General features: G+C 37.1%; 1 pseudogene; it reads left to right on the forward strand.

Annotated features, from left to right (window-relative positions):
• Window positions 1-27,841: 27,841 nt before the first annotated feature.
• Window positions 27,842-48,678, forward strand: LOC126074825 (chorion-specific transcription factor GCMa-like; annotated as a pseudogene).
• The last annotated feature ends 23,411 nt before the right edge of the window (window positions 48,679-72,089 follow it).

Here is a 72,089-nt window from a genome sequence, read left to right on the forward strand (position 1 = left end):
GGCCTGATGGTGGTGGGTGGGAGTAAATCAGGAAATTTGTTTTAATCAATCAAAAGTATCAACTAAGCAGTTAGATATATTAATTCATAACTTAGAGGACAAGGTCAGATTTATACATTGGTAGTCATCAACTTATAGAAAATATTTAAAGTCTTAGAATGGAAAAAGAAAATCCACATAGTAAAAGTGCCCATAGGAGACAGGCTAGGACTGAACCCTGAAGCATTATACTACTTAGAATAGATCAGATGAGAAGGAGCTAGCAAAGAAGAATGCGAAGGAGCTGTCACCGAAGTGGAGGACAGAAACAAGGCCATGTTAATGAATATTCAGGAAGGAAGGATTCTTCATTTGTGAGGAATGTTGTGAGACATGGAGTGAGAACAAAAAATTGACTACTTTATTTGTCAACAGAGACTCAATGGGATGATGAGATCTGAAGCCTTTCTGGAGTAGAGTAGATTGAGAAAAGAATGGAATATTAAGTAGAGGCTTTCATGACTATTAGAAACTCTTTCCAGAAGATTTGCTCTGCAGGAGTTTGAAGGAGACAGGTTAGAAATATTACAGGATTCATTCTGGGGTTTTAATTATCTGGCTATGTGGTGACTGGGGTCTGCTCATGATCATGTGACTCTGAGTCATAGTCATGAGGTGTTTAGAAGACAATACTTTAACTTAAATTAGATAACATGCATCATGAAGCATTTCCTTCTTTGTTTTACTTAGGTACAATTATTTATTAACCAGCAAAGAAAATCGTTGTGCCAGCTTTTTTTTCATGTAACTAGCAGAAAGGAAAATTGGACCTTATCCTAGTTTTCCTTACCATGGCCAAGCCCTATAAGATTTAGTGGTTCCACATCACTTTTGTCTTTCCAATGATGACAAAAATGTAATTGATCATTTTCCCCTTTTTTTTTGGCAAGAATGGACTGAAGCTCAGGGATTTATGGGAAAAAATAAATGCAATATATATGGCTGAGCCTTTAAATGAACTATTTTTAGTCTCCGGTTCACCTATTCAGGTTAATAATTCATTTAATTATATGTTTGTATCATACAAATTGTGACGCCCATTTTTGTCAGAACAGACTCTGAAACTTGCTCTTGAACATAAGGTAGCTAAAGCAAATGGAAGAAATAATGAAATAAAAGAGCTGAACAGAGGATTTCAAAGGGTGGCTCAAGAAAGACAAAGTAAAGCATTATAATGAAATGTGCAAAGACCTGGAATTAGAAAACCAAAAGAGAAGAACATGCTTGATATTTCTCAAGCTGAAAGAACTGGAGAAAAAACTTGAACCCTCGAGCTGCAATATTGAAGGATTTTGTGGACAAAATATTGAACAACACAGGAAGCATCAAAGGAAGACAGAAAGAATATACATAGTATCAAAAGATTTGGTGGGCGTTCAACCATTTCAGGAGACAGGATGTGATCAAGAATCGATGGTATTGAAGTCCAAGCTGCACTGAAGGCATTGGTGAAAAAGAAGACTCCAGGAATTGACTGTATACCTATTGAGACATTTCAACAAATAGATGAAGCAATAAAGGTGCTCACTCCTCTATGCCAAGAAATTTGGAAGACAGCTAACTGGCCAACTGACTGGTAGAGATCCCTATCTGTGCCCATTCCACAGAAAGGTGATCCAAGAGATTGCAGAAATTATCAAGCAATATCATCAATATTACACAAAAGTAAAATTTCGCTGAAGATCATTCAAAAGTGGTTGCAGCAATATACCTGCAGGCAACTCCCAGAAATTCAAGCTGGATTCAGAAAAGGACATGGAACGAGAGATATCTTTACTTATGTCAGGTGGATCTTGACTGAAAACAGAGACTAACAGAAAGTTGTTTACCTGTGTTTTCCTGACTAGGCAAAGGCATTCAACTGTGTGGATCATAACAAATTATGGATAACATTGTGATGAATGGGAGTCCCAGAACACTTAGTTGTGCTCATTGACAAAGAGGAAGTCATTCAAACAGAACAAGGGAATGCTCCACGGTTTAAAATCAGAAAAGGTGTGCATCAGGGTTGTTTTCTTTTACCATACCTATTCAAACTGTATGCTCAGCAAATAATCCGAGAAGCTGGACTATATGAAGAAGAACAGGGCATCAGGATTGGAGGAAGACTCATTAACAGCCAGCGTTATGCAGATGAAACAACCTTGCTTGCTGAAAGTGAAGAAGACTTGAAGCACTTACTAATAAAGATCAAAGACCACGGCCTTCAGTATGGATTACACCTCAACATAAAGAAAACAAAAATCCTCACAACTTGATCAATAAGCAACATCATGATAAATGGAGAAAACATTGAAGTTGATTTCATTTTACTTAGATCCACAATCAATGTACATGAAATCAGCAATCCAGAAGCCAAACAATATATTGAATTGGGCAAATCTGCTGCAGAAGACCTCTTTAATTGAAGTGTTAAAAAGTAATGATGTTGCTTTTAAGACTAAGGCACACCTGAACCAAGCCATGGTATTTTCAATTGTCTCATATACATGTGAAAGCTGGGCAATGAATAAGGAAGACCAAAGAAGATTTGATGCCTTTCAATTGCGGTATTGGTGAAGAATATTGAAAACACCATGGATTGCCAGAAGAACGAACAAATTTGTCTTGGAAGAAGTACAGCCAGAAAGCTCTTTAGAAGGGAAGATAGGGAGGCTTTGTCTCACATATTTTGGACACATTATCCCTGGAAAAGAACATCATGCTTGGCAAAGTAGAGGGTCAGCAAAAAAGAGGAAGGCCCTCGACAAGATAGATGATACAGTGGCTGCAACGATGGACTCAAGCATAGGAAGGATTATGAGTATGGAGGAGGACTGGGCCATGTTTCGTTCTGTTGTACATAGGATGGCTATGAGTCGGAATCAACTAGATGACACCTGATAGCAACATCATGCAAGTGCATTAGTTTTTATCATATAAATGTAAGCCAATCTTCCATGTTTTCCTTTCTCCAAATCTTTTTCATGTGCCTGATAAAAAGCAAATTTCATGATTAACTAATACCCCAACAGGCTCAATTTAGCGTGGGGGATAAGATCATAGGCTCTAAGATAGGTTTTCACTTCCTTAGAGGTTATGAAATTGAATGATTGTTCAAAGGAATTATGTACAAATCGGAAAGAGCAGAGAGATCCTGTCATATGCATTATAATCTATGTACCTTTAATTCCCACTTCTCTAGCCCAGATTTCTCTCCTGATCTCTAGACAATTATATTAGTTGTTTTATAGCCTCTTCAAACTCGTGCCTTTTAAAACTAAAAATAGCATCCTATGCTGACGCCCAGGCTTAAAAAGATTAAGTGAAAAAACAGCATAAGGCATTCAGTATTGCACTGGACAAAAGTACATGGAACATAATACTAATAGAAATTATTATTAGTAGATTAATATAGTAATAATAACAGCAATAACAAAAATAATCACAATGAATATTGATGATAATAGCAGATCATAGGTGCTTATAATGTTCCAGAATACCTTGTCGGCAGCCTCTTTTCACCCCTATAATTAAACCCGTGTCAAGCCCAGCCAACTTTACCTTCTAAATATACCTCAACTTCACTCACTTCTTTTCTTATCCCCCCAACAATTGCCTGCTCACTCGTTTTCAAATTTCCATTCTTGCAGACAATGTTTCCCAGCGACCCCTTGTGCTCTTAAAACAAAACATAATTATTATAACATGTTTAAAATTTTTCCATTTCTCCATATAAACATCTAAACTGTTCACAGAACTTGGTGTTTTGGCCCAGGCCCTCATATTCAACATCAACCTCATAGTCATCCTTCACTCTGGGACTGTGGTCTAGTTATGTTTTCATTCTACCAGTTACTCAAACAGTTCAAGCTCACTTCTGAGAAAGTTTACACATTTGGTTCTTTTGTCTCCAAACCATACTTTGCTTAACTAACCCTTCCTTCTCTCTACCACCTGTCCAACTTGGACATAACCGCCGCTACTGCCATCGAGTCGATTCCGACTCATAGCGACCCTATAGGACAGAGTAGAACTGCCCCATAGAGTTTCCAAGGAGCACCTGGCAGATTCAAACTGCCGACCTTTTGGTTAGCAGTGGTGGTACTTAACCACTAAGCCACCAGGGTTTCCAGGTTTCCTGGACATACACTCTTATATGTAATACTGCATAGCCCTTGGTGGTGAAAAGGTTTAAGTTCTCAACTACTAGCCAAAAGGCTGGCAGATTGAACCCACCCAGAAATGCCTCAGAAAACAGGCCTGGAAATCTGCTTCTGAAAGGTCACAGCCTTATAAAAGTCATGGAGCACAGTTGTAGTCCATACACATGGGGTCGCCATGAGTTGGAATGGACTTGATAGCAAATAACAACAATAACAACGGCTTTCTTAGAATTTTTAATGGTTTATAATTAGAAATACTCCAACTGTATGGTATACTGCAGTTCTTTGAAGAAGTTTTTCAAATCAGCAGGACAGCTGGATTACCTGATTTTTGGAGTAATGATAGTTGACAATTTATTTAGATAGAAATAAACCAAACAAACAAACTCGTTGCCATCAATTCCGACTCATAGCAACCCTATAGGACAGAGTAGAACTGTCCCGTAAAGTTCCCAAAGAGCACCTGGTGGATTTGAACTGCCAACCTTTTGGTTAGCAGCCATAGCACTTAACCACTATACCACTGGGGTTTCCTAGATATAGTTCATTTAAATTCACATACATATGCAAATGATCATAAAATGCTCATTAAAATATGATGTCATTTTTAACATATCAAATTAAGAATTAAATCTATGAATAATTCCCGTTGTCCATGTTTGGGAAAAAAGCTTTCTCAAGCATATGATTACATGTGTAATTTGGGAGTCAATCTGATAATCTAATGAGATAAATTGATTATTTGAAATCAATAAGATAATGGTATGTACATGTTTGTGAAAGACGTTCATTATTTTTAACATTGAAACAGGTTTCAAAATAAGAAATTAGTCAATTAACTTTTAAAACATATATATACTAGAATAATAACAATTAGAAAGGATGGTATAGTTTGCTTTGGGAAAAATAATCTTTAATATCTTTTTTATTTGGGTAAATATGTATGAAATAAAGCATTTGTGTATGTATGCGTGTGTGTTAACTGTGGTTAATTTCAAAAATCATATCAGAGACAATATTTTATTTTTCAGTTTTATTAGTTTTTGCTTTGTATGCTTGGGCATTTTTTAAATAACAAACATTTGCAAAGTAAGTTAAATCTGATTTTCTTATCAGTTAGGAATTTTAGAGGAATCCCTGTGAAAGCATAAAGACAGCCACCAGTTTTTTATTATACCTCCCATTGACAGATGGCATCTGTTTCTCCTTCCCTTGAATCTGGTCTAATCTTAGTAATTTAATCGACCAATTTTGTAGTTAGGTGCTGTTGAGTTGGTTCTGACTCATAGCAACCCTATGTACAACAGAATGAAACACTGCCCAGTCCTGTGCCATCCTCACAATTATTGTTATGCTTGAACCCATTGTTGCAGTCACTATGTCAGTCATTCTCCTTGAGGGTCTTCCTCTTTTTCATTAACCCTTTGCTTTACCAAGCATGATGTCCTTCTCCAGGGAATAATCCCTCCTCATAACATATCCGAAGTATGTGGGAAGTTAGTCTCACCCATCCTTGCTTCTAAGGAGTAGACAGATTTGTTTGTTCTTTTCGCAGTCCATGGTATATTCAATATTCTTCACCAACACCCAATTCTAAGGTGTCAATTCTTTGGTCTTCCTTATTCATCATCCAGCTTTTGCATGCAAATGAGGCGACTAATAAAATGTGATGTAATTGACCAATAGAATGTGATACAATGATATTCTGGAATTTCTAAGGCGAAGTCATGAGACACCTTGCAGCTTTTACCTGTTCTTTCTAAAATGCTCATTCTTGGAACTTGCTTGGGCTGTGAGGAAGCCCAGGCCACCTTGGGGAGAGGGCTAAGTGTAGAAGAAACAGTGTCCCTAGAGGATAGCCCTGGATAAGCTTCCATTTGACAGCCAGCCAGCACCAACTTGCCAGCTGTTCACCTGATCTCACATGAAGCAGAAACAGTGCATCCTGATAAAAACAAAACAAAAAAACCACTGCTGTCGAGACGATTCTGACCCATATCGATCCTATAGGACACAGAAGAGCTGCCCCATAGAGTTCCTAAGGATTCAAACTGCAGACCTTTTGGTTAGCAGCAGTAGCACTTAACCAGTATGCCACCAGGGTTTCCTATCCACCCTGATGAGTCTTCCCCAAATTCTTGACCCTCAAAATTATGAGCAAAGTAAAATTGTTTTAAGTCACTATATTTTGAGTATCATGATACAAAGCAACAGAAAACTAGAATAAGCCCAGGAGCCCCAAAACAATACATTAGGCTCTGCATTTCTCCCTAAATCCAGATGTTGGCAATCAACAGCTCATTGGCATGAAACTTGTAATGTACAGCCTTCCAGCTATATATATACATATATTTTTTATATATATATGCTTTAGGTGAAAATTTGGAGTGCAAGTTAGTTTCTCATTCAAAAATTTATACACAAATTGTTTTGTGACATTGGTTGCAATCCCTGCAATACGACACCACTCTTTCCCCTGTGCATCCAGGGTTCCCTGTGTCCATTCGTCCAGTTTTCGTGTCACTTCCTGCCTCCTCATGTTGCTTTTGGGTAGGAGTTGCCCATTTGGTTTCTTAATTTGTTTGAACTAAGAAGCATGTTCCCAAGTGTGTTGTTTGCATTATAAGTCTGCCTAGTCTTTGCCTGAAAAGTGGGCTTCAGTTCTGAGTTAGCAGGGTGTCCGGGGGCCATAGTCTTGGGGTTTCCTCCAGCCTCTCTCAGACCAGAAAGTCTGGTCTTTTTTTGTGTGTGTGCATTTGACTTTTCTACATTGTTTTCCTGCTCTTTCTGGGACTCTCTATTGTGATCCCTGTCAGAGAGGCACACGGTGGTAGCCAGGCACCAGTTAGTTCTTCTGGTCTCAGGCTGGTGGAGGCTATGGCTCATGTAGTCCTTTACTCCTTCGGGCTAATATTTTCCTTGTGTCTTTGGTTTTCTTCATTTTTATTTGCTCTGGACGGGATGGGACCAAAAGATGTATTTTAGATAGTCACTTGGAAGTTTTTAACATCCCAGGCACTACTCACCAAAGTAGGATGTAGAATATTTTCTTTATGAACTGTTATGCCAATTGACCTAGATTCCCTCAAGACTGTAGTCCCCAGTCCTCAACCCCAGTAACTAAGTCCCTCAAGGTGTTTGAATATGCCTGGGAAGCTTCTGTTACTTTGCCGTGGTCAAGTTGTGCTGACTTCTCCTATAAGGTGTGTTGTCCTTCCCTTCACCAAAGTTGAAACTTGTCTACTGTTTAGTTAATGATTTCCTCTCCTCACCCCTCCCTCTCTCATAAACACCAAAGACTGCTTTTTTCTGTGTGTAAACCTTTTCTTGGGTTTTGATAACAGTGGTATCATATAATATTTGTTCTTTTGTGATTGACTTATTTCACTCACCATAATTCTCTCCAGATTCATCCATGTTGTGAGATGTTTCACTGATTCATAGTTGTTCTTTATCTTTGCATACTATTCCACCGTATGTGTGTACTATAATTTGTTTATCCATTCATTTGCTGATGGACACTTAGGTTGTTTCCATCTTTTTGCTATTGCGAATAGTGCTACAGTGAATGTTGGTGTGCATATGTCTATTTGTGTGAGGACTCATTTCTCTAGGATATATTCCTAGGGGTCGGATTGCTGGATATTATTGTGTTTCTATTTCTAGCTTTCTAAAGTGTTGTACCATGTACATTCTCACCAACAGTGCCTAAGAGTTCCAAACACCCACAACCTCTCCAACATTTTTCTCTCATTTTTTTTTTTTTTTGATTGCTGCTGGTAGTGTTACCACAGAATAGTTTCTCAATGTAGTACTGATTTGCATTTCTCTAATGGCTAATGATCACGAGAATTTCTTTATGTGTCTGCTATCACCCTGAATGTCTCCTTTGGTGAAGTGCCTGTTCATATCTTTTGCCCATTTTTTAAAAAAATTTTTATTGTGCTTTAAGTGAAAGTTTACAAATTAAGTCAGTCTCTCATACAAAAATTTATATATACTTTGTTATATACTACTATGGGGCGGTTCTGCTCTGTCCCATATGGTCGCTATGAGTCGGAATTGACTCGACGGCAGTGGGTTTGTATACCACTAGTTGCTCTCCCCCTAATGAGACAGCACACTCCTCCCCACCCTCTATTTCCATGTCCATTCAGCCAGCTTCTGTCCCCCTCTGCCTTCCTCTCTCCCCTCCTGACAGGGGCTGCCCACATAGTCTCATGTGTCTACTTGATACAAGAAGCTCACTCCTCACAAGTATCATTTTCTGTCTTATATCCCTATCCAATCCCTGGCTGAAGAGTTGGCTTTGGGAATGGTTTCTGTCTTGGGGTAACAGAAAGTCTGGGGACCATGACCTCTGGGGTCCTTCTAGTATCAGTCAGACCATTAAGTCTGGTCTTTTTATGAGAATTTGAGGTCTGCATCTCACTACTTTCCTGCTCCTTCAGGGGTTCTCTGTTATGTTCCCTGTCAAGGCAGTCATCGGTTGTAGCCAGGCACAATCTAGTTCTTCTGGTCTCAGGCTGAGGTAGTCTCTGACTTACGTGGCTCTTTCTCTCTCTTGGGCTCATAACTACTTTTGTCTTTGGTGTTCTTCATTCTCCTTTGCTCCAGGTGGATTGAGACCAATTGATGCATTTTAGATGGCCGCTTGCTAGCGTTCAAGACCCCAGATGCCACTCTCCAAAGTGGGATGCAGAGTGTTTTCTTAGTGGATTTTATTATGCCAATTGACCTAGATGTTCCCTGATACCATGGTCCCCAAACCCCTGACCCTGCTATGCTGGCCTTCAAAGCTTTCAGTTTATTCAGGAAACTTCTTTGCTTTTGGTTTAGTCCAATTGTGCTGACCTCTTCTGTATTGCATGCTGTCTTTCTCTTCACCTAAAATAGTTCTTGTCTACTATCTAATTAGTGAATACCTCTCTCCCTCCCTCCCTTCTCATAAAAGAATGTTTATTTCTCAATTTAAACTATTTCTTGAGTTCTTATAATCCCACTTACTGCCGTCAAGTCGATTCCGACTCATAGCGACTCTATAGGACAAAGTAGAACTGCCCCATAGAGCTTCCAAGGACCACCTGGTGGATTTCGAACTGCCGACCTTTTGGTTAGTAGTGGTCTCATAAAATATTTTCCTTTTGCAATTGACTAATTTCACTTACCATGATGCTTTCCAGATTCCTCCATGTTATGAAGTGTTCCACAGATTCATCATTGTTCTTCGTTGATGGTAGTAGTCCACTGAGTATTTATACCATAATTTATTTATCCATTCATCCATTGATGGGCACCTTGTTTGCTTCCATCTTTTTGCTATTTTAAACAGTGCTGCAATGAACATGGGTGTGCATATATCTATTTGTGTAAAGGCTTTTATTTCTCTAGGATATATTGCAAGGAATGGGATTGCTGGATCGTATGCTAGTTCTATTTCTAGCTTTTTAAGGAAGAGCCAAATCAATTTCCAAAGTGGTTGTACCATTTTACATCCCCACCAGCAGTGTATAAGTGTACCAGTCTCTCCACAACCTCCCCAACATTTATTATTTTGTGTTTTTTGGATTAATGCCAGCTTCTTGGAGTGAGGTGGACTCTCACTGTAGTTTTGATTTGCATTTCTCTAATGTCTAATAATGTCTAATGATCTTGAGGATTTCCTCATGTACCTGTTAGCTACCTGAATGTCTTCTTTAGTGAAGTGCCTGTTCATATCTTTTGTCCATTTTTAAATTGGGTTATTTGTCCTTTTGTTTTTGAGTTTTTGCAATGTAATGTAGATTATAGAGATTAGACACAGATTGGAAATGTCATAGCTAAAAAGTTTTTCCCAGTCTGTAGATAATCCTTTTACTCTTTTGGTGAAGTCTTTGGGTGAACATAGGTGTTTAATTTTTAGGAGCTCCCAGTTATCCAGTTTCTCTTCTGGTGCTTGTTGTCCCTATTTTATCTTTCATGACCTTTATTATTTTAGATTTTATATTTAGGTCTTTTTGATCCATTTTGAGTTAGTTTTGTTCATGGTGTAAAGTATGAGTCTTGTTTCATTTTTTTGGCAGATGAATATCCAGTTATGCCAGCACCATTTGTTAAAGAGACTGTCTTTTCCCCATTTAACTGAGTTTGGACCTTTGTCAAATACCAGCTGCACATATGTGGATAGATTTATGTCTGGATCCTCAATTCTGTTTCTTTGGTCTACACATCTGTTGTTGAACCAGTACCAGGCTGTTTTGACTATTTTGGTGGTACAATAAGCTCTAAAATCAGGTAGAGTGAGGCCTCTCACTTTGTTCTTCTTTTTTCAGTAATGCTTTTTTTTTTTTGCTTATCCAGGGCCTCTTTCCCTTCCATACGAAGTTGGTTATTTGTTTCTCCATCACATTACAAAATGTCATTGGAACTTGGATCAGAATTTCATTGTACCTATAGATCACTTTGGATAGAAGAGACATTTTTACAATGTTGAGTCTTCCTATCCATTAGCAAGGTATGTTTTTCCGCTTATGGAGGTCTCTTTTGGTTTCTTGCAGTAGTGTCTTGTAGTTTTCTTTGTATAAGTCTTTTATGTCTCTGGTAAGATTTATTCCTAAGTGTTTTATCTTCTTGTGGGCTATTGTAAATGGTATTGATTTGGTGATTTCCTCTTCAATGTCCTTTTTGTTGGTGTAGGGGAATCCAACTGATTTTTGTATGTTTATCTTGTATCCTGATATTCTGCTGAACTCTTCTATTAGTTTCAGTATTTTTCTTAAGGATTACTTAGGGTTTTCTGTGTATAAGATCATGTCACCTGCAAATAGAAATACTTTTACTTCTTCCTTACGAATCTGGATGCATTTATTCCTTTATCCATCCTAATTGCTCTGGCTAGGACCTTCAGCACAATATTGAATAAGCATGGTGATAAAGGGCATCCTTGTCTGGTTCCTGCTCTCAAGGGGAATGCTTTAAGACTCTCTCCATTTATGATGATGTTGGCTGTTGTCTTTGTATAAATGCCCTTTATTATGTTGAGGAATTTTCCTTCTATTTGTATTTTGCCGAGAGTTTTTATCGTGAAAGTGTGTTGGGTGGAGTGTTCTGTATATGCCTGTGAGGTTAAGTTAGTTGATTGTGGCATTTAGATCTTCCATGTTTTTATTGAGCTTCTTTCTGGATGTTCTGTCCTTCATTGAAAGTGGTGTGTTGAAGTTTACTACCATAATTGCGGAGCTATCTCACTTTTCAATGCTCTTAGAGTTTTTTTTTATGTATATTGAAGCCCTGTCATTGGATGCATAAATATTTAATATGGTTATATCCTCCTGGTATATTGTCCCTTTAATCATTATATAGTGCCCTTCCTTATCCTTTGTTATATATTCACTTAAAGTCTATTTTGTCAGAAATTAATATTGCCACTCCTGTTTTTTTTGATTGTTTGCTTGATATATATTTTTCCATCCTTTGAGTTTTAGTTTGTGTCTCTAAGTCTAAGGTGTGTCCCTTGTAGGCAGCATGTAGATGAATCATTTTTTTTTTAAATCTATTGTGTCACTCTCTATCTCTATATTGGTACACTTAATCCATTTACATTCAGCATAACTATGGATAGGTATGAGTTTTGTGCTGTCATTTTAATGTCTTTTTGTGTGTGTGTGTTGCTGAGTTTCTTTTTCCCAGTTAATTTTTTTGTGCTGAGTAGTTTATATATTGTCTTTTCCTTTTATTTGGTGTTAATTTTGATTTTCCTGGGTCTTTATTTTTTTCTTGTATTTTATTTTGATGAGGATTGTTGGTCTCTTTTGTGGTTACTTTAATATACATCCCTATTTTTCTAAGTTTAATTCTAACTTTTATTTCTTTATATAGCCCTGACTTCCTCTCCATATGAAAGATCTATGACTACATTCCTTAGTCCCTCATTATTGTTTTAATGTTGTCTTCTTTTACATAATGATATCACTGTTTCCCTGTTTTGAGCATTTTCTTAATCTTGATTTATTTTTGTGATTTCCCTATCTGGGTGGACATTTGGTTTCTCTGTCCTGTGCTCTAATCTAGTCTTGGGTTGATATCTGATATTATTGATTTTCTAACCAGAGAGCTCCCTTTAGTATTTCTTATAGTTTTGGTCTGGCTTTATGAATTCCCTAAACTTCTTTTTATTTGAAAATGTCCTAATTTCAAACTTCTTATTTGAGAGACAGTTTTGCTGGATATATGATTCTTGGCTGGCATTTTTTTTCCTTCATTTTTTTATATAAGTCATCCCATTTCTTTCTTACCTGCATGGTTTCTGCCGAGTAGTCTGATCTCACTCTTGTTGACTCTCCTTTGTAGGTGACTCTTCATTTATCCCTAGCCACTCTTAAAAATCTCTCTTTATCTTTGGTTTTGGCCAGTTTGATTATAATATATCTTGGTGAGTTTCTTTTGAGATCTACCTTATGTGGAGTTCGATGAGCATCTTTGATAGATATCTTCTCATTTTTCGCAATATCAGGAATGTTTTCTGCCAACAAATCTTCAAGAATTCTCTGTGTATTTTTTGTTATTCTTTTGTGCTCTGTTACTCCAATAACTCATAAGTTATTTCTCTCGATAGAGCCCCACATGATTCTTAGGGTTTCTTCATTTTTTTTAATTATTTTACCTGATTTTTCTTTGAATATGTTTGTGACAAGTGTTTTATCTTAAATCTCACTAATTCTGCCTTCCACTTGCTCAATTCTGCTCCTCTGACTTTCTACTGAGTTGTCTAATTCTGTAATTTTTTTGTTAATCATCTGAATTTCTGATTGCTCTCTCTAGGGATTCTTGCAGCCTTTTAAATTTTATATTATATTCTTGAATAAACTTTTTAATTCTTCAGCTGCTTATCTCTGTGTTCCTTGGCTTGTTCTGTGTTTTGCCTGATCTCCTTCCTGATGTCTTGAAGAGCTCTGTATATTAATATTTGTATTCTGTATCTGGTAGTCCCAGGAAGACACCTTTATCCAGAAGATTCCTTGATTCTTTGTTCTGAGAGCTTGTTGAAGTGATCATGGTCTGCTTCTTTATGTGATTTGATATTGGCTGTTGTTTCTGAGCCATGTGTAAGTTAGTGTATTAACTTATTTTATGCTTGCTTACTCTATCCTAGCTTCTTGCTTTGTTTTGTTTTGTTTTGTTTTGATATGCCCAAATTAGCTGCTTGAGTGAGCTAGCTTGATTATTTTCACCTTTAAAACTCTAATGTCCTGTCATCAAACGGCTAGGGCTTTTACCATGTATATAAGCCCAGGGATCCATTTGTTTTTCTTGTATGGATTCATCTCAGTTGTCCAGGTAGTTGGTCATCAAATGTATGGTACAGGCTCTGTCCTACAGAGTTAGAGGGGCAGGGCAATTGGTGTATCTGGTTGCAGCAGGGGGTCACACTCTGAACAAGGCAGGGGGCTGACAACCATCACCAGAGTGTCTGTGAGAATCTCTGTTCCCGACAGTGCACAGGAGGGTGAGTTCTGCAGCTGGACCATCGGCACCCAATGCTTTTGGTTGTAAGGATCAGGAGGTACTACTTATCCTTGGACCCCTGTTGCAGGTGGATCAGTGACATAAGTGGTGCCACCAGTCCTTAGGTCCCTGATGTGGGTAGCAGAGAATCCTGTTTAATAGGCAAAGTGGTGTAAAACATCAAACACCCACCTCTCCACCGCACAGCTGAAACAGTTGCAGTTTGCCAACAAGAGCCTACCCTCCTGAAATAGGCCCACACAGGTCCATGCAGGGGTGAAAGTTATTCAAAATCCGTGGATCTTTTGTGCCTGGACAGGAGCCACTTCTGTCCTGAGCTTTCCAGCTTAATGGAGCTGGCAGGTTATCTTTTTCCCCAATTGTGAATTTATTCCTTCTCCAAGGCCAGGAGAATGGCTCAGGCCTTTGCCCATTTTTAATTGAATTATTTGTCTTTTTGTTTTTGAGGTGTTGATGTTGGTTATAGATTTTAGAGATTAGAACCTTGTCAGATATGCCATAGCCAATTTTTTTTTTCCTGGCCAGTAGGTTCTCTTTTTACACTTTCGGTGAAGTCTTTCGATGAGCATAAGTTTTTAATACTCCAGTTCTCCGAGTTATCAATTTCATCTTCTTGTGTTTTTACGTTATAAGTTATAGTTTGCATTGTATTATGCCATGTATTAGGGCACATAGCATTGTTCCTGTTTTTTTTCTTCCTTGATCTTTATTGTTTTAGGTGTTATGTTTAGGCTTTTGATCCATTTTGAGTTAGTATTTGTGTATGGTGTGAGATATGGGTCCTGTTTTATTTTTTTTTGCAGGTGGACACCCAGTTATGTTAGCACCATTTGTTAAAGAGTATCTTTTCTGCATTTAATGGACTTTGGCCCTTTGTCAGAGATCACCTGCCTGTAGATGGACATATTTTCCTCTGGGCTCTCAATTCTGTTCCATTAGTCTATATGTCTGTTGTACCAGTGCCAGGCTGTTTTGACTACCATGGTTGTATAACAATCAGCAAACCATTGCTGTTGAATCAATTCTGACTTATAGCAACCCTACAGGGCAGAGTAGAACTACCCCACAGGGTTTCCATGGTTAGCGGATTCAAACTGCAAACTTTTTGGTTAGCGGCTGAGCTCTTAACCACTGTTTCAGTAGGTTCTAAAATTAGGTAGTTTGTGAACTTCCACATTGTTCTTCTTCTTCAGTAATGCTTTGCTTATCTGGGGGCTCTTCCCCTTCCATATAAATTTGGTGATTAGTTTCTCCACCTTGTTAAAGAATGCTTTTGGAATTTGGATTGGGATTGCAATGTGTCTGTACATCACTGTCAGTACTCTTGACATTTTCACAATGTTAAGACTTCCTATTTATGTGTATGGTATGTTTTTTTTATTTATGTAGTAGGTCTTTTTTGGTTTCTTGCGTTAGTGTTTTGTAGTTTTCTTTTTATAGCTGATTAACATCCCTGGTTAGATTTATTCCTAAGTATTTTATCTCTTAGGGGGCTATAATAAATGGTATTTATTTGTTGATTTCCTTTTCGAAGTTCTCTTTGTTGGTGTAGAAGAATCTAACTGATTTTTGTATGCTAATCTTGTATTCTGCTACTTTACTGAGACCTTCTGTTAGTTCTGGTGGCTTTCTTGTGGATTCTTTTGGGTTTTTATATGTAGAAGATCATATCATCTAAAAATAGGGATAGTTTTATCTCTTCCTTACCAATTTGGATACCATTTATTTCTTTTTCTTGCCTCATTGCTGTATCTATGATTTCCAGCACAAAGTTAAATAAGAGTGGTGATAAAGGGCATTCTTGTCTCCTTCCCATTCTCAAGGGGAATGCTTACAGTCTCTCTCCTTTGAAAATGCTGTTGGTTGTTGAATTTCTATAAATGTTTTTTATTATGAGAAGGAATTTCCCTTCTATTCCTATTTCCCTGAGCCTTTTTATTAGGAATGGCTGTTGGAGTTTGTCAAATGCCTTTTCTATATCAATTGAGATGCCCCTGCAATTCTTTCATTTATATGGTGGAATATGTTGATTAATTTTCTAACATTAAACCATTCTTGCATACCTGGTATGAATCCCACTTGGTCATGATGCATTATTATAATTATTATTGACATACTGTTGAATTCTATGGACTAGAATTTTTGCATCTATGTTCACGAAGGGTATTGGTTTCTACTTTTCTTTTTTGTGGTGTCTGTGCCTGGCTTTGGTGTCAGGGTTATGGTGGCTTCATAGAATGAATTTGGGGGCATTATTTCCTTTTTTATGCTCTGAAATACTTTGAGTACTATTGTGTAAGCTCTCTCTGAAAATCTGGTAGAATTCTCCAGTGAAGCAGCATGGGCCAGGGTTTTTTTTTTTTTTGGTGGGGAGTTTTTTTATTATCTCTTCAATCTCTTCTATTGTTGTGGGACTGTGTCTTAGTTATCTTGTGCTGCTATACCAGAAATACCACAAGTGGATGGATTTAACAAACAGAAATTTATTCTCTCACAGTCTAGGAGGCTAGGAGTCCAAATTCAGGGCATCAGCTCCAGGGGAAGACTTTCTTTTTCTGTCAGGCTTTGGGAAAGGTCCTTGTTATCAATCTTCCTCAGGTCTAGGAATTTCTCAGAGTAGGGAACCCAGGTCCAAAAGACTTAATCCCTTTTGTTTCTTTGTTCTTGGTCATATGAGATTCCTCTGTCTCTCTGCTCAATTCTTTCTTTCATATCTCAAAAGAGATTGACTCAATACAAAGCATCAAAATATTACAAAGCATCATTTCTGACCATAAAGCCATAAAAGTAGAAATAAATAATGGAAAAAGCAAGAAAAAAAAAACCCAAACACACAGAAACTGAACAACATCTTGCTCAAAAACTACTGGGTTATAGAAGAAATTAAGGACAGAATAAAGAAATTCACAAAATCAAATGAGAATGAAAACACATCTTACCAGAACCTTTGGGACACAGTAAAAGCAGTGCTCACTAGTCAATTTATAGCAATAAATGCATATATTCAAAAATAAAATAAAAGAGCCTAAGTCAAAACATTAACCCTACAACTTGAACAAATAGAAAGAGAGCAGCAAAATAAGCTCTCAGGCACCAGAAGAAAGCAAGTAATAAAAATTAGAGAAGAATTAAATGAAATAGAGAATAGAAAAACATTTGCGAGAGTTAACAAGACCAAAAGCTGGTTCTTTGAAAAGACCAACAAAATTGATAAACCACTGGCAAACCAGCAAAAGAAAAACAGAAGAGGAAGCAAATAACCTGAATAAGAGATGAGATGAACGATACCACAACAAACCCAACTGAAATTAAAAGAATCATAACAGATTACTATGAAAAATTGTGCTCTAAAAAAATTGAAAACCTACAGGAAATAGACAAATTTCTAGAAACACACTACATACCTAAGTAATACAAACAGAGGTAAAAAAAAAAAAAAGAGGTAGAACCACTAAATAAACCTATGACAAAAGAAGACATTGAAAAGGTAATTTAAAAACTCCCAACAAAAAAAAGAGCCTCGTCCTTGATGGTTTCATTGGAGAATTCTACCCAACTTTCAGAGAAGAGTTAATACCACTATTTCCAAAGGCATTCCAGAACATAAAAAAGGATGGAATACTCCCAAACTCATTCTATGAAGCCAGCATTTTCCTGATACAAAAAACAGGTAAAGACACCACAAAAAAAGAAAATTGCAGACAAATATCACTCAGAAACATAGATGCAAAAATCCTCAACAAAATTTTAGCCAATAGAATTCAACAACAAATCAAAAAAAATAATTCACCATGACCAAGTGGGATTCACACCAGGTATGCAGGGATGGGTCAACATTAGAAAAACAATTAGTGTAATCCATCATATAATTAAAACAAAAGACAAGAACCACATGACCTTATCAATTGATGCAGAAAAGGCATTTCACAAAGTTCAACACCCATTCATGATAAAAACTCTCAGCAAAATAAGAATAGAAGGAAAATTCCTCAACATAATAAAGGACATTTATCAAAGCCAACAACCAACATCATCCAGTGTGGAGAGGGTCTGAAAGCATTCCTCTTAAGAACATGAACGTGATAAGGATACCCTTTATCACCACTTTTATTCAACATTGTGCTGGAGGTCCTACCCAGAGCTATTCAGCTAGATAAAGAAATAAAGCACATCCAAATTGGTAAGGGAGAAGTAAAAGTATCTCTATTTGCACATGATATGATCTTATACACAGAAAATCCCAAAGAATCCACAAGAAAACAACTGGAACTAATACAAGATTTCAGCAAAGTGTCAGGATACAAGATAAACATAAAAAGTAAGTTGAATTCCTCTACACCAACAGAGAACTTCAAAGAGGAAATCACCAAATCAATACCATTTGCAATAGCCCCCAAGAAGATAAAATATTTAGGAATAAATCTAGCCAGAGACATAAGAGACCTATACAAAGAAAACTACAAGACTCTACTGCAAAAAACCAAGAGACCCAAGTAAGTGGAAAAACATACCTAGTGACGGATAGGAAGACTCAATATTGTGAAAATGTCAATTTTAGCTAATGGATACAATGCAATTGTGATCCAAATTTCAATGGCATTTTTTTTTTTAAAGATGGAGAAATGAATCACCAACTTCATGTAGAAATGGAAGAGTACCTGGCTAAGTAAAGCATTACTGAAGAAGAAGAAAAAAGTGGGAGGCCTGAAACTACCTGATTTTAGAAACTTTAACCCCTATGGTGGTCAAAAGAGCCTACTACTGGTACAACAACAGATACACAGACCAATGGAACAGAATTGCAAATCAAGACTTAAATTCATCCACCTATGAGTAGCTGATATTTGACAAAGGCCCGAAGTCCATTAAATGGTGACAAGACAATCTCTAACAAATGGTGCTGGCATAACTGCATACCCATTTGCAAAAAAAAAAAAATAAATAAAACAAGACCCTTACCTCACACTATGCAAAAAACTAATTCAAAATGGATCAAAGACCTAAATATAAAATCTAAAACAATAAAGATCATGGAACTAAAAATAGGGACAATGCTAGGAATGCAGATACATGGCATAAATAGAATACAAACCATAACTAACAATGTGAAAACACCAGAAGAGAAGGTAGATAACTGGGAGCTCCTAAAAATCAAACACTTAATGCTCATCAAAAGACTTAACCAAAGGAGTAAGAATACAACCTACAGACTAGGAAAAAAATTTTGGGTACAACAAATCCAATCAATGTCTAATCTCTAAAATCTACAAAATACTGCAAAACCTCAAAAACAAAAAGTCAAATAACCCAATTAAAAAATGAGCAAAGGATATGAACAGACACTTCACCAAAGAAGACATTCAGGTGGCTAACAGATACATGAGGAAATCCTCATGATCATTAGCCATTAGAGAAATGCAAATCAAAACTACATGAGATAATATCTCACTCCAACAAGTCTGGTATTAATCCAAAAAACACAAAATAATAAATGTTGGAGAGGCTGTGGAGAGACTGGAACACTTATACACTGCTGGTGGGAATGTAAAATGGTACATCTGCTTTGGAAATCGATTTGGTGCTTCCTTAAAAAGCCAGAAATAGAAGTTCAATATGATTCAGCAATCCCATACCTTGGAATATGTTCTAGAGAAATAAGGGCCATCACACGAATAGATATATTCACGTCCATGTTCATTTCAGCACTGTTCACAATAGCAAAAAGATGGAAACAACCTAGGTGCCCATCAACAAATGAATAGACAAAGTATGGTATATACACACAATGAAATACTAGGCAACTACAAAGAACAACGATGAATCTGTAAAACATTTCATAACATGGAGGAATCTGGAAGTCATTATGCTAAGTGAAATTAGTCAGGTGCAAAAGGACAAATATTGTATGAGACTACTATTACAAGAACTCAAGAAAAGGTTTAAACACAGAAGAAAACGTTCTTTGATGGTTAGTAGGGTGGGGAAGGAGGGAGAAGGGTATTCATCAAGTAGATAGTGGAAAAGAATTATCTTAGGTTAAGGGAAGGATAACACACAATAAGGGGAAGTCAGCCCAAATGGACTAAGCCAAAAGTGAAGAAGTTTCCTGAATACTACGAGCCAATTTGAGGGACAGAGTAGCAGGGGTGGGGGTTTGGGGACCATGGTTTCAGGGGACATCTAGGTCAAGTGGCATAACAAAATTTATTAAGAAAATCTTCTGCATCCCACTTTGGTGAGTGGCGTCTGGGGTCTTAAAAGCTAGCAAGCAGACATCTAAGATGCATCAATTGGCCACAACCCACCGGAAGCCAAGGAGAATGAAGAACACCAAAGACACAAGGAAAATATGAATCCAAGAGACAGAAATGGCCATATCGAGACTACATCAGCCTGACACCAGAAGACTAGATGGTGCCCGGCTACCACCAATGACCATCCTGACAGGGTACACAAGAGAGTCCCTGATGGAGCGTGAGAAAAATGAGGTGCAGAAATTAAATTCTAGTAAAAGACCAGACTTAATGGTCTGACTGAGTCTGGAGGTACCCTGGAAGACATGACCCCTGGACTCTCTGTTAGCCCAAAACTAAAACCATTCCCGAAGCCAACTCTTCAGACAAAGATTAGACTGGACTTTAAGACATAAAGTGATACTTATTAGAAGTGTGCTTCTTAGCTCACGTAGATACATGAGACTATATGTCCATCTCCTGTTCGGAGGCAAGATAAGAAGGCGGAAAAGGACAGAAACTAGTTGAACGGATCCGGGAAATCTGGGGTGGAAAAGAGGAGCATGCTGTCACATAATAGGGAGGGCAACTAAGGTCGCATAACAATGTGTGTATAGATTTTTGTGTGAGAAACTAACTTGAAATATAAACTTTTGTTTAAAGCACAATAAAAAAGGAAAAAAAAAAGATTGACTCAAGACATAACCTAATCTTGCAGTTTGAGTCCTGCCTCATTAACATAACTGCCTCTAATCCCACCTTATTAACATCATAGAGGTAGGATTTCCAACATATAGGAAAATCATAGCAGATGACAAAATGGTGGACAATCACACAATACTGGGAATTGTGGCCTAGCGAAGTTGACACCCATTTTGGGCAGACACAATTCAATCCATTACCATCTATTTAGTTTTTCTACCTCAGTTTATAATAGTTTAGTCAGGGAGTGTGTTTCTAGAAACTTATTAATTTCCTCCAGGTTTTCAAATTTCTTAGAGTACAATTGTTCATAGTATTCTATTATGATCCTTTTTATTTCAGTTGATTCTGCTGAGATATCATCAATCCCACTTCTTATTTTGGTTTTTTCCACTCGTGTTTTTCTTCTTCATTTTGGCCAATGGTTTGCCAATTTTGTAGATCCTTTAAAAAACCAACTTCTGAGTCTTGTTGATTCTATCATTTTTCTGTTCTCTATTTCATTTGCTTTTGCTCTAATATTTATTATTTCTTTTTTTCTGGTGACATCTTTGCTCTTCTCTATTTGTTTGAGTTGTAGGATTAATATTTTGATTTTTTTCCTTTCTTACTTTTGATGTGTGAGTTTATTGCTATAAATTGATCTCTAAGCACTGCTTTTGCCATGCCCCAAAGGTTTTGGTAAGATGTGTTTTCATTCTCATTTGATCTTATGAGATTTTTAATTCTTTGATTTCTTCTATTACCCAAGTAGATTTTAGTAAGGTGTTCTTCAGTTTCCACGTATAGAAATTTTTTTTTTCTTGCTATTCCTGTTATTTATCTCTACTTTTACGGCATTGTGATCAGAGAAAACACTTTGTATTGTCTCGGCATTTTGGATTTTGTTGGGCCTTGCTTCGTGGCCTAAAATACTTTCTATCCTGGAGAATGTTCCATGTGCATTGGAAAAGAATGTGTACGTTGCTGCTGTTGGGTGACATGTGTTGTATATGTCCATGAGGTGGAGTTGGTTGACTGTGATCTTTAGATTTTCTGTATCTTTATGGAGTTTCTTTCTAGATGTTCTGTCCTTCACCAAAAGTGGTTCATTGAAGTCTCCTTCTACTATTGTGGAAATGTCTATTCATCTTTTCAATTCTGTGAGAGTTTGTTCTATGTATTCTGGAGCCCTGTCACTGGGTATGTAAATATTTATCATAGTTATGTCCTCCTGGTGTATTGACTGTGCAGTCATTATATACTGTCCTTCCTTATTCTTTATGGTGGATTTTGCTTCCAAGTCTATTTTATCAGAGATTAATATTGCCACTCCTCTTTTTTGGTTAGTGTTTCCTTGTTATTTTTTTCCTATCCTTTGAATTTTAGTTTATGTCTTTGTGTCTAAGACGTATCTTCTGTAGACAGCATATAGATGGATTTTGTTTTCTTGCTGTTTTTGTTTATTATAACTCTTCTGCTACTCTCTGTTCCTTTGCTGGTATATTTAAGCCATTTAGATTCAACATAATTATCAATTGTTATTAGTTTATTGCTGTCCTTTTTGTATTATTATTATTTTTTGGAATTAATGATTTCTTTTGCTTGGCTTAATTTTCTGTGCTGAGTTTTTTTGTTTATGGGTTTTCTTTTCATTTCTTTTGTTATTGTTGATTTTGTGTTTACTGAATCTTTATGTTTTTCTTCTTTTTTATTTTGATGGTTAGGGTTCTTAGCTTCCTTTGTGGTTACCTTGAAATTTACTTTTAGATTCCTAAGTTTCCTGTTGTTGTTAGGTGCTGTTGAATGGGTTCAGCTCATAATGACCCCATGTACAACAGAACAAATCACGGCCCAGTGCTGCACCACCCTCACAACCGTTGCTACGTTTGAACCCATTTTTACAGCCACTGTATCAACTCATCTCATCAAGGGTCTTTCTCTTTTTTGTTGACCTAAGCATGATGTCCTTCTCCAGAGATTGGTCCCTCTGATAACATGTCTAAGTATGTGAGATGAAGTCTTGCCATCCTCACTTTCAAGGAACACTCTTCGTGTACTTCTTCCAAGACAGATTTGTTTGTTCTGGCAGTCTACCATGGTATATTCAACATTCTTTGCCAACACCATAGGTCAAAGAGATCAATTCTTATTCAGTCTCTCTTATTCATTGTCCAAATTTCACAAACATAGGAGGTGATTGAAATTATCATGGCTTGGGTCAGGTGCACCTTAGTCCTAACTGCAGCCGCAGTCCAGATATAGAATATCTTCATCAGTTCAAAATGTTTTCATGCAACCTTTCTGAGTCCATCATCCATTATCCCCACCTAAGCCATCTGGTAATTTACTAATCTGATTTATGTCACAGTAGATTATGCTTGCATGTTCTAAAATGTCACATAATTGGAATAAAACTGTATTAACTGTATTTTTTTTCTTTACTCAGCATAATACTTTTGAAACTCATTTATGTAATTTGACCAATAGATTGCTGAATGGCATTCCATTGTATGTATGGCTCTCTCTCTTTCTCCTTCTTTATACCCCATACAACCCTGTTGGATATTTGGTTGCCTCCAATTTGTCTATTATGATTAAGCTCTATAAACAATAAGGAACAAGTAACTTAAAGATATATGTGTGAACAAGTGTTTTAATTTCTCATAGATAAATGCCTAGTAGTGCAGTTGCTAGATCACATGGCAATTTTATGTTTAAGTTTATAAGAAAGTGCCCCTGGGTTTAAAGGTGCCACACCATTTCACACTTTCACTCCCAATGCATGAGAGTTCCAGCTGCTCCACATCCTTGCTGTCACTTGCTAATTTCAGTCTTTTTAAATTTTAGTCATTCTATTGGATGGGTACTGCTATCTTATTATAGTTTCATTTTGCTTTTCTATCATAGCTAAAGATGTTGAGCATAGTTTCATGCTTACTGGCTTTCATATATTATTTTTATGAAGCATTTGCTCAAATCATTTGTATGTGTGATGTGTGTGTATATACATACATATAAATATATATACATATACATAATATATATATACTATATATATATATGCAAAGGTGTAAACCCTGATGGTGTAGTGGTCAAGTGCTACGGTTACTAACCAAAAGGTCAGCAGTTTGAATTCACCAGGCACTCCTTGGAAACTCTGTGGAGCAGTTTTACTCTGTCCTATAGGGTTGCTACAGGGTCACTATGAGTTGAAATTGACTTGATGGCAACGGGTTTTGGGTTCTGCAAAGGCATTTGACTATGTGGATCATAACAAGTTATGGATAACATTGTGAAGAATCAGAATTCCAAAACACTTAATTGTGCTCATATAGAACCTGTACATAGATCAAGAGGCAGTTGTTCAAATGGAGCAAGGTGACACTGCATAGTTTAAAATCAAGAAGGATGTGTGTCAGGGTTGCATCATTTCACCATACTTATTCGATCTTTATACTGAGCAAATAACCTAAGAACCTGGACTATATGAAGAAGACTGTGGCATCAGGATTGATGGAAGGCTCATTAATAACCTGTGAAATGCAGATGACACAACCTTGCTAAAAGCGAAGAGGACTTGAAGCACTTGCTGATGAAGGTCAAAGACTACAGCCTTCAGTATGGATTACACCTCAGCATAAACAAAACAAAACTCCTCACAACTGGACCAATAAGCAATATCATGATAAACAAAGATTGAAGTTATAAAGGATTTCATTTTACTTGGATTCACAATCAATACCCATGGAAACAGCAGTCAAGAAATCAAATGATCCACGGCGTTGGGCAAATCCGCTGCAAAAGACCTCTTTAATTAAAATGTTAAAAAGCAAAGATATCATTTTGAATATTAAGGTGCACCTCACCCAAGACATGGTAATTTCAGTTTTTTTTTTCATATGCATGCAAAAGCTGGGCAAATTAATAAGGAATGTCAAAGAATTGATGCCTTTGAATTATGGTGTTAGCTGAGAATATATACCATGGATTGCCAGAATAACAAACAAATCTGCCTTGGAAGAAATACAGCCACAATGCTCCTTGGAAGTGAGCTTGTTGACACTCATCTCACATACTTTGGATATGTATCAAGAAGGACCAGTCCCTGGATATGGACATCATGCTTGGTAAAGTAGAGGCTCAGCAAAAAAGAAGAAAACCCTTAATGAGATGGATTGACAACGGCTAGAACAATGGGCTCAAATATAACAAGGATTATGACAATGGCACAGGACCAGGCACTGTTTCATTCTGCTGTACATAGGGTCACAGTGAGTTGGAACTGACTCCACGGCACCTAACAACATATAGAAACCAAAAACCAAACCCATGGCTGTCAAGTCAATTCCACCTCATAGCACCCCTACAGGACAGAGTAGAATGGCCTCATACAGTTTCCAAAGACCAGCTGGTGTATTCGAACTGTTGGCCTTCTGGTTAGCAGCTAAATGCTTAACCAGTGCATCACCAGGGATCCTAACAATATATATGAATACATATATATATACATACATACATGTATACATACACATACAGATATATATCTACACATACATATACATATATGTATATATGAAAACCTTGGAGGTGTAGTGGTTAGGTGCTGTGGCTGCTAACCAAAATGTTAGCAGCTTGAGTCCACCAGGTGCTCCTTGGAAACTCTGGGGCAATTCTACCCTTACAGGGCTGTTATTAGTTGGAATTGACTCAATGGCAATGGGTTTTATATGCACATGTATATACGTAAAACCAAACCAAATTTGTTGCCGTTGATTCAATTCCAACTCATCCCAGTGCCATTGAGTCGATTCCAACTCATAGCGACCCTCTAGAACAGAGTAGAACTGCCCCACAGAGTTTCCAAGGAGCGCCTGGTGGATTCAAACTGCTGACCCTTTGGCTAGCAGCTGTAGCACTTAACCACTACGCTACGGGGGTTTCCATTCCAATTCATAGCAACCCTATAAGACAAAGTAGATCTGCCCCATAGGGTTTCCAAGAAGCAGCTAGTGGATTTGAACCTTTTGGTTAGCAGCCGTAGCTCTTAACCACTGCGCCACCAGGGCTCTCTCTCTCTATATATATTCTAAAGTAAGCCATTTGTCTGATATGTGCTTTGCAATTATTTCTTCCACATCTATTCCTTGCCTTTTCATTTCCTTGATGGAATCTTTTAAAGGGCAAAAGTTTCCAATTTTGATGAAGCCCAATTTATTGTATTTTAATTTTATTTTAAGTAACGTTTTATTGTGTTTTGAGTGAAAGTTTACACAGTTGATTAGGTTCCCATTCAACAATTTCTACACAAATTGTTCCATGACATTGGTTACATTCTTCACAATGCAAGAACATTCTTGTTAATTCACTCGTTGTTGTTCTGCTTCCAGTAATCTAGATTCCTCACCCCCTACCTTCTCATCTTTGCTTGGGAGTAATTGTTGACCGTTTGGTCTTATACAGGTGCTTTTTCTAAGAAGCACAGTGTTCATGGGTGATATTCTTTATTTTGTGAGTCAATTTGTTATTTAGCTAAAGGTGACCTCAGAAGACAATTTCAGTTCAAGTCTTAAAGAGTATGACAGGACGATTGTCTTGGAGATACCTCTAGGCTCAACTGGTCCTATAAATCTGTGTTTATTAAGAATTTGAGGTTCTTTTCCACATTTTTCTCCCATTCTATCATGATCCATATATTGTGGCCCTAATCAGAACGATCGCTAGTGGTAGTCATGCACCATTTAGTTCTTCTAGTCTCAGGGTAGATGAGGCCGTGGTTTGTGTAAACGGTCCTATAGGCTAGTTTCTTCTCTGAGTCTTAGATTTTATGCTTTCTCTTTTGCTCTGGGTGAGTATATACCAGTAGTTGTATCTTAGATGGCCATTTGCAAGCTTTTAAGATCCTAGACACTATAGGCTAGGATGTAGAACATAAACTTTATGAACTATATTATTTCAATTGATCGAGTTGTCCCATGAGATTATGGTCCTAAGGCTTCGAACCCAGCAAACCAATCCCACTAGGTGTTTGGTTATATCTAAGAAGTATCCATAACTGTTGCCTACTATGCACTTTATTATATATATGAAAATATATGCATGCACACACGTACATGCATATACATGCACATCTACATATATATATATATATATATATTCATGGAGCCCTGATGGTGTGGAGCCCCGGTGGCATAGTGGTTAAGAGCTCATCTGTTAACCAAAAGGTAGGCAGCTTGAATCCACCAGCTACTCCTTGAAAACCCTGTGGGGCATTTCTACTCTGCCCTATAGGGTCGCTATAAGTCAGAATTGACTCAATGGCAATGAGTTTTTCATATATGCACACATATACACTCACATATACATACCTATGTACACACACACATATATACCCACATGCATATTTTTGTTGTTGCAAAATTATATATGCCATAGTAATTACCAAAAGGGCTTTTTTTTTCTTGTGTATGTCTTAGTAACATTGTTTACATTGGTCAAGCTGTGTAGACTTTACCCACATTTGGTGTTAAATTTCCCATCACCAAAAATAACAAGTGCTCATTGTTCTCTGTATATATGCCTATTCTTTTTATAAAAGTGGGATCATACAATACTTGTTCTTTTGTGATTAACTTACTTCACTCAGCATAATGTCCTCCAGATTCATCCATGTTATGCAATGTTTTGAGGACTCACTTTTATGGCTTTGTGGTACCACATTTTGTTTATCCATTCATCTATTGATGAACACTTAGGTTGTTTTCATCTTTTCATTCTTGTGCCCTTGGCTGGCTCATTTAATTCATTTACATTTGGTGTGATTACTGATAGTGAATAATTTACTACAACCATTTTGTTACACTTTTTTTGTGATGTTAATCTTTGTTCTTTACTTTCTGTGCTGAGTTATTTTTGCATAAGTATTTTCTTTTCCTTTCATTTATTATTGTTTTTGTGTTTACTGAGTCTTTTTTTTTATTTTCTTCTTCCTTACTCTGGTGATTAAAAAAAAAAAAAAGAGTAGATTTATTAATTTTCTTTGTGGTTCCCAGGAGGTTTACATTTATTATGCTACATTTAAAACAGTCTGTTATATCTTGAAATTGTCTTAACTTCCTCACCATATGGAAGTTAAATAACCACACCAATCATTCCACATTTTGTTTTGATGTTGCCATTGATTACAACTTTGTATTCCAGATTCCTTGTAACCATTTTTAACTTTATTTTCCTGCCGCAATGTCTTCACCCGGCTTGGTATCAAGGTAATGCTGTTACGTGTCTTTACCTCAGGGTGTTGTCTGCTGTAGGTTTTCTCTCTGAAGAATTCCCTTTAATATTTCTTGTAGGGCTGGCCTGGTGATTACAAATCCCCTTAATTTCTGCCCATCTGAGAAAGTATTAATTTCTCCCTTATTTATGAATGACAACTTTGCTTGGTTAACCAATCTCTCTTGGTTTGTCTATGTCATCCCATTTACTTCTTGACTGCATAGTTTCTGGCAAGAAATCAGTGCTTAATTCTATTGGGGCTCCTTTACAGGTGATATTTAACCGCTCATGTGCTACTGTCAAAAGTCTCTTTACATATGGAAACTTTGCTTATGATATGTCTTGGTGAATTTCTCCTTCTTTGCTGAACATCTTCATGTCTTTTATGATATTTGGAAGTTTACTTCCATTATTTCATCAAAAATTCTTCCTGTACTTTTTTCTCACTTCCTCTTCTGGGATTATTAATATGCATATATTATTCATCTTCATGGCATCCCATATAATCCAAAGGATTCCTTCAATTTTCTTTAATCTTTTTTTCTTTGCTTGCCTTACACAGAGTAATATCACAGATTTTATCCTCTATTTTGATGATTCATCTTTCCATTGTTTCAATTCTGCTTCTGTGTCGTTACTCTGAGTTGTTTATTTCTGTTATTTTATTGTTAAGCTTATGAATTTCTTGTTTTTCTTTTTTTAAGGATTCTGTTTCTTTATTTAGTTCATTGTTTTGTTCTTGTATTATTTTCCTGAATTTACCAAGAGTTTTTTTTTTTTTTTGTCTGTGTGTGTGTGTGTGTGTGTGTGTGTGTGTGTGTGTTTTACTTGATCTCTTTGAGGAGGCTTAATATTAGTCTTACGAAGTCTTTTTCAGGTAGTTCCACTGTTTGTTCTTTCTTGGAGGGCTTTTCTGTCCCTTTATTTGTTTCCTTCATCCATCTTTTCCTGTTTCATCACATGATTTGTAACTGACTGCTGTCTTTGAAACAGTAAGGTTTTATTTTATTCATTTATATATTTCTTTATTGATTTTATATTTGTATGTATGTATTTATTTATTGTCATTTTGATATATCAGGGGTTTAGATTCTTCCCTTTCTTTTATATTGCCTACCTTCCTTTATATTATTTTAATTGTTGTTTTGTGATATTGTTCTGTTCTAACTTTGGTGCTGCTGGTTGGCTGTGTGATATCCTTTCACCAGTGGATATGGTGAGTCTCACATAAGAGAGTTCTCTGTCATTAGGTGCAATCTTCTTTCAGATGATTGTGTTGAGGTGCAAGAGCATGTCTCTAGGTGTTGTGTGGTCAGGATCCCTCAGAAGCTCTTAAGGGACAGCTTGGTCCTTTCATATTGGCGTGAGCAATTAGTGTGGCCTCTGGATCACATGAAAAGTCATCTTTGTAGTCATAGGGAGGCAGTGCTACCCAAATGGGCAAGGAAGCCTTCTGTAGAGTCATGGATTGACATCGAAGTAAGGTGCGGAGGCAAGGGACCTCCACACATGTGTGAATGGCCTCTCCTCATCCTGGGATGTTGCTTGCTGTCATCCCAAAATGGCTGGAAAGCTGGGTGCAGATGATCTATGAATCTCTGCATTCCTGCTGTTTTTATTCTAGCTCTCCTTTCAATTGGCGTTCAGTCCAATTCTTCAAACTTCCATTTGAAGTTCAGGGATCTGTTTTGGCCTGTTTCTTTTAGTTTCTTGAGTCTTCATTATTGGGAAATATTGTGGTGAACCCTATCTAAGCCACCATTTTAACCAAAACGTCAATTTGTTACTTTTTAAATAAATCTAGTTTAACGTTAAGTTTTTGGGGATGATGTTCTTTTTTTCTTGTTTTTCTTAGAAGTTTTTTTTTTTTTTTATTTTCAGTAAAAAATCATACAGAAAATACAGAGAGTTCCCATAACCAATTTTCTCCCACCACTGTTTCTCCTATTATTAGCATCTTGCATATAATATTGATACATTATTATTAACTAAAGTCCATAGCTCACATTAGGGCTCACTCTTTGTGTTGTACAGTCCTAAGTGGGTTTTGACAAATTCATAATGTCAAGTACCATTTCAGTATCATGCAGAATAGTTCTACTGCCCTTAAAATGCTGTGTGTTCCACTTATTCATCCCTATCCCTCTCCTCCTAACCCCCTGGCAACCAATAATCTTCTTACTATCTCTGAAGTTTTGTCTTTTCAAGAGTGTCATATAGTTGAAATCATATACTACGTAACTTTTTCAGACTAACTTCTTTCATTTAACAACACATATTTAAGTTTCTTCCATGTTTTTTCATAGCTTCATAGCTCATTTCATTCTCTTGCTGAATAAGACTTTATTATGTGAATATACTACAGTTTTTTGTTTGTGTGTTTTTAATCCATTTACCTACTGAAGGAGAGCTTGTTTGCTTCCAATTTTTGTCAATTATGAATAATGCTGCTGTAAATATTCATGTGCAAGTTTTTATTTCAACATACATTTTCAACAAATTTGAGGTAAAAACCTAGGAATACAACTGCTGGATTGAATGGTAAGCCTACGTTTAGCTTTGTAAGAAATTGCCAGATTATCTTCCAAAGTGGCTGTACCATTTTGCATTCTTACATAAATAGAGTTCTTGCAGCTCCATACCCTCTCCAGCATTTGGTATTGTTACTGTTTTGGATTCTAGCCATTCTGTGTGTTGTGGTAACTCATTACTGTTGTTTTCAATTTATAATTCCCTGATGACATATGATGAGGATTTTCTTATATGCTTATTTGTCATCTGTATATCTGCTTTGGTAAAAAAAAAAAAAAAAAAAGGAGCCTGTTTATATCTTTAGCCTATGCTATAATTGGATTTTTTTAAATTATTGAATTTTACATATTCATTTTATATTTTGGATATACATCTTTTACCAAATATGTGTTTTGCAAATATTTTCTCCCAGCCTGTGAATTGCTTTCCATTCTCTTTATATTTTCTTTTTTATATTGTTACCCTGTTGTTTCAACACAATTTTTCAAAATACTTTTTTTCTCCATTGGGTTATTTTGACATCTTAGCAACAATCAGTTGACCATATATATCTGAGTTTATTCCTGGGCTTTACTCTTTTGTATTGACGTGTGGATCTATCTGCATGCCATTAACAGTCTTGATTAATGTGGTTTTACAGTGAGTTTTGAAATGAGGCAATCTGATCATTTTCAAAATTGTATTGGTTATTCTAGATATCTTTGGTTATTCATGTAAATTTTATATTCAGTCTGTCAATTTCTAGTATAAAGTATGATTGAAATTTTTGGGATTATATTGCATTTATAGTCCAATTTTGGGAGAATCACATTCTCTACAGTATAAAGTCCTCCAATCCACGGATATGGTCTATATTTTCTTTTTTAGATATTTAAACAATTTTCTTTTCTTAAGGTTTTGTAGTTAATAGTGTACAGACCCATGCATATTTTGTTGGACGTATTCTAAAGTAGTTTATTTGTGTGAATGCTATCATATTTTTAAAGTTATTTCCAGATTTTTAAAATATTATTGCAAAACACAATTTTATTTTTGTGTATTATATTTGTAACCTGTCACGAGAATTAAATGTATTTTTTTTTTTTATTTTGGTAACTTTTTGTTAATTATTTTGAATATCTTTGCACAAAGGTCAAGTTCTATGTGAAAAAAAGCTTTTTCACTTTTTAAATGATATCTATGATGTTTGGTATTTATTTTTTTCTTGCTCTACATTACAGTACAATGTTGAAGAAAAGTAGCAAGAGTGGATGTATGTGACTGGTTTCTGATCATAGTGGGAAACTATTGAGTCTTTTTCCATGTATGACATTAGTTGTAGGGTTTTCACTGATGAATTCCATCAGGTTGAGGAAGTTCTTGTTTGCTAAAAGTATTTAAGAATGATTGAGTAATTTTATTAGATGTTTTTCTTATCTTTTGAAATAATCATAGGAATTTTTTCCTTTTTGTGTTTTGATGCAGTGAATTACATTCATTGATTTTCAAATGTCACAGTCATCTTATATTTGCAGTATATATCCCACTTAGCTTTAATTTATTTTTCTCTGTACACATTGGTGAATTTTAATGATTTAAATTTTGTTATGGGTAATTCTGTCTAGCTTTATAAGTGATGTGTTTAGCTTTCTCTTTGATTAGTGGTTTTGTCTTGTTGTAGTTAGGGTAATGCTTGGCTCATTACATGAGTTAGAATATATTCCTTCCTCTCATGTTTTCTGAAAGAATTTTTATAGGATTGGCATCATTTCCCCTTTTACGGTTGATAGAATTTACCAATGAAGACTTTTAGTCTGTAATTTTACTTGTGAAAAAGTATAACTTATTAATTCAATTTATTTAATTGATGTAAGGCTGGTTGCTTGTTTTTATTTTTTCTTATGTTGCTTTAGATAATTTGTATCTTTCAGGAAATTTGTTCTTTCCATCTATATTGTCAAATTTATTGATATAAAGTGGTTTTCAATGTTTCTTTATTGAATTTTTTTTGTCTTTAATGTCTGTAATGATGTCCCTTCTTTCATTCATGATATCGGCAATTTGTGTCTTCTCTATTATTTCATTCAGTATAGCTAAATGTTTACCAACTTTGTGGAACTTTCAAAGGTCCAGCATTAGATTTCCTTGATTTTATTTTTTTTCTATTTTTTCTTTCAATGTTTCCCAATTTCATTTTTATTCTATTTCTGTTAGCTTTAATTTGGTTTTTTATATTATACACCTTTTAGATTGGAGGGCTTCTTATTGATTTAATATTTTTATTCTTTTTAAATATAATCATTTAAATCAGAATTTCTCAAGGTGTGATCTGTGGGCATTGAGATTTCCTGAGATTCTTTGACAGTATTCTGACAAGTCAAAACTGTTGTTGTGATAATTTTAGGATATTATTTGCACCACCTTCGTATTGCTGATATCCGTACCATCATTGTAAAAACAATAGTGCCTTATCACAAAACAAAATACTACAAATGTGCCCACATTTAAAAAAAGAATTGTTTTCGGCAGCAGTAAAATTTTTTAACGTAATTCAGTTTTAACTCTTTAACATCCATTTTTTAAAAATATTTGTGATGTGTTTTATGCATAAAACACTTCTGCTGCATAGTGATGTACAGTGCTTCTCCTGAGAAAAAACATATGTTCACTTTTTAGTTTAGAAGCAAATCATCAGCCTTTCTCATGGAACTCCATTTTTTACTTGAAGTCTGACAGAAACTATGGTTATTCAGAGCTGGATATTAGGCAAACTTTTTTCTCAAAACTTAACAAAGTAAATCTGTTACTTCAAGAGAAAAAAAATGACATCTATGACCAAGTTTCAAAAACTTGACAGTTTCTCTGTACCTAAAGACTTTTCCAGTGAGAACAGAAATGTTATCAATTACAATTATTTGACGTTATGTAACAAAATGTGTCTACATTTGGAAGATCTGAAACAGTCAGTAAATTGGTATTCTTTAAACGGCCAATGCATAAAGTTATAAAAAATTTATCAAGTCACGCTTCCTATAGTTGGTGTCCTTTGTGGCATAAAAGACATTTAAGTACGTGAATCCAGAAATAATAAATGACTTCCTAAAACTAGCATACTGAATTAATGACTGAGCTAAGGGTTTTGATTTAGTGCTTTCCTTACTCAGCCCCACTACTTTGCATCACAGCATCACAGTTGTTTCATATAGTTCCAGTGGTTAGGAGGGCTCACTGCACCCAGTCTACGATTAACTTTCAACTTGTATTGTGCAGCTGCTGAGGACTTTCATTCTGGCCTGCCTTGAACTATTCAAGGAACCTATCCCTCCCCACCCCAAAAAAAATTGCCAGGAAAAAAAAAAGATTTTTATAGGTCAATATTAAAGATTTATAATACTTTTGGTATTATAAATACCAAAATACCTTGGTGGTGCAATGGTTAAGAGTTTGGCTGCTAACCAAAAGGTTGACAGTTCAAGTCCACCAGCTGCTCCTTGGAAACTCTATGGGGCAGTTCTACTCTGTCTTATTGGGGCACTATGAGTTGGAATCGACTCAACAACAATGGGTTTGGATTGGTTTTTTGTATTGCCCTTTCAATGAAATCTACTAATTTATCATATGTTGTAGTCAGCTTTTTATTTTTTTTTAACAGATGAGCAAGTTAATTAGTTTTGTAATCAATAGTCTATATATGCAAAGTAAGTTTTTTTGTAGGAAAAAAATACTTATTCTGAATATGGTAGACAGTTTTTTCTCCCACGTTTTATTTTATATATCAAATAATTATCCAGTTATAATTGTGTTCTGTCAGTGTGTCAGCATCTCTTTTGTAAATCTCTATGTCATTAAAAATCCCTCCAGGTAAAATTTTCAAACAAGGCTGTATTTGTGAATCTTACCAATGGGGCCTGAAAGTCACCTTTTACGAATATGAAAAATGATAATTTGTTATTTTTTTATGTAATTATTCCTTCTTTTCTTGAACGTAGCACATTTTTTCTTGGAAAAAAATAAAAAACAGAGATTGAGAAAGAATATATTTAAAACCTAATAAGGAAGACTACCCTTGAAAACCGTATGCAACAGGTCTGCTCTGCACCATGGATCACCATGAGTCAGAATTAACTCTACGGCAAATAACGACAACAAAAAGAGCGTATTAGTTAAGAGAGTTTTTTTTTTTTTAAATGAAATTTGTAAGTTAAGAAAAACTTAAGATCAAAATTGAATTTTAGCATGTATGTAATAATTTTGTGCACCTTATATATCTGTATATTCGCACTGAGTGACAGTTAAGCATTCGACTACTAACTGAACGGTTGGTGGGTCAAACTTGTCCAGAGGTACCTCAGAAGAAAATCCTGGAAATCTGTTTCCAAATGGTCACAGCCTTGAAAACTCCATGGAGCAGAGCTCTACTCTGCACACTTGGGATTGCCATGAGTTGGAATCAACATGACAGCAATTGGTTTGGTTTTGGTTTAGCGTGCCAGTGTACACTTATGACATACTTGTATCTTCTTGAAAGTCAATTTATCCAATTCTTCTGATTGTAAAGCAAGCCACCTCAGTTCCTTCAAATTCAGTGCTTCATTTTTGCCTCTTCAGTTATTCAATAGAGATCTCTCTTCTTTCTTCTCCAGATCTAAATTTGTCATATTTCCTTAGTTTATTCCATATTCCCTAAAAAGGAAATTTGAGAAAAAAAAAAAAAAAAACCTAAATATTTTGAGGTAGGAGTTGTTAAATGGAAAGGAGATTTAAAGATGTAGTTCAAAACAGAAACAAAAAATGTTTCAGGTGAAATTTTGGAAAGCTAGTATGAAAGGCTTATGGGAATTTGGAAGGTTATCTATGACAGCAACTACTGTTTGTTTTTCTATATTTCAAAAGAGTGTGAAAACAAACACTTGGAAAGTATTAATATAAATTACTTGTTCAGTCTAATTTTTTTTTTAGTCTTTTATTTCACAAAATTAAATAACAGTTACCAATAGTGAAAGGACTGTTGTAAACACCAGAAATAGTCATGCCCATGATAGACATGGCGCTGCCCTCACCAGATTGGTAGTTAAGTATTTATTTACATCGACACACTGTTACCTCAATTATTCTACTGTTTGGTATGTGTTTTTATGTTCTATAAGGAAAGACCAAGTATATCTATTTCTCCTTCTGAGTACTTGGTAAGATTTCACTCCTGTGCCCTATTGGAGTCAGGTGTGATCATGTGACTTACCTGGCCCAATGAATTATGACCAGAGGTGGGAGATTTTAGAGCTGGTGCACAATTCTCTATGCTCCTTTCTTTTGTGAGGATGACAAATAATGTCCCTGCAGTACATACTTCATCAATCTGATCCTGGAGTGAGAATGACATGGTGTATAGACCCAGAGAACCTGTCACAGGCATATAGAGTGAGAAATAAACCTTTGTGTTTTAATGCAATGAGATCTTACAGTATTGATCGCAGCATATCCAGGCTTATCCTGATGAATACAGAATCTATATTAGGCTTTTGGCTGCACATTCATGGCATACTTTGATAAATAACCTCCTATGACTGCATCACAGCACAAATGAAGAAACTGAGTCAAAATAGTTAACAAATTTTCTCCAATTCACCAAATTATTTTTGGTATTTAGGATTATAATTTGATTATTTGGACTATCATCCTAGCCTGCTTATTTCTCTTTGATGATATTTCACTTTGATATTCTTCGATACTGTCTTCTCATGTTCTGATGACAAAGTTGTAGCAAAAGAGAGTGGTACCTCTGTTGGCATGTGTCCCTGAATGACTGCATGGATCAAACTCTACCATGGACACACTGGATGTGTTCTGGAAGTGATATGTACAGTCTTATTTTGTCGAGCCATGAGAATTGGGTGCCACTGCTGCTTAACCTAATCTTACCCGATAACTGCATTGTGAGTGGGTATGCATGTGAGTCCAAGGGTACTTCTCCATGTGGTTGTGTGCAGTGTGCTGTGCGTGTATGGAGGAGTGCAGCAAAAATCTCAAGATTCAAGAAGAAACTGGAGGGGAAACTTTACTCTATAGAATCCAACTATAGCCCACAAAACAGACTGAGATTATATCTAAAGCATCAGGTCAATTAAAGTGGTTTTCGCATGCGTTGAGCCACTTGTTCTGATTTGTAAGCTTAAAAAGTAAAAGACATCTAATAAACCACTTTTAAACAGTTCTTTATAAACCAGTCAAACCAATCCAGTCACTTCTGAGTCGATTTCAACTCATGGCTACCTGTGTGTTTCAGAGTAGAACTGGTTGATTTTTGGATGTTGATCACCAGGCCTTTCTTCTGAGGCACATCTGCATGGATTCAAACCTCCAACCTTTTGGTTAGTAACCAAGCTCTTAACCTTTTGCATTATCTCAAGACTCCTTAAGACCTCTTTATAAGAACAAACACAATACGCAGTATAACCACTGTCTGATTATTTAACAATGAAAACTAAATCTTGGGAACCAGAGTATTAAAAACAGAATCGAAACATAACCAGAATAATGTCTATAGGTCAGGACACATGAGCCTGGGTTCAGGTCTTTGTTCACTGAGGACTTTATAGATTAAAGGAAAGGCATAGTTTGATAGTTAACAATCTAAGCAAGGGTATACAAATACCACCGACAGTTAGTGGAATTCAAAGGAATTATCCAGGACTTTGTAGGTAAAAATCATGGAAGAGTTTACAATAAAAGTAAATGTTAAAGATTCCCATGGATCCACCTGACCACAGTATGCTTTATGATTTGCATCTCTATGACCAACTTAATAAAAGAGAAACAGCAGTATTTCAGCACAAAATGATAAAAAGGAAACCCCCAAAATACACCTTTGTGACCTTTCTAGAAACCTACAGAGTTTCTCCTAAATCTGAGATTGGGCAGCTCCTTATTTTTGATTGTTGTTCTTGATGCGATTGTATACACTGTATAGTCTTTAAGCCAGTTTATAAATCCAAAAGTCATTAAACTTTATGTTCTTCAAATTATCACATATACGAGAAGAGCTTGGGTAAGGAGTCCTGAAATACTTTTCTTAAGTAAATGTAAATAGGTAGTTAACATGCTTTATAATCTTGTGCAGAATTTTAGCTGAAACAAAACTTTTTTTTATTTTGCTTTCTTTGGCTTTGAACCCAACTTGACATATTTTGTTTCCAAATATTTTACTTACAATTTTAATTTACAAATGGTTGTTTCAATTCAAAACTAATGAAAGTTAGATAATAATGTTAACATATTGTGCTGTCTAATTCCATGCCTGTGGCAGGATATCTTTCAATTTATTCTGGTTTCACAAATCAGTATTTACCTTCTGTTATATTTGCAGATATACATACTGTAGTAAATGCTAATTGGAAATGTCAGGATTTTTCAATCTAATTAGTATAATTGCTTAGACAAGATGAACAGAAGTATTTTTGATATAAGTTCCATTTTCCATGCTGTCCAAAAAGGCTATTGTTGATTATGTTTCCTAGGTTACCACGAGTGTAGTGTTTGTCAAGTCCCTGAATCTCTTGACATATGAAAGCATCTGTGAAGATGAAGCCCTGAGAAAAATGCCAGGCACTTGTCAGAGACTTTTTTTTTTCTTATCCTTTGCTCCAAAGAAACTTGTAACTTAAACGTAAGATTTTTCTGCTCTAATTGTGAATCCACTCATGCTTGAGTAAATCCCTGTTAAAACTGTGTTCTCTTACGGATCTTAAATTTGACTGTCAGAGAGTCACAGCTCAGAATCAACTGAACTCAGTGTATAAGTATAGTGGTAGATAAGATGGGCATTGTAAGTATTTCATGTATTTATTTTAGGAAGGGTGCATAAAAATCAAGTTGAGAGCTTTAATGTTAACCCATCTTTTGAGAACTTCATTCATAACTGCTAATAATATAAATGAAATTCACTAACAAAATTTTTCTACAAAAAAATGCAGCTTAGAAACAAACTGGTAGAACAATGTTCAACAATAAGCTTTCTCTACCCTCTCCCACCCTCAGTCCCACAATGGCTGCGAATCGTGGATACACAAGAAATATACAATAAAAACTGTTTTTTTTCCAATATTTTGTTAATTTTTCAAACTTTTTTTGTAATAAAGATGGATATTAAATAGAAGTAAAATAAAAAGATGAGTATTTGAAAGGTTGTGGTACAATTTATCACATTTATATGGCTTCTTTAGCTATGGTCTTATAACCTCCACCAAGTAATTTGATTGGATTAGGCAAATAAGATGCTTAAAGCCCAGCAAGGGGATTGGGCAATTTGCTAATAAGGCAAATAAGGTGCATGACACTCTTGTGGGAGTGGGACCATAAAAAAAGGTGTATGGAAACCTAATAAGGGGATAGGTCAGTTATGCCATCCCACTAGGCTTAAAATGAGGCATCCCAGGGGCAGAAAGTTGGGACCTGACTACAACCAAGAAGAAGAGACAGGAATGGAGCATGTCCTTTGCACCCAGGGCTTCTGTGCTGAGAACCTGCTAGGCCCAGGAGACAGAGAGAGAGAGAGAGAGAGAGAGGCCTGTAACATCAGAAACTATGCAAGATGGCAAGAAACAGTGGCAGAGAAACAATGCCAGCAAAACCAAGATACCAACACAAGACAGTGTAGTGAGTTTCCCTCCTCATGGAGTAAGGCGGTTACAATGGGTGTGCCAACTTGCAGAGCAAGAGAGCTGAGAACCTCAGGCAGAAGGCTGCCTGGCAGAGTAGGGTGCCTCCAGGTACTTGCTGTCAGAGCTACGCTTGCTGACCCACAGAGTGAGAGAGATGAGCACCTTCATGCCAAGGCATGCTGGCAGAGTGGGGTGTCCCCGGGCACTTACTGGTTGAGCTAAAGACTTTGTAACACTTGTCCAAACAGGACAGAGGCCTGGCTGAAGGGCCAAGGGGCCGAGAGTTCAAAGGCCAGAGAGAGACCTGCCTATGAGCACAGCCGAGAAGAGGCTGTCCTGATTGAAGAACTGTATCCTGAGTCATCCCTGATCCTGAATTGTCACCTGTTACTTCCCTAATAAACCTCATAACTTTGAGCATGGTCTGTGAGTTCTGTGTGGCCATTGCAACAAATCATCAAACCCAGCAGAGAAGTAGAGAGTGCCATGGGAAGAACAGCTGGTGTCAGAACTGGTAGAAAGGTTGGAGGCTGGAAGTATGTCAGACTTCCACCTCATTAGAATCAACTTTAAGCTGTTGATGACGTTGATAATGTCCCCATCACACCATTTTTACATATGTTTAAAGCTACAGTGGATTTGGTGGACATAACTATTTGTTCCTTTTCTTATAAGGGGTTTTACAGCACTTCCCTGTAGGTGAACCACCCTTCCCTGCCCCATTGACAGGCTTGAGCATATGTGACTTGTTTTCACCAAAAGGATGTGAGTCGGGGTGACATTTGCCACATCTGAGAAGAGGCTCCAAATCTGATTATCTGACTTGGATTGGCTTTTCAGTTTTGCCATTTGCCATGAGAATAGCATGTTCCAGATAAAAGTGCTTCCACCTGAGTTCTAGAATAGGGAGATACATGGGGCATAATAGCAGTCTGGAGCAAAGCTGCAGAGCCATAGCCAACTTGCAGGCTACATGTAATTTGAGTGAGATATACAAGTCCTCGATGATAAGTCACTGAGATTTGGAGGGAGGTTTGTGACCTTGGAGCCCTGGTTGCATAGTGGTTAGAGCTTGGCTGCTAACCACAAGGTCAGCAGTTTGAATCCACCAGTCTCTCCTTGGAAGTCTTATGGGGCTGTTCTACTCTGTCCTATATAGTTGCTATGAGTCAAAATCAACTAAATGGCAATTTTTTTTCCCCTTTGGTGTGTGACCTTGGCAAAGCAAACTATTAGTGTCCCCCTCTTTACTAAGACTCCCCTTCTTTACTGCCGCAATACGTGCACCAGCCACTACTTATGCTAAACATCTTTTTAATGATTTTCTAAGATACACCTCTTTGAAGCCTACCCATAATCAAATCTTAGCTCAAGTCTCACTCATCCAAGCCAAGTTTCCTGCCTGTTTATAATTTAGAAGAGCATGTACTTGATTAAGTTTAGTGCACCTGAATAAGAGTCCATTTCTTCCATTCTGCCTTGAGAACTTGACTTCACTATTCTTTAAGATCTTTGTCTCTAAACTGTGGGAGTTTAAACTAGATCCTCCGTTTCTTTCTGCAAGTAATTTTTTCCCATCTCTTATTAATCTCCTTCCTTCCAGTTCTTAACCTAACACTTAACACCAGTAGTCAAAGGAATGCAAAGTCACACGAGACAATTTCATTTTTTGCTGTCATTTCAATTCTATCAAGCTATTTCTCCAGAAAGAGATCTACACTCCTTAACCATGAGAATGTTTCCCTAATGATTTTTCTCTCTTTGCAGTTGTAGTACACGAACTGGGTGTGCAATTGTTGCTAGATTAATTGATCGATTAGAAGTATGAGATAATGAAAGCACAAGTAACTGTAGGAACAGAACGTATTAGCTGGGAGGGGTTATGCTGATGAGTTTTCCTCCACTCCTGGTTATATAGCTGAGGAGAGATCCAAAAGCAAACTGTTCTCCAGAGCTAGAAGTTTTCAAAAGCTGGAAGGAAAAAAGGCAGGAGTGGAAAATGTTGCTCAAGGACCCACAGAACCTCCAAGCAACAAAGGCTTACTGGAGAATGTAAAAGGAGAGAAAATAAAATGCAGAAGAATAAATTTGGGTGAGAGAGAGTTGGAACTGACTTCACAGCTTTGCTTAAGACTTGTCACAAATCTATAATTACTGGAAATTCAGCTAGATCCCATAAAATTAGTTTTATTAAGCTAATTTTAACCACAATTCAACATCTGGTCAAAGTATTAAAATTAGCGGTAATTAAAAAGCTTGGCTTGTCATTAGGTAAGCCCTGCTTCTCTGAGCGTAGATTTCTTTGTGTTTATTGACTCTCAGATAGTTGCGTATTGATTGTGGTTTGGCTCATTACCGTTGCCATTTTCCACTAAAAGCTAATCATTTAAGTGAAGGTTGCATGTTGGAGTTCTGGACGATCATTGCTGTTTCCACTGTTTTCATCCGTATACTTGCCTTTTTCACATAGTATCACATTTTGCAATAGCATGGATCAACTCTATGAAATAACATATTTTCCCTGAAGAGCTAATAGTCTGAAATCACAAAGACTAGGTGATAATGAACCCCCAAAACGCCTGCGGGTAGACATTATTTGTTCTCTACTATGAAAGAAAGATGTATAAAAAGGAATTTGGAAGACCAGCCCTACAAATATCCCAACAGTGTTTGTTTCCTATGGGAAAGGGGTAGAAAGAAAATACTGAAACAGCAAGGAGGTCAAGGGACTTCTGTAAGAGCCATGTAATGCAGATTGCTCTGAAATGTCACTAGTAACTAAATAGTATCAAATGCACTGGAAAGCAACCAAAAATGATGGATCTGCCATGGTACGGAACTGCCTGGAGGAAGGTTCCCTGGCGGGCAGTGGCTGCCAGTAAACCAAATATAGGTCTCATACAGAGAAATCCCAGGTCAAATCCCTTCAGTAGATCCACACAAACAGCTCACAAAAAGAGATCAAAAGCAGAATAACTAAGAGTGAATTGTTTTATCTTTCAAGTTGGAGGGAAACTACTGGATAAATGTACTGTAAAGGTATGTGGGAAGTCCAAAGCTCGATTCCCAATTCCCAGCCAATGTACCTCATGTGCAGCCACCACCCCTCTGCCAGTGGAAGTTCGCTTGTTGCTATGATGCTAAACAGATTTCAGAGAAGCTTCCACACCATGACAGACTAGGAAGAAAGGCCATGGGATCGACTTTTGAAACCTTAGCCAGTGAAAACCCTAAGGATCACAACATTCTGATTGGAAAACAATTGTGGGGATGGCTCAGGGCTGGGCAACGTTTCCTTCATTGTGCGTGGGGTTGCTGTGAGTCAGAGGCCAAGTCGATGGCAGGTAACAACAACAACAAAGGTATGTGACAGAACATCATTATTTCAGTGACCAAAAGTCAACATGTAAGACAAGCTCCTGATGAAGCAGTTGTCCTGATGGGCGTGGGGTGAGGTATCAGTTTTATATTGCTTGTCATTGCATGTCACACAGGAGGTTCATAAGGTGTCTCAGGTGGGGTGACTTGGGAATGTACTTGCGAGAAATGGCCTTGATCGATTGCTGACTGTATGTTAGTACACAAATTAGCATTTATTTTCTTTCCAAAGAAGGACTGATAGGGCAACTCTCTAAACTTTCTGCATGATTTTTCCATAAACCTGGAACAGCTCTAAAAAAAATTAAAGTCAATTAAAAAAAAAGAAGAGAGATATTATTTACTGAAAAAAAATAGTAAAATATATCGAAAAGAAGAATGTTCCTCTTTTCTTGAAAAAGGTATGTGTTTTTTGTTTGTTTTCTGGCTTTTTGAGACCATACAAGGGAATTTTTAATACTCACAACAATGGCTGTTTTATACGCATTATATTTACATTTAAAATATAATTACCTTTAAAATAAAGGTGAGAAAAGTCATGGTGGAAATAATATATATTTCAGTAGTAATCTGGGCCCAACGTTTTGGAACATTTGAGTATGAGAGTCAAATCTGTTTCTTTGCATTTCTGCAGAACAACCGAATGGCCTTTGACAGTGTTAAAAGACCCTTACTGAAGAGCTTTTCTCTACCTTCCTTTTTAAAGAGTGTTTTGACAGGTTTGAATTTCTGGCTGAGTGGCTCTGCTATTGTCATTCCCATTCAGTATTTGTTATCGAGTTCTGCTGTCTTGCTCATCAGGACCAAGATATTTTATGAGACTTCTATTTGTCACATTATGTTTTGGAAGTTCAGAAGTGGTAGCAGCTAAATACATCTTTTCTAAAAGGAAAGGAGTATTAGATATTTTTTGTCTTGCCTACTGGAAAGAAAAAATACTTCCATGCTTTGAAAAAAAAAAAAGGAGTTGAAAATCAATTCTTCATGTTCTTTACCTGAAATAGCATTCAGGATTACATGATAACATAGTGGCTAGTAAAATACAGTGAATATGTAAATAATGTGAGGAAATCTGGGTTTGAGAAGTATCTTTACTGCCTCAAAATTTCTGGCATTGTGCCAAGCACACAGCTTAATACACACTCCTTTATTTCTTGCAAGCCATTTTTAAAGTTATTGCATTTCCTAGTGATTCACACTGCTGAAAAATAAAATTCCATTTCACATTTGCAGCATTTATCATTCTATCAAGTTAAGTAAATACAGTGGCCTTTGTAACAACTTAATGCACAGACTATTATGCACATTGGGTCACATCATGTTTCTTAAAACATTCTGTCGGTGACCTGGTCACAAGTGATTAGTCTATAACGTATATTAAATCCTGCCCCTGGCATCAATTTCATTAAAAAAGATACTCTCTGATATTTTGACTTTCTCAAAAAGAATAACAACAATAACCAAAAAAGAAAACAGTTTAAATTATTTAGAAAAAGTTATTTCAGAGCTTTAAAACTCCTAGTCTCAGAATTGTATTGCTATTAAAAGGTAATAAAAAACCAAGTTTTTCTAACTGCTGGTTATACGTGAATTGTTGTGAACAGTGCAACTCCAGGCCAAACTAGAAGGCATTTCTCACAAAGAGGTGTTAACTGTGGATAATATTCATTTCATTTACAGGGGATGCTAATATCATAAATCAGATTTTGGAACTGTACTGCACATAATTAATAACAGAGCAAAAACCTGGAGATACACATGGAGTTATCAGAACTTACTCTGGAAAAGATCATGCCCTTTAGACTCTAAAACATGGTCAGACTTTCATCAGGCCTGCTCCTGGGAAAAATGTGTTTTCCCTTTCCTCATTTTCTCAGAAGCATTTTGCTTGAGGTTAGATACAGTTAAGATGTCTACGTGTGGGTATAGCTTGTTGGGGGGTGGATGCATCCTCGTCTTATTTCAGCCTGCTCTAATACCACATAAGACTTTGTACCTTAGATACTGTACACGATGGCATATTACTAAGAATAGCAGGGGGCTATTAATTCTAACTTTAAATTATAGCAGTTTTACAGCAATGACTCTAAGAATAACATGGTAATCAAAGACTTAGCATAATATGGTTGTGTTTGTTCCTCACAATTTAGATTATTAAAAAATAAAGTCAGAGTTTGTAATGTTATTTGAGATTGAAACACAGACGTATAGAAACTACAGGCTATTTTAGTATTTATTGTTGTACCTTTATATTTAGTAGAATATTTTGTTATATATATATTTTTATCCCCCTTGTGTCTGTCAGTTTGTTGTACCATGTGGGCTTTTGTGCTGCTGTGATGCAGGAAACTATGCCACCGGTAAACACCAGCAGAGTCACCCATGATGGACAGGTGTGAGCTGAGCTTCCAGACTAAGACAGACTAGGAAGAAGGAACCAGCAGCCTACGTCTGAAAAGAATTAGCCAGTGAAAACATTATGAATAGCAGGGGAGCATTGTTCGATACAGTGCCGGAAGATGAGCCCCTCAGATTGGAAGGCACTCAAAAGATGACTGGGGAAGAGCTGCCTCCTCAAAGTAGAGTCAAACCTTAATGACGTAGATGGAGTCAAGCTTCTGGGACCTTCATCTGCTGATGTGGCATGATTCAAAATGAGAAGAAACAGCTGCAAACACCCATTAATAATTGGAGCCTGTAATGTATGAAATATGAAACTAGGAAAATTGGAAGCCGTCAACAATAAAATGGAATGCATATAAACTGATATCCTAGGCATTAGAGAGCTGAAATGGACTGGTATTGGCCTTTTCGAATCAGACAACCATAGGTCTACTATGCTGGGAACAACAACTTGAAGGGGAATGGCATTACGTTCACTGTCAAAAAGAACTTTTCAAGACCTATCCTGAAGTACAACGCTGTCAGTGATAAGATAATATCCATACGCCTACAAAGAAGACCAGTTAATATGGCTATTATTCAAATTTATGTACCAATCACTAAGAAATTGAACATTTTTACCAACTCCTGCAGTCTGAAATTGATCAAACATGCAATCAAGATGCATTGATAATTACTGGTGATTGGAATGTAAAAGTTAGAAACAAAGAAGAAGGAACACTAGTTGAAAATATGGCCTCTGTGATAGAAAAAATGCCAGAGATCATGACAGAATTTTGCAAGACCAATTATTTCTACACTGCAAATAACTTTTTTCACCAACATAAACAGTGACTATATACCTGGACCTCAGGAGACAGCATACACAGGAATCAAATCAACTACGTCTGTGGGAAGACATGATGGAAAAGCTCAATATCATCAGTCAGAACAAGGCCAAGGGCTGACCGCAAAACAGACCATCAATTCCTCATATGCAAGTTCAAGTTGAAACTGGGGAAAATTAGAATGAGATGACAAGAGCCAAAATACGACATTGAGTATACCCTACCTGAATTTAGAGACCATCTCAAGAATAGATTTGATGGCTTGAATACTAATGACCAAAGACCAGATGAGCTGTGGAATGACATCAAGGACATCATACATGCAGAAAGGAAAATGTCATTAGAAAGGAGGAATCAGTCCCTGGAGAAAGACATAACACTTGGTAAAGTAGAAGGTCAGTGAAAAAGAGGAAGACCCTCAATGAGATGGATTGGCACAGTGGCTGCAACAATGGGCTTAAGCAAAGCAAGGATTGTGAGAATGCGGCAGGACCAGGCAGTCTTTTGTTGCTGTTGTTTTTTGTTTTAAACAGAGGGAGACTTATTACAGGGTATTAAATGGCTTATAGAATTTGTTGGGAAGGTGAAGAAGTAGACTTTAGGTTGAGCTCTCAGGAATGACTTCCAGTGCCTTGCAGTAGAACTGGCCACCAAGGGAGCCCTTGTTTCTTGTACAGTCAGGAAGCAGCTTGCCAGATGGGGCAGTGTTTCAGAATCACACTCCTATTGACCCAACCAAGAAGTTGTACAAGAAAACCAGACACTTCAGCAATGATGCTTGCTGGTAGAAATAGCAAAAGTGTGGCCACCAAATTCCAAATCTTTGCCTTTCATATCAACCCAACTTCATCTGATTGAGAGGAACATAGGACATACAGCTCCAAGGGAGTATGGGAAATGTAGTTTTAGTTTTCTAGTCTCTATAGTACAGAAAGATGCACAAGAAGGAGGGCAGACCCAGCTTCTGAGTTATTAGGTTGCAGTCAAGACTGCCTTTCATAGGATTCAGGTACAAAGACTACACTTACTTGCTCAGGTACAAAAGACTATGCACGCATGTGTCTCCCTCACCATCCACCGCCTTCTCTGCTTGATCCTGCACACGTGCGTGCATGCACGCACACACTATCCTGCTTTTGATGAGCTGCCTCTTGTGGCTTTTATATCATAGCTAAGGTAAATAAATACTTCAGGGCAGTAGAATTATCAGGCTTAGCCTGTGCTTGTTTTGGCTTCCAGGCTATTCGGCTTTGGCTGGGCAGTGTTTTGTTCTGTTGTACATAGGGTCGCTCTGAGTGGGAATGGACTCAGTGGCACCTAACAATGATAATATTTTTTAAAATATTTTGTGTATTTTCCACAGTGACTACAAAGTTTTGTAGACAGGAAAAATAAAAATAATAATTATTTGTTGAAATATATACATAAAATCTTTTATTTTCATGAATTATACATATGCACACATATCTGTATTCTATGAAATATGCTGATACGAAAGTTTTTATATAGAAATATAGAATTGCTGGTGCAGGTGAACATGAAATGTTACAGTGCACATCCTTGCTCGGTGAATATTATCTCTCTAAAATGTACACTATTCCAAGATGATTTAACTTATTAAAATTCTAATAAATTATATTAATAAACTTCTAGAATATCTTTATGTTATATTAATTTTTGCTGGAAATACTTTTTAAAGTGTTTCTGACATCAGACTGGTTTTATAATTTTGGGACTCTGGGTATAAAATAGTAAATTGGGAATATAAAATTGGGTATACTTAATTATTGAGTATCTGCATATCTTATTGTAATCTGACATCTGTGTTACAACAAAATAAATCTCTATTACTTGGAGATATTTGCTGGAAAAGTCATAATTGAATCAAACCCAAACGACTTTATTTTACATGCAGTATTCAGCAAAAAAGGGAGTCTTAGATTAAACAGTAATATGGCCTCCATGATCTAGTATTAAAAAAATAATAAAAATAAAAAAGCAGAGAAAATTGTCCCAACTGCAATGGACCTCTGAAACTAGGCCCTTGCAGAGACAACAGGAGCTTCCCGGTCACCAACTTCTGGAGGCACGATGGACGCTTCATGTTTTTTCGGGTCAAAGGGTGAACATGATCTTCCAAAATCAGGAACCCAAGTAGAAGCAGAGGCAAGAAAAACAATGAAGAAAGTGCACACAGCGTCCTCCTTTTCCTCTCTGAAGCGGAGGGGGAGTCGAGAGACAAAGTCTCTTCTACGTGAAATAAAATGTCAGGAGAAGTTTTAACTTGGTCTTCCCAGAAAGGGGTTCAATTGCCTGGTAGTTACAGTGGACATTTAATAGCTAACATTTCCCAGCAGAGGTCACCGAATGGTTGCTTATCTTTCTCTAAGAGTTATAGTTTGGGAGGGGACCGCTGATCAGGCCCACCCTCCCTCCAGCTTGGGTCCCCACTAAGCTCTGTGAGAAATGAAAATTGTCCTATAGTAGGATATACAGTAGTGCAGACCTGCTTCAGCACTCTCTCTCTGGAATCTACTGGGATTATGATGATCTACAAGCATGGAATAAAAATGTAGCTTTGGGGAGAAGTCACTTTAATGCGAACATTGTTCCAGTTATCCTTTTTCTCTGGCCAGCTGGTCTTAGGACTTCTCCCCTTCCCTGAAGTCTTCAGAACAAGTTCCCTGCAGACTGCAGTGGAACCTCCTGCAGCCAAAACTAGCTCTGACTCCTAATGGCCAAACCCAGGGGTGAACTTTTTAAAGAGAAGGTGCATGTGGATTTTAACACCTACTTCCCTTCCACCACATACCATTAACCCCAGGAAGATCCCTTTTTTCTCACCTACACCTCTCACAGTCACCACTAATATTCCTCACCAGGCAAGAGCAGCAAATGGGATTTTGATGAAGAAACAAGAAGCATGGGTTTAGACCACTGCAACAATGAAATACTTCTAAGCTTCTGTCTTTTAAGATGGGTCAAGTCTTTCACAACTCCACAAAAAGCTGTTTTGGGAAACAGTTGAAGTAATTTCTTTGGGAAACAGTTCTCAGAAAATAACCACAGATAAATTGGAATCATGGTGACAAGCTGAGGACAAGACTTCTTTCTTCAAGCAAAAAGTAATCTTTTTGGCCTATCCTCTTCTTCTCTTGGACTCTCATTCTTAGCAAAGAATGGAAGTTTGTCCTATCTGTGATATAAAATTCTTTCTGCACTCTTTCCACGTTGTTTGTGGCTCTTAGCAGCTTGGCTGCATTATTTGTTGGCTTTCCATTGTCCTTGATTCTTGTCAAAGAGTATAGAAAAAACCAGCCCAGCTACCTAGTATCACTGGATTCAAATTGCGGTGTTGGCAAGAATACTGAATATTCTGTGAATTGTCAGAAAAATGAACATATCATTCTTAGAAGAAATACAGCCAGAATCCTCCCTAGAAACAAGGATGGAGAGACTTTGGCTCCCTTACTTTGGATACGTCATCAGGAAAGACCAGTCTTTACAAAAGGCGTCATGTTTGGATAATGTGGAGGGTCAGCAAGAATACCCTCAATGGAGTGGATTGACACAAGAGCCACAACAATGGACTCATACATACCAACAATCATGAATATGGTGCAGGACTGGGCAACATTTCAATTTGTTATACATAAGGTCACCATGAGTCAGAGCAGACTGGACAGCAACCAACACCACCACCTAGAATTACAGGACACCTTCTGAGAAGGAAGGAACCAGGAGAGAAGGCTAAAGAGCTGTGGAGGTTTGGAGAGCTGAGTTTCTCTCTGAAATATTTAATACTTCACCTAGTCATGGGAATAGTTTTAAAAATATGTGGTTTTGTGTTGATTTCTAGGACTTATCAAACAAGGGATATGACCCAACTACATTCAATAAAGACAACGAGCAGCATAATTAAATGGCAGCACAAAGAGAAATTCTGGTGGCAGCAAATGTTTTTTCTGCCTTTCCTTCTTCCTTCTTCTCCTCCTTCCTCACTGTCTTCACCTTCCACAAGGACTTATATTTTTTTCCAGCTCGTCTTTGTGCTTTATAGCACCTGACTCAGTGTCATGTTTGTAATATGTCCTTGATAAATGTTTGCTTAAAAACAATCTTGGTGTAATAAACACGGCTGTCATCAGCCAGTCGTATTTTGAATTCCAGTTCCTCTTCTGGCCTGAAGTACTTTATGAGAAAGGTAATCCTAGACTTCAAATCTTAAAAGAACTGTGCAATAAATTAATAATTTCAAAAACAAACAATCAAACAAAAGACTGTCCCAACACCAAACCAAACCAAATTCTTTGCTGTCAAGATGATTCTGACTCATGGTGACCCTATGGGTTTCTGTGGGAAACCTCATAGAAATCACATTTCATACTGTGATTTAGCGAGATTTCAATGAAGATATAAAGATGTCAGTATAGTGCATCAGGAAACTATTGACCTAACAAAAATTATGTTGCATAAAATGTGAATTCCAAATAATTGTATATAAACTTTGGAATTAATATGTAAAAGAAATGTCTAACTGTCCATCAAAATACTCTTCTCCTACTCCATACTGATGAAGATTACTGGGAGGTGGTTTTCTAGGAGGGACTACTTTCCCCAGTCCCTTTCCAGGTAGGTGTGGCTGTGTGACTGAAGTGTTGTCCATGGAGATGGGCAAAAGGTACATATACCATTTCTAGGCTTGTTTCACTATATTCTTCTGTGTGATACCCAATGATCTCTCTTCCTCCATCTGCCAGCTGAATATCAATGTTCAGGGTGATCATGAAGGCTAAGTGTTAAAGATGATAGACCTCCCCTCAGCATGGGCTTCTGAGTGATTTCATAGAGCCAAGACACAACTTTCCTGAAGCTGTCCACAGACTTTATTGATTACTGTAATAATATCACAGGAGTTCCTGGGTGGTAAAAATGGTTAAGCGCTTGACTACTGGCTGAAAGGTGGGTTGTTTGAACCCACCCAGTAGTGTCTCAGAAGACAGATGTGGCAGTCTGCTTCAGAAAAGTCAGTCTTAAGAACCATATGGAGAAGTTCTACTCTGCAAACATGGGTCGCCAGGAGTCAAAATTGATTTGACAGCAACTAACAAAAACTACAAGTATTAAGGCACTTAAATTTCCATGTTTACTTCAGCTAGAATTATTTAAACTTGTGTAAAATTTTTTTTCTTTTTTAAATTGGTATTTTGAACTAGAGCGCTACCATCAAAGAGCCCTAAAATACGTGGCATTGGTTTATTGCTAAGGGGACTGATATTAGAAGTTGAAAACTTAAGATCCGTGCTACAAAGTGGAAAAAGCATTGAGTGAAACTGGAGCTGTGATAACTTGGAAGGCAAGCCAGATGCATATTAGGTTTCAAACTCTTGGGGAAAGGTTTGTAAAATAAGGTTTTATTAGTGTGTGTTAGAATAGTTGCTTCTAGCATGATATGAAAAAACAAATTAATTTTGACATGACTCAGCAGCTACAGGCAAAAGGGAAATGAAACAGGCAGACCAAAAGCTGAGGTCCTTTCAGGATTCAGTTGTTTCCTTCAAGACCCCAAACAGCAAAAGATTACACTGAGAAACATCTGAAGTGACACATTATGGGCTAAGCCCTTTAATACTTAGCTAAGTAGCTAAAAAAAAGTAGCTACGATGAGATTAAAGATGTGAACTACCTGATGTGCAAGGTTTCATTTCCCAGCCTCCCTTGAATTTAGGTGTGGCCACGTGATTCAGTTCTCACTAATGGAAGGTAGACATTAGGTAGAAAGGATGCCAAACAGTTCCAGACCTGGGCCATAAAAACTTCCTGTGGGAATACTTATGTTTTCTTCCCAGCCTCTATTGTGTGAATGTCAACACCAAGTGCCGTCTGGGAGCCTGAATGCTGAATATGGAAGTGCCTCTGTCAGCCTGGATTCCTGAATGCCTGTGCAGAGCAGAGCTGTACCCCTGCTTACACCCCATCAACCAGAAGTTACATGAGCTTGAAATTAACTTTGATTGTGTTACACCAGTAATACCTCAACTGAATAGAAGCATTACTAATACATATAAATTCATAAAAGAATAATGACAAGATGTATTAAGACTAATTATTTTATCACACACAAGCATAATTTTGCTGAAGATCGTTCAAGAGCAGCTGCAGCAGTATATCTACAGGAACTGCCAAAAGTTCAGGCCAGATTCAGAAGAGGACATGGAACCAGGGATATCATTGCTGATGCCAGATGGATCCTGTCCGAAAGCAAAGAATACCACAAGGGTGTTTACCTGTGTTTTATTGACTATGCAAAGGCATTCGACTGTGTGGGTCATAATAAATTATAGATAACATTGCAAAGAATGGGAATTCCAGAACACTTACTTGTGCTCATGAGGAACCTGTACATAGACCAAGAGGCAGTTGTTAGAACAGAACAAGGGAATACTGAGTAGTTTAAAGTCAGGAAAGGTGTGCATTAGGGTTGTATCAATTTCACCATACGTATTCAATCTGTATGCTGAACAAATAATCTGAGAAGCTGGACTATATGGAGAAAAATGGGGCATCAGGATTGGAGGAAGACTGATTAACAACCTGAGTTATACAGATGACACAACCTTGCTTGCTGAAAGAGAAGAGGACTTGGAGCACTTACTGATGAAGATCAAAGACCACAGCCTTCAGTATGGATTACACCTCAACATAAAGAAAACAAAAATCCTCAGAACTGGACCAATGAGCAACATCATGATAAATGGAGCAAAGATTGAAGTTGTCAAGGATTTCATTTTACCCAAATCCACAATCAACACCCAAGGAAGCAGCAGTCAAGAATCAAAAGATGCATTGCATTGGTTAAATCTGATGCAAAGGAGCTCTTTCAAGTGTTGAAAAGCAAAGATGTCACCTTGAACACTAAGTGTGCCTGACCCAAGCCATGGTATTTTCAATCATATCTTATGCATGCAGAAGCTGGACAGCAATTAAGCAAGGCTGAAGAAGAATCGACGCCTTTGAATTGTGTTGGCGATGAATATTGAATATACTATGGACTGCCAAAAGAATGAACAAATCTGTCTTGGAAGAAGTAAAATGAGAATGCTCCTTAGAAGCAAGGATGGTGAGACTGCGTCTTACTTAGTTTGGACATGTTGTCAGGAGGGATTGGTCCCTGGAGAAGGACATCATGCTTGGTAAAGCACAGGGCCAGAGGAAAAGAGGAAGACCCTCAACAAGACGGACTGACACAGTGGCCGCAAGAATGGACTCAAGCATAACAATGATCGTAAGAAGGGTGCAGGACCAGGCAATGTTTCATCCTGTGGTACATAGGGTCGCTATGAGTCGGAACCGATTTGACGGCACATAACAACAACAACAACACATAAAATAAATTATAATACATAACATAGTTAAATCATAAGCTGTTTAAATATAACATAGTCGGAAGATTATTGAAAGCTATATATTAGCATGCTAATAATAATTATTTAAAATTGTTAGACGTAATGATTTTAATTTTCTCCTTTATGCTTTTCGATATTTATTAGATTCTCATTAATAAACACTAGCTCCAAATAAATTTTGTAATGTGTGTTGTACTGAATAAAGGGAACAATATATGCTAATTAAAATAGAAATAGAAATCTTGGAAAAAGATAAAATTCCGTATATATATACTTCTTCCTTTTGTTTTTGGGGAAACCCTGGTGGCATAGTGGTTAAGTGCCATGTGCTTCTTGGAAACTCTATGAGGCAGTTCTACTCTGTCGTATAGGGTCGCTATGAGTAGGAATTGACTTGACGGCACTGGGTTTGGTTTTTGTTTTTGGATTAAATATTGTTTCAACAAAAGTCTATTTTCTGTAATCAATCGTGTAACACCTTCATGATTCATTTTTGCTATTTATTAAGTATTAAACAAATGATCCTAAGTGTGTATGAGCATTCACACACACAAAAACACACACACACATGCTATTTGGTGAGTTCATTAGAAATAATTCCAAGCAAAGCAATAAATTAACTCAGACTTATGTACTTGAGAAGCTGGGTAACAGTGGTGTAGTTGAAGTGAAGCCTGATGGACAGCGTGTGAGAGGGACAAACAACATCTGGATATGCACTTACCATAGTTTACATCAAACTGAAGCCTTTCTTTGAATTGTGATCAAGGAATTCTTTGGTGGAATTAATGTTTCTACAGAAGGAATTGTTAGTTATCTTTAAAGAACATGGAACGTAGTACGGTAATATTTTATTGTTATATTTTATTACATGCCATGGATCTGTGTTATTCCTAGACATTAATGGCATCTGAAAAATAGTAGTGAAGAAGACTGAAAATTAAAATAAGGAGCAATAAGAGGCTATTAGGACAGATTTTAGTGTTAACTTTAGGTTACCTGGCTCTTCCATGAAGCCCTGGTTAAATGCTACATCTCCTAACCAAAAGGTTGGTGGTTCAAATCCACCAGGTGCTGCTTGGAAACCCTATGGGGCAGTTCTAACTCTGCCCTTTAGGGTCACTATGAGTCAGAATTGACTCGATGGCAATGGGTTGGCTGGTTGGTTGGCTCTTCCACTGAAATCCAGACAGGAATTTTGAGGTTAGAATCTAGAAGAACAGTGATAAAGAAAAAGGAGTAACAGAAATCTTAAAATGTAGTTGGTGTTGGCTTCCATCAAGTTGGCTGCCAACTCATGATGACCCCGTGAACAATGGAACAGAACTCTGCCTTGTCCTGCGCCCTGCTCTTGATTGGCTGTGGATGGGACTGTTCTGATCCATGTGGTTGTCATTGCTTGATTTTTGGAAGATCACCAGGCTTTTCTTCTTATTTCATTTTAGTCTGGAAGTGCTGGGGAAACCTGTTCAGCATCATTGTAACACGCGAGCCTCCATCAGATGGGTGATGGCATGAGGTGCATTGCCCAGGAATCAAATCAGGTCTCCCACATGGAAGGCGAGAATTATACTACAGAACCACAGGAGTCTTTAACTCTGATCCTGAACAGAGACTATTGACTACATGCTTTATTTCTTTGTCATTTAAGCTTAGATAACTGCATCCAAACGTTTTACACCTGTCTGAAGCCCCAGTGGCTCTTGTCCTGAAAGAACAGTTATAGGCATTCCTTGCTGTTTCATAACCCGTCCACTTTGTTTCTAGACCTTAAGGTTGCCTTGGAACAAGTAGCTTCATATGTACGTCTCTTTGGTTTATTGTATCACAGATGGACCCATCCAGTATTTTCAGGCCCCAGCTATTTAACATGCTATGAGATTTGTGTAAACAAAGGTATCTTCAAGAAAGGACTATTTGATATATTTGTTTTGGAGAAAACCTGTGGTTCTACCAGTGTGTGTTCATTTGCTTGCTTGTTTGTTTCTTCAAAACTGTCTGGGCCCTGCAATCTGGGCCTGAATGGAAGAGTTTTTCTCAGGGAAGACACAAAGAAGTCTGTGGACTCTGAGAGACTTGGGATTGGCTTGCAAGATTGGGACCAAAAATACAAATAGTGTAATCTTGAATCAGAAATCAAGACACTGTTGTGATATTTTCCCACTTGTAAGGTCAGTTGGAACCCCCTAAATGAATCATTTTTGATAATCACATGAACCAACTCTTTTGGAAGACAAGTTAGACCAACCTGCAAAGCAAAAACTAGAAGATGAAAAACAAAGTCTTCCCCCACCCCCAAATTTGCTCTCTCATTCTTCATAAAATAGTTCAGCAGCATAAATTTTGAGACCCTGGCATTTGTTATTAATATTACAATACTTGTTTCAAGAATCATTTTTAGGTTTGTTGTTGTTAGTTGCCATCAAGCCAATTCTGACTCATGGCAATCCAATGTACATAGGTGAAAAATGATAAAAAGATGCAAGAGGCAAAGTCTTGCTCTAAGGCAGTTATGTGAAGAGCAAAAAAAGAAACGGAATAGATGGCTATTAAGCATTAAGGACATTCCATACCATAATTAAGTCCCTGAGTGGCCCAAATGGTTTGCACACAACAACTAACCTAAGGGTGGGCAGTTCAACCCTGCCCTGTGGAGCCACAGAGGAAAAGCCTGGTAATTTGCTTCCTTAATGACTACAGCCAAGAAAACCCCATGGAGCACAGTTCTAGTCTGTAACACATGGGATCACTATGATTGGAATTGACTGGATGGCAACTGTATTTTATTAGTATTATTATTTCATAATTGTTTATGAAGGCTTACATTTTTACTAAGGAAGTTAAACAAGTCTAAATAATTCAATTTCATTCTTGAAGGTGGTAGCATAACCTTGTCTCTAACATACACTTTTTTTTTTTTCTATTTCTCAAGATCTTATAATAGTGGTCTTATACAATATTTGTCCTTTTGCAACTGACTCATTTCGCTCAGCATAATGCCTTCCAGATTCCTCCATGTTATGAAATGTTTCAGAGATTCGTCACTGTTCTTTATCGAGGCGTAGTATTCCATTGTGTGAATATACCACAATTTATTTACCCATTCATCCGTTGACGGACATCTTGGTTGCTTCCAGCTTTTTGCTATTGTAAACAGAGCTGCAATAAACATGGGTGTGCATATATCTGTTTGTGTGAAGGCTCTTGTATCTCTAGGGTATATTCCGAGGAGTGGGATTACTGGGTTGTATGGTAGTTCTATTTCTAACTGTTTAAGATAACGCCAGATGAATTTCCAAAGTATTTGTACCATTTTACAATCCCACCAGCAGTGTATAAGAGTTCCAATCTCTCCGCAGCCTCTCCAACATTTATTATTTTGTGTTTTTTGGATTAATACCAGTCTAGTTGATGTGAGATGGAATCTCATCGTAGTTTTAATTTGCATTTCTCTAATGGCTAATGATCGGGAGCATTTTCTCCTGTATCTGTTGGCTGCCTGAATATCTTCTTTAGTGAAATGTGTGTTCATCTCCTTTACCCACTTCTTGATTGGGTTGTTTGTCTTTTTGTGGTTGAGTTTTGACAGAATCATGTAGATTTTAGAGATCAGGCGCTGGTCTGAGATGTCATAGCTGAATATTCTTTCCCAGTCTGTAGGTGGTCTTTTTACTCTTTTGGTGAAGTCTTTAGATGAGCATAGGTGTTTGATTTTTAGGAGCTCCCAGTTATCTGCTTTCTCTTCATCATTTTTGGTAATGTTTTGTATTCTGTTTATGCCTTGTATTAGGGCTCCTAGGGTTGATCCTATTTTTTCTTCCATGATCTTTATCGTTTTAGCCTTTACGTTTAGGTCTTTGATCCACTTGGAGTTAGTTTTTGTGCATGGTGTGAGGTATGGGTCCTGTTTCATTCTTTTGCAAATGGATATCCAGGTATGCCAGCACCATTTGTTAAAAAGGCTATCTAACATACACTTTTAAAACTAAATTGATTTGGTGACCTTAGAGTCAGCAACGGATTGCTTTGGGATTATGGATTGGGTAGGCCTGCAGGTTTAGCTCTGCAGGACTGTGGCTTCTAGGTTTTGTTGAGTGTTTAAGAACCTGTCTTGGTTTGAATTAAGTCCCTTTGCTTCTCTGAGAGCAAAACAATTTTGGTTCAAGTGGAACCACCCTGTCCCTGATTACTACATGCCAATGCGGTCTATCACTTGCTTTCATTTCCCCGATGGTGTTGTATCATCACAATTTTCTTTGGTGTTTATTCAAGCAAGCCAAAAGCACTGTGAAAAGCAGGGTGGTGACCGTGAGAAATAAGTCTGCAAGTAGGAAACAAAAAAATAATAGTAATAATTTTCTGGAGACATAATTCACACTCAGGATGGGAAAAATGCAGACAAATTATATTATATATAGTTTTACTTACAGATATAAACTGTAGCCAAATGCATGTCCTCAGTAAAATTCTGGATTCAGTATTACTTTGTATTCTTAGTATTGAAATACTCAATTACTGCTTCCAAAAATCAGCTATTGAAAGCCCTATGGATCACAATTGTCTGATTTTCGACTTATCATGTGAATGGTACTGGACCTGGCCACATTTCACTCATTTGTGCATGTAGTCACTATGAGTTGGAGCTGACATGATGGCAGCTAACTACAACAACATGGTTTATAAGGCCAATCTGGATATTTGCCTCTTGTTAATAAATATGCGTTTCCTTCTAATTATTATTTCCCAGGTTCATTAGTTTTGTCCTTATCCCTGTCTCAATAAACGGCAATATCATTTTTTCAGTCCCTCAGGGTAGAAAACTTTTGAGAATTTCATCTGTTTGTGTGTGTGTGAATGTGTGTGTAAAAGCCCAAAACATCAGAAAATGGAGTAAATATGTCCTTTAATATAGATGAAGCCATTTACTCTTAACACTGGATTCTAATCTAAGCCACTATCATGTCTCACCTGGAATATGGCAATATCACTTAACCTCTCCCTTCTTCTATTATTGCCATCTCAAGTCCATTCTCTGTGCAGTAACTGGAAAGATCTTTTACAAATTCCAGTCATATGATGTCGTTCTTCTGCTCCATACCTTCCGATGGCTTCACATTTCAGAATAAAGTAAATATTCACCATCTTAATTTACAAGGTCCAACATGATGTAGCCAACACCCAGCCACCTCTACGTTTTCATCCCTCATTTCTCCCTCAGTCATTTGTCTTAACCCAACAGTGGCCTCCTATCTTTACCTTGATGAATTCTGACTCAGGGAATTCACATGCTCTTCCCACTAATAGCAATGTCTGTCACCCGGAGATCCATGTCATTTGTCCCCACACTTCTTTTAGAGCCCTCTTAAAGTCACCATATTAGAGGAGGCCTTCCCTGACACATATCTTCCCCACACGACCCTCACTCTGTTTTATTGCCCTCAAAAGCACTTAGATCTCACTGACATTTTATATACTTACTAGTCTGTTCACTGATTATCCTCTCCTACTCAGCTAAATTGGAAGACCTATGAGACCTAACCCATTTTCTTTTTCTTTTTTTCTTTTCTTTGTTAACTACTGTATTCCCACACTTAAGACACTTTCTGGCAAATGTAAGTGTTAATAATCGTTGTCAAAGAATTACATAGTGAATATTGTTAAGAGCTCCAAATGATTTAGACATGGCCATGAATTTTTTATAAAGCGTTTAATACTTTTAACTGGCCAGCACAATAAGTGATCCCGGTGAACTATAACAGCAGGTGTAAAATTTATATCAGATCCCCTGAAGGTGTTTAGTCTTCAAAACGTCTGGGAGGCACAGATGTGCCTCTCAACATAACTCGGTGACTCAGATAAAACAGCCAGTACGGTTGGCTCCATTTGCCCTCCCAATAATATGTATTTTCTTGCCTTATTAAAGACATATCAGCACCCCGTTTGAAATAATTAAAAGGCACTGTATTAATGCTATAATATAGGTTTTTTCTTGGTGTTATTTAAATATTAATTCAATAGTAAAGATTAGTAAAGGCTAATTCTGTTCATATGCTTCAAAATTAAAAAAATCAAGAGTCAAGGGATTGATATATATTTGCCTGATGAAGTATTTTCTTAAAACCACAGATAATTAGGGCATACATTCCAGCTCATATTAGGAAACTTTTCACTTCAGAGTTGGGAAAGAAAGCATGTATGACTCGTGCAGAGAGTATACCTACTTCTTGAACAACAAAGCATTAAACTCTTTCTGACCGTGCTAGAAGAAATGAATGAGTAAATGGACAGATCTGCTTAAAAAGGAGTGAATTGGCTTAAGATGGGCAGTGCTAGATAAAATGCTGAAAACAGCCTCCAAAAAGAAAAAGAAAAAGCATGTAGACGGCCTCAAAAAAAGAAAGAAAGAAAAAGAAAAAGCATATAGAGGAGAATTAAAAGCCCTGGCCAGAATTTGTAAGCAGGAAGTTCATTGATTGTTGACTTTCAGGTTCACTTTCCAATTCAGATCCATTACTGGTAGAGTTTGTATTGTTCACCAGGAACATCCATCTTACTGTAATCGTTGAGTCTTTTTTGCATGAAAGCGATTGCTGGGATTTTACCTAATTCTTTCATCTTCACTAATACGCTAGATAAAAGTATTTTTGTCTTTCTCTAGCTTCCTGCTTTCCTTTTATTTTATACCAATGTGATTTCATCATGCTCTCTTGCCATATATTTTTCTTTATTCTTGCTATCCCTTCTTTGTACACAGTCTCTGAGACGGCCTTCTCTATATCTCCATCTCCTGACCTTGGGTTCTATGTAGCAATCTAAGAGTGCAATAAACAGGCAACCCATAAATCTGATTTTGTAGACATGTATAAAATGTGACATATGTTTCTGCTCTTTCCACAGACCCTGGAGTGTTGATCCATTAATTCCAAGACTCACATGATAACACAGGTAAACTTTCTGCTATTTGTGGCATTAAAACAAATAAACAAAGCAAAATACATTTTCATTACACAATTGTTGATTTTCTCAGAAATAATTTCTTTAATTATTTCATCTGACTTTTTTATGTATAGAATTCAGATAAATTCCAAATTTAATAAGGACAGCTTGATTTTAATAAGTACCATAAAACAAATCAGATCAGAATAGTACAGAGTCAACGTTATATCAATCTATGCCTTTTAGTAAGGGAGTAATAGTGATAAGTAGAAGTAGTTATGTATTTCTTGAAATTGAATACCATTCTGTCAATCATTTAAATTCTTAACCACATTTTGTTTTTGCAAAAATAATGCTGGTGATTTTTTAAATTCACACTGGGCTCCTGTCTGTTACTGATAAAATGAAAGCACCATCAAATTAAAGGAAAATAAAAATTCATTAAATAAAAGCACATAGCAACCTGGAAAAAAACTTAAACTTTTAATATTGATAAATTTCAACTTACAGAACTAATTCCACATAAATTGTTAAATATCTTTTAAATCATGGAGAGAAATTAGTACAAATATAACTTAAAATTTGCCGAATCTCAAGTTTAGATCAGGGAAAAAGAAACTGAGGTGGAAAAACTTGGAACAGAGGTTGCTTCTTGTAGTGGGACTCTCCAGGACAGAGAGAAATGATTTAATGTGATATGCAGTTACACATGTGTATCCATTTGTCATGAATGTACCACTAAGATTTGTGCGTTTCAGTGTATGTACATTTTACATCAAAAGTTGAAAAATATGATAATAATAATTAATGGTAAGTGAGGAAATGGGAGTGGGTGAGATAGACATCAAATAAGAGTGGAATAATGTGGACAATTGTTAAAGCTGGGTTCTGTGGGGTTTTCTGCATGCATTTGAAAATTTTCTTAATACAAAGTTTTTTTTTAATTGTTAAATCTCTGTGAAAATTATCATTGTTTTGAAGTAAATTGGGGAGATCATGAAATTTGCTATTTTCATGTCCATTTGGTCAGCTTCTGACCCCTTCTGCCCTCTCATCTCCCATCCAGACAGGAGCTGCCCCCATAGTCTCAGGTGTCTATTTGATCCAAGAGTCTCACTCCTCACCAGTATCATTTTCTATCCCACAGTCCAGTCCAATCCCTGTCTGAAGAGTTGGTTTTGGGAACAGTTCCTGTCTTGGGCTAACAGAAGGTCTGGGGACCATGCACAACCTCCGGGGTCTTTCTAGTCTCAGTCAGACCATTAAGTCTGGTCTTTTTATGAGAATTTGAGGTCTGCATCCCACTGCTCTCCTGCTCCCTCAGGGTTCTCTGTTATGTTCCCTGTCAGGGCAGTCATCGGTTGTAGCCAGGCACCATCTAGTTCTTCTGGTCTCTAGCTGATGTAGTCTCCGATTTATGTGGTCCTCTCTGTCTCTTCGGATAATAATTACCATGTGTCTATATATCTCTTTGTGTTCTTCATTCCCCTTTGCTCCAGGTGGGTTGAGACCAATTGGTGCATCTTAGATGGCCACTTGCTAGTGTTTAATACCCCAGACGCCACTCTCCAAAATGAGATGCGGAATGTTTTCTTAATAGATTTTATTATGCCAATTGACCTAGATGTCCCCTGAAACCATGGTCCCCAAACCCCTGCCTCTGCTACACTGGCCTTTGAAGGAGTCAGTTTATTCAGGCAACTTCTTTGCTTTTGGTTTAGTTCAGTTGTGCTGACCTCTCCTGTATTGTGCATTGTCTTACCCATCACTTAAATTAGTTTTTGTCTGCTATCTAATTAGTAAATCCCCCTCTCCCTCCCCCCTCTCATAACCATCAAAGAAAATGTTCTTCCCTGTTCAAACCATTTCTTGGGTTCTTATAATAGTGGTCTCATACAATATTTGCAATTTTGCAACTGACTAATTTCAGTCAGCATAATGCCTTCCAGATTCCTCCATGTTGTGAAAGGTTTCAGATTCATCGTTGTTCTTTATCGATGCATAGTATTCCATTATGTGAATATACCATAATTTATTTATCCATTTATTCCTTCCATGATCTTTATCGTTTTTGATTTTATATTTAGGTCTTTGATCCAGTCTGAGTTAGTTTTCTGCATGGTGTGAGGTATGGATCTTGTTTCATTTTTTTGCAGATGGATATCCAGTTATGCCAGCATTTTATTAAAGAAACTGTCTTTTCCCCGTTTACCAGACTTTCGGAAATATTAGTTGCTCATACGTGGATGGATTTATGTCTGGACTCTCAACTCTGTTCCATTGGTCTATGTATCTGTTGTTGAACCAGTACCAGGCTGTTTTGACTACTTTGGTGGTACAATACCTTCTAAGATCAGGTAGTATGAGGCCTCCCACTTTGTTCTTCTTTTTCAGTAATGCTTTACCATCCCAGGGCCTCTTTCCCTTCCATATGAAGTTGGTGATTTGTTTCTCCATCTCAGTAAAAAATGTCACTGTCTGGTTCCTGTTCTCAAGGGGACTGCTTTCAGTCTCTCTCCATTTAGGATGATGTTGGCTGTTGGCTTTGTATAAATGCCCTTTATAGACATTGGCTTTTTTTTTTTCAAAAGATAAAATATGATACAGTGAAACACATAGATCTTAATTGCATGATTTAAATGAGTTCTGATAAATGTACACCCTCTTGTAACCTTCACCCCAATCAAGATACAGAATGTCCCCCATCACACCAGAAGCTTCTTTGTGTCACTTGCATTAATTTCTATCCTTCTACAGGCAAGAACTCTGATTTCTTCCACCACAGATTAATTCTGCTGTCCATGAATTTCGTATAAATAGAATCACATTCTTCTTTGTCCGGTTTCTTTCACTCAGCAAAACTATTTTTTGAACTTTATCCATGTAGTTATGTTTGTCCTTAATTTATTCTTTTTTTCCCTGCAGACAATTGTTTCATGGTACAGATCAACTTCACTTTGTTTATCCATGCTCCTGCTCAATGGGCATTTGGATTGTTTCCTGATTTGTTTTAAACTATGAATAAAGTATCTATAAACATTCCTATTGAGGGTTTGAGTGTGCACAGCAAGTGAGCAGAGGGAAGTATATGTGCTTGTTTTCATTTCTCTGAGATAAATACTCAGGGATGAATTAATCAGGTTGCAATATAGCTATATGTTTAAATTTATAGTTTGAAGAAGCTGACAGTTTTCCAAAGTACCCTAAATCATTTTGATTAAGAAATTGATGATAATATTTATCACCTTAGTCTTTACCACCAATGTGGCTAAGGAAATAGTCCTCTGTAGCTGGTTACTCTCCCAGTTCCTATGGGGTTCTTTACCTGTTCTCTTTTTCTGCATGACACTTCCAAGCTCAGGGCTCGTTGGATTTAACAATCAAAGATAAGCCTTTTATGCTGGCCTTTTGGTGTGAGCTCTGGTAGTGTTGTGGTTAAGAGCTCAGCTGCTAATCTAAAGGTCGGTGGTTTGAATCCATCAGCAGCTTCTTGAAAACCCTATGGAGTAGTTCTACTCTGTCCTATATGGCCAGTATGGGTCAGAATTGACTCAGTGGCCACGGGTTGGGTTTTGGTTTTGGTATGCATGTCAGAAAGGGGCAATGGAGGAGGTACTGTCACCTCCGGTTAGGGGATTCATTATTAAAGTCAAACTTATAATGTCTTCCTCTTTTTCACTCTACTCTGACATTTTCTGTGAAATGCCAATAAATATCTCCCAGGAGCCTGCTTAATTAAGTCTTAGCAATAGAGGATAGAAAATTCACTTAGAAAAAAAAAAATCAGGCTGGAAAAAAGACATCAACAGGTTAACTGTAACTGCTTTTGGCTGAACGTATTTATTTCCTTTTTTTTTTTTAAATTTTCTACACTACCCATATTACCTTTATCGATGAATAAGAATTTTTCTTTTTCTAAAAAACGATATATAAGGATGCTTCAGGTTTCTGGTGGTACCTATTATCATAACTAGATGCAGGTTTTCCCCACTAATTCTCTTCTCTGACAGCTATAGAGATATGTGAGAGGAGAGATGTTTTATGTATTTGAGATTACAAACATAAAAAAAAAAAAATCATCTTGCATATAATATATCCCAGTCCATCATGCTTCCCACTACTTCCCAATGTGGATTCTTTGTTATGAGTTTAAGTACAATGAGAACAGAGCAGAGGAGAGTAGGTTTCTCCTGGCCACTCGTTCATGCATATGGATGTGTATTTGGGCATACATGAGTTATCCCCACCATATCACCAGTTGCCCTTGAGTCAGTGATCTGACTCATGATGAATCCTTCTGTGTCGGGGTAGAACTGTGCTCCATAGGGTTTTCAACGGCTGACTTTTTTTTTTTTTTTTTGGAAGTAGATAACCAGGTCTTTTTTTTGAGGAGCCTCTGGTTGGACTAAACTTCCAACCTTTCAGATAGCAACCAAGCGCTATAACCATTTGCACCACCCAGGGACTCCATAGATAAGCAAAGTGTTGCCTAAATTATGGTTATCTATGCAACTGTCTGGTTCATTCTGAGCGACTTTAAGTTCCTAGAAGACAAAGACTCTGATTTAATTTCCTAGTCAGCATGTAGCTAGCATATTTCATGAATAAACCATCTCTCTATCCCTGACTTTTTAAACTTGGATTCATTTTCAAAAAGGCTTTCAGTTAATTTACAAGATGTACAATTAAGAGTCCAGAATGGCTATTTATATATGCAGGTTACTTTCTCCATAGCAAAACAGAGCAGTTTTTTATTCACACTTTTTTAGTCACCAGGCAACTAGGTAAAGACAAGAAATCCTGTCAGATAATTACGGCATCTGCTTTATTTTGTGTTAGTGAGTTTTGATTTTCTTTTCTCCTTTAAGTTAAGATTGTACTGGTTCTTCTGTTATAACCTGGACATTTTAGATATTGTGCTACGGCTGCTAACCAAAAGGTCGGCAGTTTGAATCCACCAAGCGCTCCTTGGAAACTCTATGGGGCAGTTCTACTCTGTCCTACAAGGTCACTATGAGTCAGAATCGACTCGATGGCACTGGGTGGGTTATGAGAACTTGGATGTTATTTAAATCTGTTGAAGCAGTTAGGCCTGCCCCTGAGTTTCCACAGGCATGTCCTAGACCACTTTTGTGAGCTGCGGTTGAAATGTCAATTCAGTTTTCAAAGGCTTTGCAGTGCTATTCTTATCCAACTTGTTTGTGTGCTACATAAAGCCTAATCTGAAATCTAGGTAGTATTTTGATCCTGTAGTTCGGTTCTCAAACCTTTCGCTTTGTTGATTTGGTCAGTTCCACACATGGGTCACTCAAGGATTTGCTTTGGGCTTCATATACTGCTTTAAAGAATCCCTTTCTCCAGCTCATTCCCCTCCCAATTCTCCCATTCTGTAGTTGAAAAGGAGAGGAGCACTGCCTTGCTACTGCAGGACAGCGGTGTTGTTGCTAAACACAGCATCTGGGGAGGAGTGGAAGGGGCATGTTTTTGTTTGTTTATTTGTTTTTGTGGTGTTCAGTTAGGGTAAGTGTGGTGTCTTAGTTATCTAGCGCTGCTATAACAGAAAAAATCACAAGAGGATGGCTTTAACAAGCAGAAGTTTATTCTCTCACAGTTCTCTAAACTAGAAGTTTTTCTCTCTCTGTCAGCTCTGGGTGAAGGTCCTTGTCATGAATCTTCCCCACTTGAGCAGCTTCTCTGTGCAGGAACCCTGGGTCCAAAGGACACCCTCTGCAACTGACACTGCTTTCTTGGTGGTATGAAGTCCCCATGTCTCTCCTTGCTTCTCAAAAGAGATTGACTTAAAACACAACCTAATCTTGTAGATTGAGTCCTGCCTCATTAACATAACTGCCTTTAATCTTGCTTCATCAACATCATAGAGGCGAGATTTACAACACACAGGAAAATCCTATCAGATGACAAAAACGGTGAATAGTCACACAATACTGGGAATCTTGGCCTAACCAAGTTGACACACATTTTTGGAGACACAATTCAATCCATAACAGGTGGGTATTGTCAAAAAGCTCTGTTTGCTGTCCACTCCTTTCAAGTTCTTCTGTACAGATAGAGAAGGCTTTTCTTGGTTCTTTTTTTTTATCTGTACCCATTATATTTCAAGGAAAGAGCTTCTCCGGTGTGGGATATATATGAAGTAGTATCCAGGCAGGTGGTAAAATAAAAAGAAAGGAAAACAAGGGAACTTGCTGTAATTATCTGTATGGATAAGGTAGAGTACATTTACTCCATTTTGACTGGAACCAAAGTCAAGTTGCTATAATTTTAAAATTAATTTATTCGTATACATAAAATTACCTTTTAAAAAGAAGTTAATGTGTATTCCCCCAAGAAAAATGGAAATGAGAGATCATTAATTACGTACAGTTCTCTAGTTTAAGACCTTTATTCTAGTCCTATACCTATACCTCTCAGAGGAAACCCTTGTGGTTTAGTGGTTAAGAACTATAGTTTGTTTTTGTTGTTTTTCTTTTCTGTGTTTCATTTTATGGATTTTTACCATTGCATCTGAAGATGTGGTTATCTTTGTATTTTTCCTGCTTGGCTTGAAAAAGTTTGAATCTGAGATTTATTTTGTCAGACTTGGAAAAAATTTTGGACATTCTTTCTTCAAATACTGCTTCTGTTCCATTCCATTCTCTCTCTCTGTCTATTCTCATTCTGGGAATCCAATTACATGTATGTTAAACTTTTTCAAAGATATACATATAATGGATCTATCTCCTGAGACATCAAATAATCCTACTGAAGACTAGATATTAAGCGTTAAAAATAGTAGATGCTCTGTAACATTACCTTTCTTTAGAAAGGAGTTGATTTTCTTCTAGCCCAGTTAGAGAAGCAGGAGCTGATCTGATACAATCAAATGTTGTGTCTATTTTCATGTTACTGCTTACCTTGATGTGTAGCCCTTTAGGAGTCTCAGTGGAAAGCTGTTATACTTACCAGAGTGTCTGTACTTTGTACTCCAGTGTTTGTCTCCTTAGCAGTGTGACATTACTCAAAGCTCTGCTTACTTTGTAGCTTCTTAGCAGCCGTTTTTCTCTTGATTTCTTAGCCATGCACCCATTAGCAGTTTAGAATCAGCCCAGTATTCTGTGATTTTATTTTTTCCAGTATCTTGGATTCTCAAGCCTTAGCTGCATTGATTGCTTTCCAATGACTTTAAACACTTAAAGGTTTTGTGTGTTTTATTCAGTTATTTTCTGTTTGTTCTTGATGAGAAAATGGGTGTAATCCAAGATACTCTAATATAGGTAAAAGAAGACATGTTTGTTTGCTCTATTTGTCTTAAATGTTAATTTCTATGAGGTCAGGGCACAACTATCTCATCTATAATTATATCACCAGCTACTGTTTTGAGTCCACACAGTACCAGTCTTCCTTGTGCCCAAATTTGCTCATTCGAGTACACTTTCCTTTGGTGACCAGAGCAGTTTCCTGTTTCTCTTCTTTCCTTGTTGTTAATTTAGTATCTTGTATTTTTTTGTTCACATAATACATGTAGATATATTTAAAAAATAAAACGTAGTGAAAATTTTATGATAAAAGGGAGGATTTATCTCCTCTGCTTCTCTGCATCCTCCCTCCCTCCCCCACATAATTCTTTTCCTTCTAGAGGAAAGTTCATTCACCTTGGGGTAATTTATATTCCTATTTGCCTCCAGGTCTCTAAATAGCATGTTTATGCTACTTGGACAAAAATATAAAGTCTGACAGAAAGCTATGGTTATAAATGCCTACGTAAGTGAGCATATGTGTGCTTGTTTCTTGTTATCCAAGAAAATTTCCAGATGGAACACCCTATGGGAAAGTTTAATCCTCCCCTGAATCTGAGAGATTAATACAAAGAAACCCAGTGTGACTGTAACATTAAGTTATTATGCCAAAACAAAGTTGATCTCAGTACAATAAATCTTCCTATGCTGCAGGCTGATCTTTTCAGAGTGACTGCAATCCATGGAGATGTTACATGAAATAACCCCTCTAATCTTCTGTCATCTCCACTGTTCTAATCCCCATTAAACCCCAAGCTCCTTCGCTCATGACCGTTACCTCCTGCCCCCTCATGAGCAGCTGTGTCCTTCCTGAAACCCTGACTGCTGGGCCTGTTTATTCTTTCACACCTCGTGTACCTCAGAGACTGAAAGTCGAGTAAGATTGTCTACAGTACAGCCAATTTACTATCAGATTGTTATTGCTCCACAACCTTGCAAAAAAAGAACAAGAAACCTACTATTTAAACTCTTGTCATTTTCAGAACGCTAGCCCTGATTTATGAAAAATTTTACCAGGGATCCTAATGTTATTCTTTCAATCCCAGTGAGTCTGAGGGTTTTTCTTTTGTTTGTTTGTTTAGGATGCAATATAAACTATAAAGTTTCTGCAGGAGCAAATGGTTTGTGCTTGTCTACTAACCTAAGGGTTGGTGGTTCAAACCTACCCAGCGGCTCTGCAGAAGTAAGGCCAGGCAATCTGCCTCCATAAAGATTATAGCCAGGAAATCTTATGGAGGATTTCTGGTCTGTAACACATGAGGTCACCAGGAGTAAGGGATCGACTTGATGACACCAGGTTTTATAAACTCTAGAAAGACAGTTCCCTTGTCTGTTTCACCACTGTCTTCTGAGTGATTGGTGTACTACCTGGCGCATAATTTTGTTGTTGTTAGCTACTGTTGAGTTAGCTTTGACCCATGGCAATCCCAGGTACAATAATAAAATGTTCCCTGGTCCTGTACCATCTTCACAATTGTTGGTGTGCTCAAGGCCATTGTTGCAACCACTATGTATTTTGAGTGCCTTCCAACATAAGGCATATAATAAGGTTAGATAAATATTGTTCAGTTAGTGAATTCATTACTATAAATCACCCATTCAAAGGTATGAGCTAAACTATGCTCAATGAACATACCTAACTAGATCTTCATATGCTCTTTTCTCCTTTTCTTTTTCCCTTCTTCTTAGTCACATTTCTGCATATTTTCTCTGGAACTCTTCCATTCCTATACTCTCTTATCCCTCTAATTTTTTTATTATAATATTTTATTGTGTTCTTGGTGAAATTTTGCATGGCAAAGTAGGTTCCCATTTAACAATTCCTACACAAATCGTTCAGTAACTTTTGTTACATTTTTCAGTGTGTCAACATTTGCATTATTTGTGTACTGTTTGTTTTGTTTCCATTAATCTAGCTTCCCTGTTCTCCATTGACTTCTCATATTGGTTTTAGGATAAATGCTGACCATTTGGTCTCATATAGGTGATTTTTTTTTTTTTTAAAGGAGCATAGCAGTCCTGAGAGATATTGTTTATTTTATGAGCCAATCCGTTATTTAGCTGAAAGGTGACCTCTGGGAGTAGTTTCAGGTCAAAGTTTAAAGGGTATCTCAGGGTGATAGTCTCAGGGGTTCCTCTAAGTCTCAACAAGTCCAGTAAGCCTAGACTTTTTAACAATTTAGTTTTGTTCTACATTTTTCTCCCTTTCTATCAGGGTCCATCTATTGTTTCTCTGATCAGAATAGCCAGTAGTGATTGCCAGGCACCATCTAGTTCTTCCAATGTCAGGGTAGATGAGACCATGGTTCATGAAGGCTCTTAGTCCTGTAGACTAGTTTTGTCTTTGAGTCTTTGCTTTCCTTCTTTCTCTTTTGCTCCAGGCTAGTGCAGACCAGTAGTTGTACCTTCAATAGCTGCTCACAAACTTTTAAGACCCCAGACACTATTCAACAAACCAGGATGTAGAACACAAACCTTATGAACTATATTATGCCAATTTACCAAGTTGTCCTACAAGACTACAGTATTAAGCCTTCAAACCCAGTAAACCAATCCTGTGGGTGTTCAGTTATGTCTAAGGAGTATCCATAACTGGGCCCTCATGTGCTTTATTATATGTATGAATATATATGCAGCACACACATACATGTATGCCTACAGATACACCAATAGATGCTCAAGTATATACACATATATGCATACACAACTACATATGTAAACACAAATATATTTTTTCATTGTTGTGGCTGTTGTTACAAAATCACATATTATAGCATTTACCACAAACATCCATTATTCTTTTGTACGTCTTAGTGACATAATTTACCTTGGTCAGGTTGTGCACACTTCACCCATATTCGGTGTTACCTTTCCCATTGCCAAGAGTGACAAGTGTCTGATATCTAGAGAGTGAATCCTCCTGCCTCCCCCTCTCACCCATGGTAACCAACAGTGAACATTGGTGTCTGCATGTATGCTTATTTTTATCTTTTTTATGAAATGAGATCACACAATATTTCTCCTTTTGTGACTGACTTATTTCACTCAATCTAATGTCCTTTCACCCACATTATAATATGTTTGAAGAACTCACTATTCTTTATGGCTGCATATTCTTTATCCCATTGTATGTATGCACCACATTTTGTTTATCCGTTCATCCATTGATACACTTAGGTTGTTTCCATCTTTTTGTTATTATGATATCCTTTTAATTTTTATCTCTCTCAATAATCCTTCCCTTTAACATTAAACCCCACTGATGTATCTTATCTTAAAAATCAAAACCAAATAAAATAACCAATCTTTATAAACTACATTGTATTCTAGCTGTCTCCCTATTGCTCCCCTCCTGTTCCTAACCACACATATTGGAAGAGAGATCTACATATCCTAAATCCCCTCCATAGGGCTTCTACCTACACTGCTCCATCAAAATTTATTCATGCCTAGGAAGTACAAAGTGCTTTGAATTTGTACCTGCAAACTCACGCAGAATGTGTATGGAATGAACTCTGTGAATGCACAATATTAGCAAAAAGAAGAGAGTTTGGTTGGGCTGAAATTGCTTATAGAGATGAAGTTTCAGGAGAATCTAGATTAAAACTGATGCCATGAATGTTTTAATTTTGGCTCAGTTGATTTAGTGATAACTCTACAAAGTGATGCCTATTGCTAAATGAAGTTCAGATACTAGAAACTATATGCTATAAAGTGAAGAAAGTAACCCAAAGATTTAGATAGAAATGATTTATGCTTTGTGATGTATATATCAATTTCTTATTCTCAAGAGGGCCCAGGATGTACATCTTTCACCAAACCTGGATAAGTAGGTATTTTCTTGAGTGAGGAGGTTCCATTATCCTTGAAACATGTTTTAGTTGCTATTAAATGGAGGTAGAGGATGAAGTGGGAATTGCTCCAGTTGAAATGGGTTTTCTGATTTAAAAGGAAATAGCACAATCCTGAGTTGTATTTGATTATCAGAGATAAGGTGGGTGTGTCTATGATAATCAGAAATAAAGCAATAAACTGAAATAGATAGCTAGTTAAAGTCTCACTTGATTTTTATATATGCCTCCAAATAGCAGTCTGATAGAGGCCTGTATGGAGTCATGTGTTAGAAATATGGTCACTCTCCCAATTCCCAAAACAAAGTCTTGTTGCACCTTGGTATCTCACCTAACTATGGGTGGTGCAAACTGTTAAGCACTCAACTACTAACCAAAAGTTTGGCTGTTCAAACCCACCCAGAGGTGCCTCAGGAGAAGATCTGGTAATCTGCTTCCCAGGGGCAGCTGACACTGGTTTCAGTGTATATTTGAGGAAGAATACCACAAAAAACATACCAACATGTGCAGGTCTTAATATCTGTATCAATTTTGCTGGGTTATCACTTATTAAACATGTTGTTCTTGGGTGCTGTCGATTCTGACATAGCAACCCATGTGACAGAGTATAACTGCCTCATGGGGTTTTCTACGTTGCAATCTTTATAAGGGCACATCGCCGTATCTTCCGCTTGGAGTTGCTAGGTGTGTTTGAACCACTAACCTTTTAGGTTAACAGCCCAGAGCTTAACCATTGTGCCGCCAAGGATCCTTTTATGAAACATACAATAAGTATATAATCATCTATTAACACAATATATCAAATACACAAAATAGACAATAGTTGAAGGGAAAAATATCCAGCCTTTTCAGACATTATTGAACACAGACTTTAAAATAAATCCAGTGTTAGGGGAAGAATATAGTGCAATCTATCCCAAGAAAGGTGACACTATCAAATGCAGAAATTAT

Source organism: Elephas maximus, chromosome 4, assembly GCF_024166365.1.
Source record: "Elephas maximus indicus isolate mEleMax1 chromosome 4, mEleMax1 primary haplotype, whole genome shotgun sequence".
Classification (NCBI taxonomy): Eukaryota; Metazoa; Chordata; class Mammalia; order Proboscidea; family Elephantidae; genus Elephas; species Elephas maximus.